Below are 60948 nucleotides of genomic sequence, written 5' to 3'. Positions count from 1 at the left end.
AGAAACTGATAAATCATAAATATGTAGTCATTTTTACTTGAAATTCTTATCTCGAATATGGAGAGTAAACCCGTTATCCATCGTCTAAGATCTAAAAGAAATCTCTATGCAAAATTTTAAGTTCCCGGCGATATAGCTTGAACGTAAGTCATTCAGGATTTTCACGTTATTCTCACTGTTTTCTCTTGGCGAAATTGCTTTTTTAAGTATGTATTATTTTCTACTTTCAAATTCACTTTGTCCCTTATTTTTCACTTATAGTGAAATATAAAACTGTAAAACTGCTCATCGTGTAGTGTTTAACTGTTGTAACAGTTTTAGACATTATTCAGTAAAGTTAACAATTTAATCAATAAATGTATATTAAATTTGAATAACGAAAGATTCATAATTTAAAGGTTAAAATTTTACTAACCGTCTGAAGGTTAAGTAATATAAGAAACAATACACCCAGCCGCGCGAAATAGTTTGCAATTTAAAAAGTAATCTCGATAAAGAAAAATGTATAAATCCAGATTCCCCTTACAAGCAGGTAATAAGCTATGTACATCAAAGAAAATACGAATATTTATTGTCAAACAAGGTCTCAATAGCACTATTCAAGGTTTTATTAGGTGCTTCGTAAAACGTCTTCTTTCTTGCAAATTTATATCAGCCCTGTAGTCGATTGGGAAGTATAAATTCGCAATACTCGGGACTTGGGATTCTTTTCTTCCGCTATTCTTTAATGAAAAATATTAGCCGTAGTTTCCGTTTCCTCGTATTTTTTCATCTTGATAAATACTCGAGTAATATTAAATGTACTTTTCGTTGAATTTGAAACACCCAGGAATCTGTTCTGTGTTTTTTTATTAAAATTATTCAATATTGTATTTAAAGTGTGAAATGTATAGTCTTAGTAGGACTGTAGTCTAACTCAGACTGAGATTGTGTACAAAGTTACTTTTGCATAATTTAATAAAAAAAGTAAGTATGCTGGAAAAAATCAATTAGGAAGAAGAGATTCTTGTGTGATAATGTCCCAGTGCTCGTGAATAATATTCAGTCTTAGTGCCGGTTGTACTATTGTAATTTTCAATCTTGTATATGCACAATAATAATACTTTCTATACTTCACCATATCTTGAGAAAACATCAGAAAGACACCTGACGGACTAAGACCTAATCTACTTGCTTATAAAGAAAATCTATTAACAGAACAAATACTTAACTTAAAGACTCTATGCATGGGGTTTCTCATATCCATTTTAATTTTAATCACCTAAAATCTATTTTCCACGAACGCAACAATTTCGTCGTGCATGCACTGATTACGCTTGGATATATACGATTTTGTAGGCTTGCACTATAGCTTTGATTCTAAAGGAAAACATAAACTAGTTTTCGATCCAAGATAGGTATCCCACAAGCATTGATTACATAGACGTTCTCAATCAATTCCGTATGAAGCTTTGCTTTGCTACAGGTTCAAACGGCTATCGGATTTGGAGATTATAGGGAATAATTTGAATCTAGAGTGATCAATCACACGAAACATATGCCATGAAAATAATATGTTAATCTGCAATATTAGTAGTAATATGTTTATTACTAGAATTTAGAATTTTATAAGTTAATAAAATTATAATTTAGAATTTAATAAGGGGTGTAATAATAAATAAGGTAATAAAAAAAACATTTGTTATAAGGCTAAAGAAGTGACGTGTCGTTATTCGTTGCGTTCCAAAATTCATTTATGGAAAAAAATAAGAACAAATGCGAAATTTGTAATACATCCGTATTTTTATTACCATCAACCTTTTTATTACTATCAAACTTTTTATCACCATCAACAGTTTAACGGAAAAAAAATTAAACACCCGTTGTTAAAAACCTCAACCGTTTATCGATAAAAGATTTATTTTTCCAAGATTATAGGACTCAGTATTACTGTATATAACATTAAGATATCTTACGATTGAATTTAACGTATAAAATGAAATAACATATTTGTGTAATGTACAAGGGTTTAAGACAGTACAAGTGATACATTGTGATGTGAGTGTGGTCAAGCAATTATGTGAAAAGGTATAGCAGTAATGTGGCTCCCAGCAGCGCTCTGTTTACTCAGCCAATTGGGTGCGTACCCTTTATTATGGATATTGCTTTCCTATGTTTTACTTGATAAAGTGTCTCATGAAATCTGCCTGGACCCGAGGCCGTGATCCGGAACAAGAAAGGGTATTAAGTGGCTGTAATTGTATGTCGTATATATATATATTCGTGTATGTGTGAGGACTCATTTATTTTTGTCTTACTGTATATAGGATACTAAAGTTATATGTATTCGTCAATTCCATCGTAGCATGATGATAGTAGCTTACAGTCATTCTAGATAAATGATCTGTCCAAATATTTTAAGAAGTTATACTTCTTTTTGCGGCTTAGGAAAAAAAATATGAGAGTAAATTTTTACGATACGCGCGAACACCGTCACAAAAAACCGACACCCTTTAGCTATACAACTAGTCAACATTTTTAGTTTTTTCTACAAACGTAGAATAAGTCTAAAGATATAATTTTGAAAACATTTTTATGTTTTTACGATAAAGAAGTATAACTTCTAACACAATATGTACATAAGTACACACACGTTTTTTTTAATGTAATAATTTCTGGGAATAAAGCTTTTAACAACAGTTATGAAATATACTTATATATATATATATATAAGTATATTTCATAACTGTTATATATATATATATATATATATATATATATATATATATAAGTAACCTTAGCTAATTTTGTGCAAGACATCGTTTACTGAATCCTCTTATATTACTGTTAGTTTATTTAATTTACTAAGCGTTAACGCGGCCTCGGAGGAAACCAGACCCAGATTTTTCATGATTGCAAATGCTTTGAATCGTAATTATGTCTAAGTGCTGTGATATTGTAGTACACAATGTACATACTTTTAAATAATTATGTATTTTTACTTACTTTTACGGTTTAATATAGATTTCAGGCTTTTATTAAACGTAACGCTGAAATTTTACTTGACAAAAAACAACGTAAACGTTTTTTTTAACGTTTACCTAGTCCAATTTAACCCCAAGAAGACACAAGTTTGCGCGTTTTACGCCAAAAAGACACCCTTTGTCGCTACTCCTCTTTTCGAATTCTTCTTAAAGCCACAGCCAGCATTGGAATACTTTGTGTTGACATATCGAAGGACATTCAATTTCGCGGCCACATAGCGGGACAGGCTAAATTAGCCTCCAAAAAGCTAGATGTGCTCAGCAAGGCGAGACGATACTTCACTGCGGGCCACCACTTGCAACTATATAAAGCGCAAATTCGGCCCCACATGGAGTACTATTCTCAACTCTGGGCGGGGCTTCCCAGTACCAGCTCCGTATTCAACGAAGAGCGGTTCGAATCGTCCACGACCAATGTCTCTCCAAGCGGCTTGATCCTTTGGCGTTGCGTAGAGATGTGGGTCACTCTGCATCTTCTACCGCATTTACCATGGAGAGTGTTCAGAGGAGTTGTTCGGATTAATACCTGCAGCTGAGTTTCATCATTTGACGTTGAGGCAAAATACGTAATTCCACCCGTATCACCTCGATGTCCGCGGTTCCACAACTGCGCGTTTTTCAAGGTAGTTTTTGCCGCGCACCACTTTGTGGAACCACTGAAACTGAAGTATTTCCGAACCAATTCCACTTACGGTCCTTCAATAAAAAAAGCGGACCAATTCTGAAAAGACCGGCAACGCACTTGCGTACCCTCTGGCATTGAGAGTGTCCATGGGCGGCGGTATCACTTAACATCATAAAAAGCTATTTTGGGAATTCTATATTTCATATAAATCAATGTTCGTTGATTACACATACTCATTGTTATTCCCTTGAACGGTTGCCAACGTAAACAATGTATGTGCAGTGGTAGCTGGGTAGGCGTACGTCTCTTGACTCAGAATTCATTCTTTAAATCCCGTTTGTGAACTAATAGATTTTTATTTAAATAAAAATATGCCCAATAAATATATGCTCGGAACACAACAAAAAAAGTTGTCTATCTAAAGTTAAAGTGGTCTAAAGTTGTTATCAAAGTTTTATATGACCATTTTGCTGAAATATGTTAGCAAGACTAAAGAAATAACAATTGGAATTACACTTTTCTCATGGGACAAGAGTCAATTGAGCTTAAAGTTCTGTGCTAACTGTACTGTACTATGCAATACCAAATGCTAGCAAATGCGTTACAGGCCTTAAAGTTAGTGATAGACTTTTTCCATGATGGCCCCTATTTCTCACTTATCTGGAATGGCAGATGGTTCTATTAAGTGGTGGTACGCGGAAAAAAAACTTCACTACAACTACAATATATATAGCGCATATACTAGAATCGTTATGGACAACAGTCAGATGTGTGTCGATCGAACCCACTAGGCCAATACTCTTGTAGATAAACTTCATATTAGGCGTATACGACAGAACATTAGAAAACTGATTCATCTCGCTTCATTATAACGTGACACCAACTGACAGCTTGTAAATAAGTACTACTCTGATAGTGATAACGGCGCTATAAGAATACATTAGACTTTATAAACACAACTCATAATGATACCTCACACAGATGAATTATCAAAGTTTTGCGAATCTTCTATAAAACCAACGTTATTTATTGTTCGTAACTTCGTAAGCCACATTTATCTTCTTTTAGGAAATTAAAGGAAATTTGTTCAAAGTATCGAAATATTTAATTCGGGTTTATCCAATCTCAAAAGAGCAAAAGAATTTCTCGTTTGATTTGACGAAAATGTTCCTTTGTAAAAAGCAAATTGATTTGCCGTTTTAGCTTATGTATGTAAAGGTTTATTCTCATAGACATATTTTTACGGTACGGCGTACGTTTGCAAATACCGTGGAAAAAAAAGTTATTAAATAGAAATACGTTATTTTCTTCGCCACATAAATTTACGTAACAGGTATATTGATTGATATAATTTTTCAACAAAAGTGTAATAAATATTGTGTTCAATGTAATTCCACATTTTTATAAACATAATTACTTTTTAATTAGTGCCTTCCATATCACGTTCGCCGGAATCATGAAAGGAATTATTATTTATGAGGGGAGTACGTGATATTAATATTTTGTCAGCGATTTCCTAAAATATTGCGTTTTATTAAGCGTATCACATAAAATGGGTTCGGGGGTTGATTAGTCATCGAAGCGTTTCAATACTATTATACAAAGGTGATTGATTTTTTTTTAAATTTTAAATCTTTGGCTACAGCTTCTGATAATACGTGTTTTATTGTTGCCGGCGTCTTTTATTTATTACATTTACATTAGCGTTTTTACAAAAAAGGAAATAGTGTTTAACTGAATATATTTTTTTGTAAAATATGTTATCTTTCGCCTTTTTGATGAAACTGAGAATAGCACTTTCGTTTTAATATTACAATGACCTATAATATCTCTAACTAGTTTAGTTTATGACAAATATATTTTTACTAAGATCCCTGCTGCACGATACAATTTTTATCTTGTGTTTTGTTTTTATTTACCTTTATTCTGGATTTGTATTAAGTGCGATAATACTCCGCTTAAATATATTCCAAATTCGAGACAGTTAACCACTGTCATCCATCATGATAATATTAAAATAAGTCAATAGTATAAGTTGTCTATGACATTTTATCATGTTGACATTCTAGTAAATAAATGACGTATTCCCAATTACCTTATATCCCACATTTTGGCACGATCATTTATCTACCACCAGGAGTGTAACAACAAGACCTGCAATTGCTTTTAAATGTCTCAAGGATTGACTGTCGTTCGACTAGAGTTTTCAGTATGGTACTCGCTTGATAAATCAACGTATCAAAAACGATTTACAGAAATCAAAAGCACATTCGGAACGGTTGTTTGCATCAGTGTATACAAACTTGCCCCAAAGTTGCTGCTATAAATCGTTAACATTTTATACATCTCTTGCGAAAGGTACTATTTATTCGAGGTTTATATTTCGTTCGCTTCATTTCCAGACCCTAGTCGACCCATCTATGAAATATAACTCATGTATTTTTACATGTTGTTATACCGGTATAAACGGTGTTATTCTTATGGATTAATTTATATGCGTCATTTAGCTAAAATATGTATTTTTAAAATGCCTATGAGAGACAAGGACAGAACATTCAAAAGCATCTAAATGACGTCCATGAATATGCAGAAAGAGCCGATTATGTCATACATGACAATATTAAATTACTTACTTACTTGACTTGAAATCATTTGGGCCTCAAGTGGGGCAGAGGATATTCAGCGTAGAAAATCAGCCTGGTCATTTCTGGACAACTCTCATAATTTCACACCACGTCATTCTGAGGGAAGCTTCCCTCGTCACTAAAAAAATGCCAGGTCTTCTTTTTAATTAAAAATTCCCACATATTTTCAGCTCTAAGAATACCAAATTGAGAAATAGGTAGTCAAAAATACGGAGAAATGAATAATTTAAATGATGAGCGATCCTGATGTAATTATCCGGATTCAATTCATACAATTACAGTATTAACAATTTAAAAGCAATACCCGAAAATGATATATTTGTAACGACAGGCAGCGATAATGGATCATTTTAACGGTAAATGAATTTTTTAAACAGGTTAGTATCGTTAGAAATCGTTACCAATTTAACTAGTTATTATATATTACCTTTATTAGTATAGATGTCCATTAGTATTGATAAAGACACAATAATATCGCTGATTTGTTACAGAGTACTTAAGCGCTAATAAACATTTTTTTATGTAATATATGTTTAATGTTCTCACATTGCGAGAAGGCTCGCTACTGTATTGACGGCCTTTCAAGAATTGCTTCGCTCTTTTCTTAAAGTACCCTAAGTCAAATTGGTTCGGAAATACTTCAGTGGGCAAATGGTTCCACATTCGCTCAGTTGTGGAACGACGGACATCGAGGTGATACGGGTATTCTGCTTGACATTCGATACTGAAACTCAGCTGCAGACCAATCAACTCCTCTGAACAGTCTCCATGGTAAATGCGGTAGAAGATTCTGATAGACCCTACAAGATGTAGGGTCTACGCAACGCATGTTTTTGACTCAACAAAATGACATCATGTCTGGCGCAGAATGCTTGTCTATTAAAAACCCACTTACCGTCCACAATATAAAAAAAAACTGTTAAATGACTAGCTTCTGAGCATAGCTTAGAGTTAGATATGCTACTAAGATCTGATAGTCTCACATTACATTCACTCATTGTTTGTTTGTTTAATGTACATGTTAATAAAAAAAATTGTAAGAAAGTTTAAACAAATTATATTTAAAAACATATATATTAAATATATTAAATGGAAAAGATATGGAAACCTATTGGCATAGGTAATTTTTACATAAAGGGATTTCCAAGTATTACATTGTAATGCTTATGTACTTATAAATAATGAACACAAAAAACATTTATCCAAAATATAATAAAGGATCTGATTCTATTTCTCAGAATGAGTAAACAATATAATACTTTATTTAATATGTTTATTATAAGCCTCTTAATCAAGGTTTCGATAATGTTCCGCCCACGATGCCAGCTAAAACATTTTTATAACTGTATTTGCTGACGTGAAACTTATTTAACGGTCGATATATGTTATTAATATTAAATAGACGAGCCTACTTGTGGACCTATATGGATACCTATATGTACAACAACGATAACATAGGATATATGATTAGGAACAATATGCTTTGGTTACTATTCAATTTGTTACGGTAATTAAAAAAAATCTTATTTAATTTTATAATTTACAGCATGAATAAATAAATACATAAATACCTATAAGTCAATACTAACCATTAAGAGTGTCCATAGGCGGCGGAATCACTTAACATCAGGTGAGCCTCCTGCCCGTTTGCCCCCTGTTCTATAAAAAAAAACCCGAATTCCTTATTGTAAACAGATTTACGCTCAAAATGGCGAACTTAGCCCCTCGTGAAATTCGTCGCTAAGGAGTAGAACCATAAAGGTAAGGTCAATTGAAGGTGGCATATTGATTCTAGAGCGGTAGGTTTCACGAATCACTTGACATACAACCTTCATTTGATCGAGCCGAAGGCTTTTACAATTCAATCTCCTAATAATGCTGACCGATGAAACTTAGATCCCTTTGATAACGCGGTGTTTGCAGAATAACTAGATAGTTATCGAAATCAGCTTATTTATTAAAAGTTTATTTTATTTTTGTCTTATTCATACCAACTATATACGTGAAATATTTTTTATAATGAAAATAACCTTGCATTTATTGTTATGTAATTTTAACATATTAATTATTTGATAAATTTTGCATCAATTGAAAAAACTCGAGTGAAATAAGGAGCAACTGATTATTTGTAAATAGATGTTTATATTTGTTTTTTACTACACAATAAAGAATGCGAAGAAATTAAAATAAGACGACAGACCTTCCTTGCGACAGACGGAACTATTACTTTAATCCGTTTTACCCTATGTTTGTAGCGTATATAAATTAATAATATTGAAAATCGTCTTATAAGAAATGTATGCAATTATATGAACGTAATATTACTTAGATTGCTATTCAACAAAAATTTTGTGTTTCAAGAAAATAAATATAATATTATATAATAATTCATTAATGTTCGTACATATATCCTTCACAGGGATGTCAAAGGGACGAAATGGGATACGGGATGTGGTGACAGTAATAGTAATAAGAGCAAATGGTAAAAGGGTCTTCTGGTGTACTGTACCTTTAGTAAAAAATAACAAAACATAAACATTAAGCGATAAACGTCTTTCGGGAACTTCACATACAGTTGTTTTTCCCGTATACTAAAATGCGATACGGCATTTCTGTCTGTGAGAGATCGTGTTCAAGATAGTTGGTCACGATAGGAAAGGACCCGGTTTTTATCCTTTTTGGGAGGCTCTATTTAGATGTTTTCTGTGGCCTATACACACAAAATATGGACTTGCGTTGATAAGATTTACAGGCTTATTTAATCAAGGGACATATTTTTATCTCATAATGCTTGGAAGATACAGCGTTTGGTAAATCCGAAGTTGTGTTATATGTACATACATAACTCTAAACTAAAGAACGTCTTCCGTAATAGTTCCGCATCTTACACATTGTAATGCATATGAAATTATTATGAATAAACACATTTATTTAAATAGTAATAGTTCCAAAACCTAGGAGTTTAGGCACCTCTCATTTGAATTCTTTGTAAAAATAACAGAATAAACACTACTGAAACATTCAGAGCTTGACATCGATACCCCTACCAAATATATCCAAGAATAATCACCTAGGCTGATTAATAAAAAAACATTGTTAAGTGTCTATCTGATACTTAATCCGCTTACAAGTAATTATTTGCTTATTGGTAAATAAAATCTAAAAGTGTAAGTCACAGTAATATTTTAGTATTTTTCAACATTTGTTGTTATTAATTTTAGAAAATATTGCTTGATTTATGATGTGGTTAATAAATATATAAATAGAAAAGATTACAACCATTCTTTATATGTATTTGGTAAAGTTTAGTACAAACAAATTTTTTTTCAGCCCATTATTTTCCATTAGCAAGTTTTAATTCCGACATAAAAGGATCTTTAGAAGCACTTAGGTTGTTGTAAACAAACAACAACAAACGCCAAATGCTGAGACTGAAGTCCTAACGTTGCTAACTCTTAAAGAAAACAAATGCAAAGTGCCAAAGCTTATGCAAAGCTTATTAGACAACTATATAGAATTCTGGGTCACACATATTAGTAGGTATAGTTTAATATGTATGTTTTAGAGTTTAAAAGTACTTGTGAGCCTTCTGACAATGCCAGTTTCTATGGGCCATGGTATCGCTTACCATCACATGAACGTCCTGCCCTTAGTGGCAAGACGAGCTTTATAAATGAAATATTTAAAATCTATTACAATCTTACATCTCACTCACTATCATTCCTTACGAGATTTCAAATTCTTATTGTTTTGCTTTGAAACAAATCTTATTCTGACAAACAAAACAAAAATAATTTGGTGTAATTGGAAGATACGCGAAAAATATTGTAGGATTTTATTTAAATAGATAGACTGTATATCAACTCAACTTATATAACAACTTGAATATCAAGTTCGCCGTTCAAATGACTGTTATAATATTTACAATTGATTTTTAATTCCACGCGAAATATACATTTCAGAATTAGGTCTCTTTATTGAGAAATATATTATAATCCTTGAGCTATTAAAATGTTGTCACACGTCATCTCTAAAATTGATAAAAGAGACAAAACCAATTGCTTAGACTTTAATTTTATACAAAAGCGCGCCATTGTCTTTTTCAGCAGTAAAAAGCTATGAATTTCCGTGTTTTGTTCGCGGCACAAGTGAGTAGTATCTGACATATTGTGTCAACCGAGGAGAAATGAGTTAATCCGCGTCACTCAAACTATATTTCTTGTCAATTCCCTTGTGTTGACGGTTTTTGCGAAAACAAATTATTCTAGAAATGTTTGTTCTCGTTCAATATTAACATATTTTGCAGTAGTGTTTAGCACTTATTTATTCACGCTAAAAATTACAATCTTGAAGTGGATATGAAATATTCATAGTGTAGGAAAAGTAGGTTATTAAATAAAATAGAAAAAGCGGGAGCACTATAACCCTTTTTATCTTTATTGTATGATCCGAGGTTTGATCAAAGTCGCGTGCTTAATTTACTCGGCATAGATATATAGATGTGTATACATAGATAACCTGAAATGCATTATTTTTTTGAAATATAAAATTAATTTAAACTTAAAAACATATTCCTCAACTTTATGACAGTATAATTTTTCTAATAAAATTCAATGCTCCAAGAAAATAGGAAACTTATAAATTTGTATTAAGAACCTTACGAAATATAATTCCTTATTTCTCTGAAGAGGTGTTGAAATGTCAACGTTGGTCATTAGGTCGTAGCCTAGTTTTAGTACAAAGAAACCCGAATACTGAATGTTCAGTCATAATTTAACAACCCCAAGTTTTCAAAAGCACTAAAGTTCAATTAAGTTATATTCAAAGAGACTTTCACATACGCTTGTTTTATTTACTTATAAAACGTTCCGACCGCGATGTATAATTTAATTTTTAATTATAAAATAATTAAATAAAGAGGCCTTACTTAAAACTGACACCCTCATTTATTTCGTATATTATTCCATACTAACCATAATTAGACATCAGATGTTAGTTTACATATTTTAGTATATGAGCATATACAATTTGAAAAATGTAATATAATTTTGTATTTAAGCGCGTTCTGTTATAAAAGCTTCCTGGCATCGGAGTATAATATCACAAAATTAAATATATATATCTAAATATACATACGCTTTTCTTGAATATCAATAAAGGCTTCATTCTAACTTCGAGTCAGAGGTAAAATGTTTTAGAATGCTTTAGGGAAATGCCTTGACTGTAAATTGACACCTTCTTTCTCGTCTGGCATACTAATTACACCTCAGAGATGGATCCTGTTTTAGTTAAACTAAGAAACTATATATATTTAAAAGTTCCATGTGTCGTTTTCTATTTAATTATTTTGCAAACCTTTCACTTCAATTCTTTTATATATTAATCGTTGCTGACAGATTTGTCAATTGAAACTAAAATCTGAGACATAAAAACATTAGATCTAAAACGGATTTACAGATATTGCAGCTAGATTAGAAGTTTTATTATCAATAAGAGGTATGCCGTACGTATACGTACATACGTATTCTATACTATAAACGTAATATTTATATATTATGTTTTTTTTAGCATCAGATTATTATTTAAAAAATAGTACTTAACCAAATTCTATAAAGCTATATAAGTGAAAACAATTCGCCTCTGTAACACTGCGCAGAGCCAGGCTTAAGGCTGAATGAGCTCGTTGGAACGGTGAAACGCCGACTTTCCCAACACATTTACATTTTCCTCCAATAAGGCTGATTACTGCGTTCTGCTTCATTTATTTGCTATTCAAAGTATTGACAGATACCTCTTTCAATGCTCTCTGTAAAGCGTATAAAACGTATTAGATGGTATGTGCAGTTTAAATAGAGATAAATACGTTATTTTTAATATAAACGATAAAAAGATTCATTTGTTAATGAGTGAAACCGCACACAGTTCTAGTAAACGTGATTACGATGCTATCTGAATGTGAGTTATTATTTAGAAGGCTTGTACGATGGTTAGGGAATGGATATTTTATTAGAACTCTTTGTAAGGTAGGCATTATCTATAATGCCAAAAATTTAGATTGGTATTGATGATGTTGTTGTACAGTTGTACTGGTAATTGTTGATGTTGTTTTTAAGTGAATTTCATATAGCCAATTGTTTATTAACATTTTGTGTGTATACGATTTTAAAGAAAAATAATAAATGTGTTCCAATATAAATATCAACCATAGACTAGAAAAAGCCTCTTATAAAATCAGTGAAAGATATAAAACACTCAGCTTTTGCAGTTCTGCTCTTTTAAACGCTGACCACTCCAATTCTATCTCTCACAAAGAATAGTAAATGAAGCTATTAAAAGTCATATTCCAATTTCAAACTTGTGCTAATTCTGATGTAGTCTCAGTAAAAATATCCAATTTAGCAGTTGGTAAAGAATAGTATAAATATTTTTAAATATGATTAATATCAAATTTTCGCCTCTATTGACTATTGGATTTTATGTATGTATCCATTTAACTATACGGTGCTTACATTTTTGTATCAGTTTAAATATATACGAATTTTCTTTATGAGCCTTCTATTCCTGACAATCATCATTATTATATGGGTCTAAATGATGATTTTCTAAAGATTTGCTTCCAACTTATCTGGGCGTTTTCTGTACATTTGTTTGTGGACAAAAAACGCAACCAAGGTGTCAAAACGTCAAGAGTCAATACAACAATTTACTAATAACATTTCAATAGTGAAAAAGTAGATAATCGATTAGACATCCAATTGATATTCAGGGCAAATACACTGATATATACCCTCAATAGGCAGGTAATATGTATGCTTGAATCAACTCTAACATAAGGTACGATATGCAGTATAATTTCCGGAGGGGATGATCGGTGAACTAGAGAGGGAATAATTTCAATCCTTCCTTTGCCCTCGTTTATCGTTATTCTGTATTTACGTCGTACTCGACTTTTGATATAGTCGTTTTTTATCTTTGGAAAAACCTTATCATTTATTTTCCAATATTACAGCTTCGAAAGATCTGCCTATATTTTTTCCTCTTCTGAAATTGAACCGTTTTTGCTGCCCACTATGAGGAACCAGCTGGCCACCGATGAAATGAAAAAAAAATCATTTAGGGTCCTTCAAGCAAAAGAGCGTAGGTACCAATTCTCAAATTGCCGGCAACGCACTTGTGAGACCTCTCGCAATGTGAGTGTCTATGGGCAGTTACAAAAAAAAAACAATACGAAGCGAACGGAAAGCTGGCTCACCTGATGTTTAGTGACTCAGATTCATATTCTAAAGTTGCGCAAGATTCATAATCTCGTATTGCCCGGTAACATATGTTAAACCTTATACAGAAAAAATGGATTGAAAACTAGATTTAAGTTGACGTTCTTGAATACGATCCTCACACTGACTAGGCTCTCGAGTGTGTTGTCGGCACTTAAATTGGTTTGGAAAACTTAAAAACGCCCAAACGTTAAGACAGAATATATTAGTAGTATAGTACATAGTTGTGTTAAAATTTAAGAGAAGTATTTTTGTCAATAGGGACCACAAATATCTAATGTCAATGGCTATTATTAATAATAATTATTATTAGAGTTTTAAATTACAGTAGACAGATTACTTTAAGAAATCCGAAGTTTTTGGTGCGCATTACCCATAGTTAGCACTAAATTACAAGCAACCAAACAAAAAATACACTTGAAAGGCTTTTAAGATCAAAATTTTGAGAGTGATTTCACTTCTAATTCTGCCGAATAGTTCATTAATACATACGACTAATGGTCCTCTAAAAGCTAAAATGTAGCTATTGTATTTCTACATTGGCACCACAGTACAGCAAGTGCATGGGTAATTACATTATACGTTCCCTGTACGTTACTTCACAATATGAATGCAAATTATATGTATTTCTGTGCCCAAAACGTTAACAGATGCAGAAACAGTGCGACTAACAAGAGATTGCAAATTTGAATGTAATTTACATAATTTGTAATGCACGCGACGATGTTATGTGTTTATAAAAATCTTTGGTACGAAGCCAAAAGGTTACAGCTAGTATATTCTTTCATTAAGTAATAATAAATTTAATTATTACTGATTTTAATTTAATAGTTACAATGTAAATATCTATGGTAGATATATGACACAGCTAAAAACGGAATTGGAACGGATTTAATCGGAACAGACAAATCAACGGTCAATTGATTCTTGACAAAGTTGTAATATTTTTCAAGAAATTAGTTATTAATTTCGAACTCCCTCTAAAACATGTTAAAATATATGCGTACTAATTTTACTAACATAGAAGTTATACGATTTATTTTCGAGTAAGGACTGTGAAATCGAAACCCGTTACTCTTAAACAAAGAAACATCGCTTCAAGGTTCTTACTCTTACTACTTAAGTACTCGCCCTTTTTCTATGTATATGTATCAATGTAATCAAAGACGATGAAGACGTTTACAGCTGTATTTTATTTTAATAGTTATTGATGTTTCTTGTTAATTTCTTAACACACTTTTGTTGGCGAACTTCAAAATATTATTTACTCTGCTAGGCATTTTAAGTTTGATTTTTCTTTGTTTTTTTTGGTACTTTATTGGTCAGATACAAAAATATATCGTACAATCAATAACGCTATCTCAAAAATTCTTAAATATTTAAATGATTTAGTTTGAAGTTTAAAATCAAACATAATTTCCAATATAAATAGGATCTGAAAACATAAATCATAAATTTCACCAGCGTGAAGCCGCGGCTAGCCGCGCGTGCACTACATTTTTTTCTGTCTTCAGTTAAAACTAGTTCATAGGGTAAACATCTGGTTGATGACGACTGATCACCCAATAAGTTGATCAATGTAGGATCCCCGTTTGTGTATCACAAGGTCTTCAGCTTATTCTAATTCTACGCAAACGCACGCTCTCGAGTATTAACATACATTATCCAAATAGCGTTATATTCGAGAATTGGATGTGATCAGTTTTGGCTAGCCCAGATAAAACTTGTTATTAGGGGTACTATAAAACTCGGTTCGGTCTTGCGTAACTCGTCAGACCCAATCGATAAAGAGGAATAAAAAGGAATTTGATTGTTCTTCAATTCCATGATAGTGAAAACTTAAGCTATAAAGAGTTAGATATAAACGATTTGGGTTACAGAGGTTTATCACAACAAAGGGAGGATTATTAAAGTGATTCGGTTTCCTTCGGGTTCGTTATAGAGCTCGCTTTATAGAATACACATTATTATACAACTGTAGAAGTTAATATAGTATTTTTAATTTAAGTTTCCAATCAAGTAAATAATGTTTACTATTTTAATCATAACAGAAGGGTTAGTCTAGTCACGCGTGCTCTTCAACTAAAGATGTGTGTTATGTTTCAACGGGTTATGATTCCATTCCTCTTAACACATGCACGGTAATGCAATATTTATATGTTAGAAGACTATTGAGTCCCTCGCTTTTCTGTCCTCTTTTTTTCAGACTAAGCATTTTATATGCATACATAAACAAAATTAGTTAAAGAAATTCCCATACACATTTTAAATTTTCATTTTTAATCAAAAGTAATATTATCTTTAAAACATATAAATACTCTGATATTAACTCATTGAATAAAATTAGTTTACTCTTGTTCAATTATTATAGAACTTAAATATATTATTAATCAAACGTTTTCCAAAATCTTATAAACACGTATATAACTCTGCCATGGCGACGTTCTGTAAAATAATAAGAGCAATGTTAATTAACACCGAAAACTCAGTAAGCAAACGTGAACCTTAAATTTGGTTCAATTATAAAATTGCATGACAGTTTATATTGATATTGTCGATAGCGCCAAGTACATTTTCATGCTTCCGTTTTCACGCCAATTAGGAAGCGTATGTGTATGTCTTATTATACTAACGGGAAACACGACTACGCCATTATCACAATTCCTAAGTGCTTAAAGGATATTTGAATTGATACCTGACAGTAGTGATAATGACTGGATTTATCAGCTAGCTATAGCTGACTTTATTACTAAAAATAAATATTTCTGAACGTCTATTATTTGATAACATATTTATCACCTATGTTAGATATCCATATTCTACAGAACATGCCACCTAAAGATACATTTCTGACCCCATTTATAAATATTATATAACGTAATATATCGGTATATTGAAGTGTACATAATATGGTAAAACCACTTGAATATCTTATGACTTTGTGGATGACTATAGACTATAGATTCACTCCGCTTTAAAAATATTACCATCTGAAGTTCTTTCGATATTAAAAGCAGCGTAATGATTTTGTAGTGTAATTAAAATTTTGAAATAAGAATGTTAAATTTAATCAATTTGAATACGGATATCAATTATAAGAGAAATATCCCCGTTTTCCGCTACCATCGATAAATCATTTATAAGACACCAAAGCCTTATTCATAAAAACACTATAAAGTAATTTTACGAGCGATGTCGATTGTGGAAATAAATTATAGCTTTTTTTATTTCATTGTAAATATCTATGGGAGCGAAGAATAGAATGGAAACTGGAGCAGGCCTTGGCACACTCCTGACGCCTCATCTGAATAACGTAATAAATATTGATTGTGTTTTGTTTTCATTTAGAAATACCTGGAGATTTATTGGAAAATTTCAAAGTTACTATAGTGCTGTATATGATCACTTACAATATGATTTTGATACATGAAAGTCGCTGACTACTCGTGAATCCCATAGGCACAAGATGTCTATGCCTATCTGCTGTATTAAATTTAATTTCATACATATATCTCAAAAAGCAATTTTGTACTTGGACCGACCTAATACTGATGACTACGTATACATAATTTTATTTAATATCTGTATTTAACATTAATTTATAAAGCAGAGGCGAGTCAGATGCTGCTAGTAAAAAATAAAGTACTAAATTTTAATATTGTTAACATTGTGTTAAGTATTTACTTAGTCGCATTCTAGTAGATTTTTATTACTTACCCTTAAATAGATATTTCAAGTCTCATGGCACAGTTTTATTCAATAATTTCACATGCTCTGACTACCTGGTTCAATAATTGATGATAACACTTCCTGGCTAATATACAATTATACTACTGAAATTCTTGTTCTCAGTTATCAATATTATTAAAATTAATAGTATTCATGTCATCCAGAATGACGATAAATCACCAATCACTAGTCCAATTCCAAAACATTGATCAACAAGCGCTTTCAAAAGTAAATTGGAATCACGTTATCATTTCCCGATTCCTTACGTGAGAAAAGTAAGTGTTATTGGCACCTGTCAAGATGATGGATGACGTGTAGACTGGAGCTCCCAGGAGCGATCGAATAACGCGGACCCATTCGAAACCGGTCAAAGTCAGAAATTTCATAAAACAGCCTCTAGGGACAAATTGCTTTCACGTCTGAAAAGATTTATTATCTCCGAGAATATTACACTATTATTAGAAGTATATCGATATTGTTAGTATGACTTCTGATTTCTGTTTAAAATATTTCGAAAAATATGTTGACAGTGCTTGAATGAATCTTCTTATGTAATGGTTGAAAACATGATATCGATAAAAAGAGAAAGTTTAGTTTTCGGACGAGAAAAAAACATACTGCGGCCGCAGAGCAATCGGAAAATAAAAAACGAACCAAATATAGATCTTTCCTTCAACTGGAATTTTATTCTCTTTGGAATAAAGACTTGAGACTGTGGGGTTCAAGGGCAAAGACTCTAATTAAAGATATAAGTTGACCCCTGGTAGATATTACCGGTGACCCCAGAGCCTAGTGCTTTCCTCGTTCAACGAATAAGCATCGATCAATACAAAAATACAAAAAACAAAAATTTAATTTTCCATTAAAAAAAACTGATTTTCCCTAGAAAATATTTAATCTCTTTAGTCTGTTTTATAAGTTTTTCTTAAATTTATCATCGAATGTACAAAAAATACGGTTTACCAAAAATTAATTAAAACTAAAAAATCTGTTTGAAAGAAAAATCTACACCTTCCGCAGTATGCAAACGAAGCTAAAAATTTTCATAACATTAATATTCACGATGATTAAAAATTATACATGAAAAAATTGCATTAAACGAAATCCAATCAACATTATCGAGAAATCGTAAACGTGTACAATTAGCGATGGTAATGCGTCGAAATATAATTTTATGTTAATTTATTAAAATATTGAACTTATGACTACATACGTTCTGCTTCATTAAAAAAAATAAAGTTATGTATTGTAGTTAAGTATTACATTTTAATGATATGATATACTCTTCTATTGATTTAAAATTTTTAGATGTTAAAGTAGGTCGTCGAGAAGAAAGTAATATTTCTTAAACAACACATTCGTTCACAAAAACATAACGATTCCTCAATGGTTAAGATAACTTTACCATAGATAAAAAGAAAAGTAAATTTAATTTTAAATAGTATAGAACATTTCCGGTTTGTCCAAGCTATTGATATAACTGTGTAGCGTATTGGTTTTTACTAACCTAGTTCATACATAAATTGCCTACTTTTCTATGTTCTTCACACAAAATTATATGTATATGCGTTCTGTATGTGTTATTCTTATTTATTTATTTTCAGAAATACACACATTATACTTACAGCCTATGCCAATACGATAATGTCGAGAAATATTTAATGAAATATAATAAAGTGAATAAAAATTAAACACATAATATCGCTACTGTGAATTCACCTTGTGAACATACAAATATGTCGATAGTGTCAGAGATAGCATTGTAGGCGCAACGTCCTGGATAAACGGGGATCTGTGCTATGGGACTGGTTCTTGCCTTTGGTATCGCAAATAACCTAGGCCTTCGCCGTCACATATCCCTTTGGTACTGAGAGTTCTCCATCTGATTATATCTACGTCTATAACAGAAAATTATTAAAACAGTAAAGGAAACTTAATTAAAATCCCCAAACTAGGTGATTAGTCTAAAACAATTGAGTTGCCGATATACGGAGCAAACGCAGTGAAGAAAGGATAATAAAACTTAATATTGAACAAATACCTTCTCCAAACTGATTCTGAAACAATATTGGTGAAAGGGAATAAAATATTTGGCATTTTCGCAATGGAATTCTTATTCGAGCAAGGTTCCAGGCTTGTATGACTTATATTAAATTTTTATACAAAATAAAATTAAAAACATACAATATAATCTTGTCTTTAATCATTTTTCTACTAATTATAATAAACCATACATTACAGAATACAATCATTTAGTATTATTTTATATGTACCGACCAAAAATAAAATTTTAAGATCCTAACATCGCAATGGCTTAGTGCTTAAAGCACATTTTATAAGACTTCTGTATTCGATGTCCCGCGAATCTTCGCGGACTACGTGGGTGACTGATTGCACTGCGCTAAAACAGCTTTTGGACAAGGGACTGTCTGTATGTAACACAAAAAGATGTTATAGAGGGCAATCATTTTCTCTACCATGTTTGGTACCATTGGTTGGATTGGTTATGTTGCTTAGAAGTCACTTTGTCACTAGCGGGTGTACTTCACAGAGCCATTGTGGACTGTCTGCAGCCCACATTGCACGACAATCGGTGATGTTGAAGGTCTATGAATTTTTGGCGAATCCAGGTTCGCACTTGTGAGTAGGAGCGGATGGGATCCGGTGCCTCTCCTCGCAAGCTCGTCGGCAGCATCATTGCCAAGAGTTCCACTGGATCCTGGTCACTGGGCTTATCCACTTATTGGCTCTAATGCATTGTGACACTTTAGTATCAGTTTTTTGTTTGTATTTTTGGTTTTTAACGCCAACATCACAGACGCACTGCGGATACAAATGTAATACAGAAGTTATTAATTGTTACCCGCTTCGCTTAGCATTCGCATTGATTTGTGTGGTAAGGATAGGTGTATGTTGATGTCGAACAAACAACCAAAAAATTATTTATTCATATAGGTAACATAATGTACACTTATGAAAGTAAAAAAAAAGAAATATTGATTAAATGATTCTAATTTTACATTTACTGCCAGTTCTCAAATCAAGGGCGTAGAAAGGAAGAGAAGAACTGGCAATAAACTCTCCGCCACTCTTTTTAATCGCCAAGTTTTTTTACATAATATTTGTAAGGAGCTCCAACCATTACACCATGTTCCATATGAAATCTTGAGTAAGTCATCTTGAGTCGAGGTCAAGAGATAATAAGCCAGCTCCGGAGGCATAACCTGTTTTTGTTTTAAGCCATCAGCAAAAGACTGATCACATACTCCCCTTAAAAAAATCATTATTTACACTACACTTCCAAATATTGCATCTTAAGCAAAAAACTCGCGAAAAATAAAATTAAACTTTTAGTTTAATAATATTTTCACTACATTTTATCTGAACAAATATTCTATATTATATAAAGTGACTTTAAGAACACTGATAGCTTAGCAGAAGCCGATAATATATAGTGAGCATAGATTCAGCTCAAACCGGCTTATGCGAAAGCAGTAGAGGAAATTCTTCAACCGTATTTATATCCGTCTTTATTAAGAAATGGGCTGATTCTATCCCACAGCCAGTCTAGACTAGGCCTTGAATATATTAAGCCTTTTAAGATAAATGTTATATGGCCTATAACTACTTTATAGTCTCATGTATAAAACCTAACTTAGAATGGCTGATCTGATGTGTATATGATACGCCGCAATGACACTCTAAATGAAAGAAGACTCGCGATAGCCGGCCATTTAGGAATTGGTACGCACTTGTTTTGAATGGATACATTCCATATAATAATGTTTCTATTTGATTGGATTGTATTCACAATACTTGCCGGCTTTGCTATATTACAGTATGTAGGTAATTTTTTTTTTTTAATTTGTCCTAGTGTAGTTATTACTATATAATTTTATAACATTAGTCACAATTGTAAAAATAATTGTGTAGACAAATAAATCATCTTGAAATTCTTATAATGTTTAATAAGAGACAAATCAGTACTTAATATAGCGCACACCGGAAACCAAGTAGGCTTTTAAAGTTTACTTTCGCCCGTGAACACATCCAACACGGGGATATTTGAAGATCGTAGCTGGCCTTTAAGGCCTCTTCTCTTGAGCGCTTCTAAGTCGTAACGGTTGGGAAATACCTGATGGCAGCTGGTTTTTTTAGAAAACAGGGGGCAAATGTGCAGGAGACTCACCCGTTGCTATGTAATACGTGTGTGAGTGATGACGGGTACTCACATTGCAAGAAGGCTCGCAAGTGCGGTAGCGAGTTCTCAGCATTCTCTCTTCAATTCCAATCCTCTTCAAAATTAAAGCGGTGGTGCGAGGAAACTTAAACAAACGTCTAAGCACTAGCTTAAACAAACGTCTGAACTTTCAGACACCTAAAAATAAAAATAAATTATATTTGTATTAAATGCATATATAGAGCTTTCATTTAAAATACTTGGCCAGCGGAATCAGGCCTACGTATTCAGTCGACCTAGAAAAGTATAATTCTATTCTCACAGCGTTTGTTCTATAAATCTTCAACATAAAATAATGCCATGCATCGTGAGTAATGTGATTTCACAATGAGACTGCAAGCTCGCAAATGAATACGAAGAAATAAGACGAAATACGAAGAAAAGCTTGGATTTAATAGAATTCCATTGTTGATACCCCCTGGAGAACAAACGTGCTTTCAAAACGGTACATATTAGATTTTATAGAAAAATAATATAATAAGTAATGAAAACGTATAATAAACCCTGATTCGCACATAAGAAGTCGCTCTTTTGAAGTAATAACAGAAATAATAAATTAATTGCAATTATTGATTGTATGTTTCTGCACCTCATTTAGTCGTAGACAAGTCCATCGTTGTATTTCCATTATAATATTACGATTTAGTAAAATGCAGTTCAGTGTACTCGTATTTTACTGCGGGCTTATGTATTCATACCTAGGTAACTCTAAAAATGTTTAGAAAATAAAAAATGGCTTAATAACATTAACAAATGAATGCAATATACTACATTAGGTTACCAAAGAGTTCTAAAATTGAAATTAAAATAAGTTTTCATTAGCAATGTTTCTACTTGGCCAGTTCTAAACATTTTCAGTGGTACCCAAGTATAAGAGTTATCCAACTAAAAATGTATAAACGTAATGCAATTAAATGATTGTTCGTTTTTGGGAATAGATTTTTTAGAATTAGAATAGTATAAATGGCTTCTGATAAATCGTAGAAAGTCAATTTGTAATACGGTGACTTATGTATAGTAGGTATGAATGTATAATGTAGGTATAATGTATACGTCAAAACGATTGGTTTGGTCACTTAGAGTTCAAACAAAGATTTTTCATACAATTTGTATGGGGAACATGATCCTAAGGACCAGTTCTGTTTCTCTCAAAAATGTTTTATATACTATTTATTAAGTTAAAATTAATTTCATCCTTTGTAGATTATATGGTCATGTGAAGTCTTTGTGGTAACAAAATCAAAACAAAAACATAAGTGGTACAACTATTTAAAAAGTCCTGTCCAGATTTTTGTATCTGTTTCATTATCATTTGTTCTTTCTCATTGACATACGCCGTTCACTTATTGAGTCTAGGAAATATCAGTATCCTAACGATGTCTATCGCCATACAAGCGAGTTTTAAATCTGCACATAAAAAGAAAAGTCCATTGGACCATGGGCTTGTAGCTCAAGAATGACAGTTTTAGGCTCAAGCCACGAAGCTTACACTGTTCTAGAGAAAAGTGTTCTTATTTAGAGCTTGGTATATTGGGTAATATATTTTTTTTAAAGCAGGCATCCGCATCCGATTAGGCTTAATTCTTTTTTATTTGTATGTTCACCTTAATTCATGTATTTTAGAATAGATAGATTGTTATATAATATACTATAGAACGTTTTCTTCTAGAACGTTTTTTTTTCTTTAGAATGAAATAAAAAAGTTACGAATAAAAAGTTTGTATAAGATTTCCTTTTCCGAGCTTTATAGGAAACATTGTTATTAGAACTCTGCCGGGCATTGTTTAATATTTTATGTGACAAAAACACTTACAAATTTATGTATAGCTGATATTGAGTAAAAACCACCCCCTTTTCCTTTATCTTAATGACGTCACAGGCTTTTATTTGTAAGACAAACAAGCCCAACATTGGAAGGACCTAATAAATCTGTTTTCATTGTGTTTAGTTATCCGAGAGCCATTGTGCGGGTTTCGTGACTAATATGATTACAGAGTTGTGACGCCTCGCCGTATCTTCTATTTTTGGGGATGGTTAGGTAATAGGTAAGTGATAAGTCTAAATACCAGATACATATAGAAAAAAAATATGGATATCTACTTTCGGAATACATAAACAAAATACCATGGAAATTTTACGATCCTGTATACAATATTTTGTTTAAGCGTATGCTAGTATTTCGAATATTGAGTTATTTCACAAATTATAATTATAGGCATTTCGTTTCCTACATGAACATTTCTTAAGCAAATCCTATCCTGCTCAAACGTGATTCAATTTATGAATCCGTGAGATTAACTTTTACTACTATTTTTTTTGTATAATTTTAGATTAAGATTGGTGTTTCTATATATTTTTTATAAGATTTAGTGACTTCTTTACCCATCATTTTCATTTTTTTTTTTAGTTTTGGGCATGCTTGCTTTATTACCTATAAGGCCGCCCATGCCTCTCTTATAATTTGTATGTATTATGTTATTAGTTTTTCTAAAAATGTGCAAAAATAAAAAGTATAAATAAATAAATATAACGTGAGCCGGTCAATGTTCCCTAAACGCCGCTAGTCATAGGTCACATTTCATTCCCAATAATGTGATAATAGATTCATCTCCCTTAATATGTTTCATTTAGATAGGGATTGTTTTGTCGAACTCGAGGGACCAAGAGTAAGAGTAAAACTTAATAAGATTACCAAAAATTGCAATAATTCGTGTAAAATAAACGACAACTACAAAAACTAGGTTTGCTAAGCGACTGAATGTCAAATTTTATGTTTGCGTAAAAAAAACAACATAAAGATTTGATATAGCAACACTGGTATATTTAAAACAAGAATCACATATTGTAAGTCTGTTGATTTAACCTAAACATAACACTAATTTGCATATAATATATAATTTTGAATCAACAGTGCCAAATTCAAAGTTTAAAAGTGATCGCATGAATGCTCTCTGGTTTATCACCGGCTGAAAAGAAATTATTCACGCGTCAATTGTCAGTCGAAAGCGGTAAATAATTGCGCAGGAAATGTGCGAATGATTTACATAAAATATTATTGTTAGATATTTATAATGATCGATATAATATCAGAAATAATGATAAAATGTAATTAATGTAACAACACTAAACACAAACTTACTTAAATTTGATATTTTCGTTGTAATTTTCCTATATGTATATAATAAATTAAGCTGTGAAATTAAAATAACATTTGATATTGATTTAATTAGTTTAGCCTAAACTTGTTTTTTTTATTTGAAGGCTCAGATTTCTGTATGTTCTAATCTGTGTTTTTAACGGTAGTGAAATTGCGTAAAAAAATTGCGTCTTGCAAAGCACTTCTATTAATGAACATTTGTGACTCGCTGAACTAAAAAATCAGAATGTTCAAGTTTTCAAAAAAACTCGATACAAACTGTTGCTTAGGCGTTCCGCGTAAGGCACTATGTTCAGTTAAATAATACTTACTGCACACACTAAGGTTAACAATAAATATCAAATTTGGCCGTATTATCAAAACTATTTTAAGTATTAATAAAGGAAACTTTGTTTATTACCTAGTATTATATTCAGTCAAACAGAAAAGGTTCATATTTATGACTATTTTATAGTTCTCATATAAAATTCACGTTGACATTTCGTGGCCTTTAATATTCTCATCTAATAAAGCTATTTGAGATGTAAATTTCAACTGACCCTTTCCACTAAACATGACCCAGTTTTCTTGGAAAAAACGTTATAGTATTTCACTTAAGGGAAAAATCATATATCGCTATGTAAATAATCGTTTATCCTCATATAATAGATATCCGAATTATTTCCTAAAAATATTTCTTGTCCATTTCTTATCAATGACATACAGGAAGACGCTTCATTCGTCTTGGGGTAAGATTCGGAAAGGAGACTTAGCGCTAAGTCTCACTTCCATACGTCAAAGATTTATTGTGTTTTGACAAACAACCTTTGACATATTAAAAAAATGGGTCATGACTCGTTTTTATATAATTTAAATGGTACTACCATAAAAGGCTTAAAATGTTTACTAAACTTTTTGAATTATTTATTGCAGTGTAATAATTAATATTAAGAGCAAAACACATTTCAATACGAAATTTACAATCCAATGTTTTATTGTTCTATTTGCTATTCGTTTGTACTTGTTATGGCTTCTGATTCTAATATTATATTTGTCACAAATATAGTATATATCTAAACTTATGTTATACAAATGGTTTTGCAGGTCTGTCAGCTGGCGGGGTTGACAGCACAGACCCTGACAGCATTTTCGCCGTGAGTAACGGCACTGTGGAGACGGAGCCAGCCGTACAGCCACACTTTGACAATGCTACAAAAAGAGAAAACACGGCTGCGGTGGGGCAACCAGCGTATCTTCACTGTAGGGTGAAAAATCTCGGAGATAGATCTGTAAGTGTTCTGAACTTTACGTATATTCCACTATGGGATGTTCTATCGTGCTATAAATCACAACGCCTTTTTATCTTTGTTAATTGGTTTATTCTTCACAAACAACAGTCATTAATTTATATTCTTAGAGAAACGCTCTAGGGAAAAATATATATGTTCACTTAAAAGTCTGTTCTGAGTGACGTGTGTTTTCTTAGAGTCCTGTATTTATATTGCCACATACATCAAAATCTTATAGAAAACACGTATACGTAATAAATCAATATATATGTATATTTTAGTGCGTATCGTAGATACGCTACACCACAAATAATTTGCCCGTGCAAAAATTTCGTCGCATTTTGTCTTGTCGTAGTAAAAATGTAATAATCACTTATTTTCTAAGACAAAGATATAAAGAAAACTATGACATTGGTGACTACGGTTCACACACCGTCATTACTTACAGTCTTTAAATCCATTTTAAATGTTTAATAGTAACGGTTGCCACGGCACGGATTCACACAAAGATTAATAAATTGGATAAAACATTTATAGGTATATCCTAATATATTCAATACAAAGATAAAAAAAACTCCTCAGCTATATTTAAATATAGCTAAGTGTTGCCAAGTAGACATATTTAAATATGTCTACTTGACAACACTTGCTTTGTAAAATTGATAAAATTAATTGAAAATAAGAACTTCTCAAATAATAAGTAATAAGACACAGAATCCATTACTTAAAAGCCCTACCGGAATCAAGCCAAGTTGGCCAGTGGGTTTTAATAATCTTGTTTGATATTAAAAAATCCGCATTGTCTTCAACTTTAAATCTTAGCGTTGCTTTCACGATAACAAGTAGAAGGCTTGGAAGAGCCAGTTTGCCTGAAGGCTTCGCTCCCAGTTTCTTTGTAAGTTACGAATAACAGAAATTTATGTTAGACCTAGTTAACTGTTTAATCTAGTATGTGTTTTTTTATTTTTGTTTGATTATTGGTACATTGAGCTATTAGTGATTTTAAATTGTTGTTTCATCAGACGTTTAATAAAAACAAACCTAGGATAATAAATTCATTAGAGAAAGAAAAAAGTAGATACATATAGAAGATAAGATAAGAAGATGGATTTTGTTATATTTTTACAGTTGGTATGACTTCTGTTAATTTATAAATCGATGTTACTTCAGATAATAAAAAAGGTATGTTGGCATTAAATAGTCCTCGATTTTTAATTAAACATTGTTGCATTTGATAGCAAACAATCCTATTAAACGACAAATCTAAAGCCTGACGATTTTTGTCGAAATCCGCTCAAAAATTGTATCAAAAAAATTCTCTAACGCAAAAGCGTTGCCATTTTAATTATTGATAAATGCCTACTGGAAACAATAGTAGCCGAATTCCAGTGGAAATGAAACGAATTCAATAGATAAAAGATCATTTACACACCACATAGAATTTGTGTAATTGTCTAAAAGTTCACACCCCGTATTTTGTGAATGAAAAACTTTTATTGCGTATAATTTGTTAAAGGCTTTTTGAATTTGTGAAGTACGTTTAAAAAAGCAAATTTTATGCTGGTTTCGCTAAATTACTTTTTACTTTATCTATATTAACTCGTTGACCTGATAATATGCAAATAAAAACATTCTTTTTCGGAATAAAGTACTTCAAATATTAAATTTCCGAATAATTAACACATCTTTTTATTTCAAACTTTACGTAGATTTAATGCCGTAATGAGGTATGATTCTGTGTCTATTTTATATATTGTATTTAAGGCATCAGTTATTAGTTTCCTTGGCCTAACTGAAAAATATGTAAGCATTGTTTCTAGCTATATTCACAAACTACCTTGTCTAATCTTCTAGATATATGATTATGCAATTCAATTTAAACATAGTTGTTTGTGAACGTGTAATTATAACGCTACGTACCCTAAAGCCTAAATTGTGTACCTTTTTGTGTTGTGTCGCGGTTGGGTTTCAAGTGTTTTGCTCATTTTCGCCCAACACTTGATCATTTTCAGTTCATTTGCACTAAATTTATACTGTAAAAGTTATAATGTATCTATAAGAGTGAAATATGTAGAATATCTACATATATATATATTATTGTGACCACTAGTTTCATTGTTAAAATGTGTGATACAGATTAGACCAATAAAAACGTGAGCATCTCCACGGTATAAAACATAATTCTACATGTTTTTTTAATCAAGTAAAGTTTCTTCAGGAATCAAATCGCATAATAAAGTGCCGAAAGCTCAAAACCGCTTCCTAATCTTTCCTAAATGTAGGTGTTTTAATATCTAAATGTTTAGTGTATATTCTTTATTAATTTGGCACAAGTAGTTCAATATAAGAAAGGTAAACAGAAGGGTAAACAGAAATCACGTACCATGTATTTTGTCGATGCGTGATGGAGTACCTATAGATGTTTGTTTTTTGTTTCTCTCCGCGGATTAAATTAATAACATTCGTGGTCTTGTGGCTCAAGCGTGCGATGCGCATCCTTGAGCAATTTTAAAGCGCGGTGAAACTGTGATGTGCGCATTCAAAACTTGCTCGTTCTATGCAATAGCATAGAGAGAATACTCTCACTCGGTTCGGTGGTACTTAATATAGCGCTTTTTTTAAATGTCTGCAATGGGTTAAGAATGAAACGAAATGGTAGCTCATTATGGCTGCACACGAATGTTAGGGGATAAAAAACATCATTGTTGTCACGTCTTATTTATCTATGGGATTATGTATGAATACCCCACATATCTCTATTCCATAATAATAAATAAACAAAGAGATTTCGTTTCTGATTTTAAAGTAAGCTCTGGTACATATTTTTGTGAAAATAAAAATTATACACTTTATAATTCATAAAGTAATTTGTTGTAGATTTCTGCCGGAGTTATACAGACGCTCCCCTTTCACACATAAAAAAAAACAATGCACATCTTCGTCGAAAAGTTTTTTTTAGTGAACTCTATACCTAATACATACTCTAAATAACTCATTGACATCTGTTGATGCGAGTCAGTGACCGCAGCAGGCAGGATTATATTTTAAGGCCCTAGCTGCTATAATTTCGCTTATATAGCGCAGACTATATCAACCTGCACCTTTTCACTAAAGTGCAGTCTGTTTAATTATGTAAGGTGTAACGTCTGACCTTTGTTTTATATAAATGTATAATAGAGAAAAGGCTACTTAGACAATCAATTAAATAAGCAAGCTCAAATGAGTTTCGTCATGTTTAATTAATTAAAAATTCGTTTCACGTACACGTAATACGGTTGAAAAACTTCCCCTTTGCGTATATAATATAGGAGACAGGAAGTTCGTAAATAGAGCTTATATCTAAATTAAGTCGTCATTTGCATACTAATACCGAACACTTGCTCCAGATATGCAAAACCATTACAAAATATAAAATAATGGCGTACACAACGGTGTTACGCAATATGTTCGTAACGCAAGTTTGACAGTGCCTTTTACGTCATAGTCATTCTCTTTTTTATATTGACTAATCTCTCTTTTATGTTATGTACAAAAATGAAGGATATATCGATGACCAAATTAACAAATACTTGGGATATTTATCAGTTTACGGTTATTTTTTCTAATCGATAAAATCCTGTCGTCTATTGCCTATAAAGATTTATATTTATTTATTTATTATATTTATTTTGATCTTTAATAAGGAAGATATCTTTATTTTTGTTTTATTTATTAACACTTCATTGCATGTATATAGAAATATAGATGAATTAACATAATAAAATAAAAAGGATATTGGTTTCGATCGAATTTTCCACGCCATCACTGTGACGAAAAAAATTAAGTATATGAGATAAGCACAAGAAGTCCAAAAATAAGTAAGGCTATAATATATATAATAATAGAACAAAACAAAGGAAATAAAAGTAAACAGTAAAGATTTTAAGATAGCGTAGGAGCTAAATGCATAGGAAAGGGAAGTGAATTCCATAACCTCACTGCGATATGATTAGTCAAGATAGTTTTTGGCGTATAGGCTGTAGCTATGAGCTCCCGAAAATTAGACAACGTTTTTTAGACAAAAAGAAGTTTTAAGATTGATCAAGATGGCAAACGTGAGCATCACGTTGCTGACGAATATGTAACACAACTGGAAAGTTGGTCGCACTTTCTTAGACCTAACATAAAACAGGATTCAGAAATTTTGACGACGATGCAGTTCATTACGCAATTCCTCGTTGAGATCAGAATACTAGGAATCAGCTAGTTTAGTATTAGCAGAAATATAGTTTTATTCTATTAAACTAGAGAAATTAAGAAGCTATTCTAGCTATTGTCATGTTATCAATATCGACGTGTGTGTCGGGTCATTTTTATCTAAATATAAAATTATTATACTTACACACGCAATACGATATACTCAGCCTTTTAATTTAAACTAAATTTAAAACTAAATCAAATGCAACTTGTACAAATCTATTATTTTCTTCAGTTGTTGCGAAATAGTAATAAATCACTTTGGTCAGACACACACAGGTTTAGATTCTGTTGCATTGTAAAATGTATGACGATCACCGTTCATTGCCTGTCATAATATGTCATCGACTTATGAAGTCTAAGGTACCAATTTATTTGTACACCTTACGAGTTAACTTTACAACTTACTAGACTCAAACTCTGATACTACACTATACGCAATACGTTTTTTAAAAATCGTGCTTATTTGATATATTCATTTTATATGTGCCTCAGTCACAGCATCACGATTTAAAATATATAAAGTTTTAAATTCGTAGTTGAACTCAAAGAAGCGAAAATTTTATTATTTAACGCATGAAAATTTACAATACAAAAGTTTTTAGTAATATTTAAAATGTATAAAGTTTTATAAAATTCCGGAAATTTTTATATTTTCAATCTCGCACCGTAAAAAAATATTTTAAATGGACATGGAACAGTCCTAAACCTAACTAAGTTAGTTTTCTATAAAAACCTTGTTATCCATGCAGAAAATTTTTGCTAGGACTAGCGCCCAATTTCACCTCAAGTCACCAAATATTAAACTTAAATTTAAATAAATAATGCGTCTGTTATTGACATTGTTTAGGAGCAATTAGATGATCCGCCTCTGAGCGAACCGAAACGATTAATATTTCGCCAGATAAACCACGCCAGGAATTTAGAATTTGGAACCCCAGATTTCTTAGACGTCAACTGGTTAGGCCTACATTTTAATTTCATTAAGAAAAACGCTTGATACAATATTAAACAAAAAACAAGTGAAATCTACACAGTCATAACCTTCAATGTTAAAGGAATTCTCATCGCAAACAATAGAAGTCATGTCACCAATAGAAATATCGGATCTGAAAGGAAAACGATTCGAAGTGTTGAATCTGTTCGTTTCATGATTGCCCAGTCAATTCGTACTTGGCTATACAATGGAACAAAGGATTAAATGTTAGGCTTTAGATCTTAAGAGTTAGGTAAAGAATGGCAAAGTTTTATAGGTAACCGCTGGCCATTAGGTACCGATTCTTTTGCTGCGTCTAGTAATGTTACATTAAGTAATCTCAATAGCCTAAAACAGTGGCTTTTGTCGATATATTTTGCAGAGGAATGTTTGAAAGTTTTTTCTTTGAAAATATTAGAGCGTTTTGGCAACTACAACTCCTTTTATTATGTGCTTTCCAATTTCAAAGGGAAAGACTGGTTTAGTTTTTTAATACCACGATAAATGTAATAATAAGTTTAAAAATAAGTTTTAGTGAAAAAACAGTAAAAAGAGCACTACAAGTGGCTAGTGGTTTTAGCGTGTGACTCTCATACCTGAGGTCGTAGGTTCGATCCCAGGCAATAAACTGTTGCTTGAACGGTAAAGAAAAACAACGTAAGGAAAGCGGCTTGCCTTACCCTTGCCTCATGAAAAATCTAAAGCCCAGATTTAAGAAGGTTATTACGTTTATAAAGGTGCCACTGATTTATTATATTTTAGTGAAAAAATACTATGAAGCAGACTATTAATTTGGCTTGGACACTTGCGCAAACACTACGAATCTATTGAATTCACAATAACATTTTAAAGTCCTTGGTATAAATAATATCCAATTTAAATTATTTTTATTTAAAATATAAGAATTTTTAAATTAAAACTATAAAACTAAGAAGAATCGTAAAATATCAGCGGAAGGAAGTCTCTATTTGGTGATATCACGCACCATTAAACACAATGCAATCGCATAAACTTGTGTGATGTACGTACTATCGTTTCAAATGCCACAAAAATTTTAACATTTATTTGATTCTTATTCTACTTCATTTCGGGACTTTTATTATTATTGATCTTATAATGATTATTGATATGCATTGAAAGAGCGCTAAAGTGCCCAATATTTTCTGTAGATGTATCTATCGAATTATATGGAAGTGGTTTCCTGGAAGAGATCGCTCGAAAGCGATAAGACCGCCAGTTGCTCTCCTTTTCATTTAACTATGTTCAATTTTTATATTGTAATGTAACGAAGTTTTAATAAATATATAAATTATTTGTGCCATCTCGTTGTTCAATCAATACGGATACGAATCTAGTCTCATTTCTGAGATCCCTGGTGGTTTGCTCATAAAGTTTTTACATATGTGCGCACTGGCATCACACTCTCGGTTCTACGGTCAAGTAAAACGTCGTGAGGAAACCGCTATTTCTTAGTGTAAAGTAGACGGCATGTATTAGGCAAGGGCTGATCATAATATACTTCAAAAACAAAGAATGACGAAACATATTTTTTTAACCACATTCATACACACTACGCAAGTTGAATATTGTATTATTATTTACAATGTAATATTACTGGCTGAAATTGCATATCGGAAGAGAGTAATATTCATTTTTTATTGTATTAGTTGGTTTTTTCGTAGTGTCACTTTATCTATCTAATTTTATAATTAAACAATTTTAAAATTCAATACTTTCGCGATAACATTGACAAATATCCTTTATTACAATAGATCTTTTGTTCGCAAAATGTACTTGAGACAATATTTAAATAGAGCCAACGCAAAATGAGTGCTTATTTTCCTTAATAAATGGTTCTTAGTAATGACTGCTTATTTACGCCCCGACAAGCCCAATAACATCGTCTTTCCGAAACTTGATACTCTTTGTAATATATTGTGCGACATTAATTATTATCTAAGCCCTAAATCTTAAGTAATAAATAGGAACACGACGATACTAAGAAACAATTAAAGCTTAATTTGTATCCCCAATAAAGTTAACAAACAATTTAATCAACGGTAAAGAATGATTATACCGCCAACAACTTTTTGCATATTTTTCCCATTTTTCACCTTTCATCCCGAGGTAACTTAGCCCCAAGCAAATATCAGGGAAGAACAGTTTTATAAAGTTAACCAAAGTATGAAAAGATTTTTTCTAGCATATCCCGACAAGTTAGACGAAATTGTTCTTGTCGGAGTAGTAACTCAGTTTAGCGAAAGTTTGCTCCTCCCGTCTTCTTTCTCGTTTCCATTATGTACCGAAGTTTTATTCACTATTATATGAGAGATCGAATCAACATTTGCTAAATAACGAAGGCAATGAAACTTTCCAATTGTATTACAAGTCGTTATGTGGAACGTGTCGTGCCGACCGCTGACGACCCTGTTGATGCGAATTTGATTCGCTGATCGCTCTAAGCACAGGAAATGTCGTATGTACCGCGCGCGAATAAAGTACTTAGAAATAGGTCGAAGCTCGCGAAGTACATTTGGAATGGAGCCAACAAGCCTTGGCGATTTTTGTTTATTTTCATTTTGTAAAAATATTGTATGACAATTTTTCCTACTTAATAACGGGATTGTCCCATTTGTGACAAGTATAGAGCGACAGTTATTGGGGACGAGGCTTTGCTGTACTTTGTAGGGATTTGTATTGTCGGAGTGAAGCGATGTTGCGCTCGAACGCGTTAAAAGTGATATTTATTTGTCAGCGCTAATAAAAATACTTTGTCAATATTTGTATTTTGTTCGACAGCTATTTTCAATCTACATACATTCGTATACTATGTATTAAGGGAGATGAAAATGAAATTCGATTGCTTAGTTGTTTGGTGTCGTAATAGGTGTAAAATAGTAGCTTAAGTAATTTTAATTCCAATTCTTAAAAGGCCGGCAACGCACTCGCGAGCCCTCTGGTATTGTGAGTGTCCATGGGCGGCGGTATCACTTAACATCAGGTGAGCCTCCTGCCCGTTTGCCCCTGTTCTATTAAAAAAATATGTACATATATAGTTATGATTATTCATATTTATTTACACAATATAAAACTTCGTGTACTATGTAAGAGCTATTATTTTTGGCGTTCAAAATTAATAAGAGATGTTGAGAGCAAAATTCGACTAAGCTGGTTCAAAACGAGAAAAGGGCAGCGAAGATTTCCCTAAGGGGAAATTTATTTATTTAAGCTACATATTAGACAGAGACTATTCAAATAAAATCGCGCATACAAACACTGAATTTTTAACATATCATTGTTTGTGGTTAAAGCTTTTTTAAAGTTATTTTAGAGGCTACAACTATTTTACGGTTTCATCAGCAGTATAAATGTGTGTTTTACTCCAGGCTACAAACTTGATTTTTGGCACACGTTACCCCAACTAACTAATAAATAAATAAATAACTAACTAAAATTTATTCATCAAAATTAAGGTTTATTATTCTTAGAAATTTATGTGTCTACAAAAAGTGTGTATTCATTTGTACATAGCATAGTTTATATATGCCGTAAATGTTAATGTATAGTTTAATAAGGAATAAAAGCTGTTTTATTTATTTTATACAATGGCTTAAATAAAATAGTAATTCAGATGGCGAATACTCGGGGTTCGAATGTACACTTCGAGGTTCGAGTATATAAGTAAAACTCAAAGTCCTATCTTTGTAAAATAAATTGTAAATAGAATGTATAAATACAAAAATATGATATCTTAGTACATAAACCAATCACTCGCGGTAACTCGTTCTTTTTTGTAAACTCACTCGCGTCAATTTCAGATACGTTTTATGAACATGCTGTAGCCGTAAAAATTTATGAACACGTCGCTTACAAGCTAACATATTTCCATCAAAAACAGAGTAATCGGCTTGAAAAAATCCTTAAATGTTTTGTTAAAAATACGTAGATGAAATAATTTACCGAAATACATGGTATTGATCAAGTTCCAGTATATTTTAGAATTGCCTCTTTGTATGGACTTTTTGATTGTTTCACTATGTTTATAGATAGTCTTACAATGTTAACAGTCAGGCTAGTCAGTGAATAGCAGTGTTGGCGTACTGGTGTCAGAATTCATCCCTGCGGTATAGGTTCGATCACCGGCTGTGCGTTAACGCGCTCTGTATAGACTAGACTTTAACACTCGAATATACGGTGAAGGAAAACATCGTGAGGAAACCGAGCATGCGTTAGACCTAAAAAGTCGACGGCAAATGTCATGCACAAAAGTTTGATCAAGTAGGATCACCTTGTGTTCACACAAATTTTACTCTTCGAATATTAATCTAGTGTTATTAAAGATATAATATAAAAAAAACAATTATAAGTTGTATTTTTTAGCCTTTAGAATTTAGTTGGAGTAGATTATCGTAATATAATCTGCCTTATTACACGACTAACCGCACTTTATTATTCTGTACATTTTTATCTAGTTCACCAACTATATATTAAATGTACAATTACTAATGCGAATTGAATAACATATTTAGCACGTAATGAAAAGATAAGTACCAAGTTACAATATTATAAAGCTGAAATGTATGCGCTAATCTTCAATAAAAAATATTTCCATTAAAATAATTAATAGTTTTGTGTTCTAGTTGACCAAAGGTATAGTCAGTTTAAAATTAAGCTCCATTATCTAAAATTCTTCTAACTAAAATCTAAATTCTAAATTCTAACAAAAATCGTGACTGTCTTTTTCGCTTGTATCAGTATTTTTGTCCATGTAAGCCCTATTTTACTTTATTAAAATGATATCTAATGTGAAAATAATAACGATGATGCTATAAAATACGGTGGTCGTTTGAAAATAATGGCGAATTAATAGCTCTCCATTGTAAACCAATAAAGAATAATCGAAACATTTGAGTTTCTGAGAATTCGTTTTATAACCTATGTTATGTGTAGTGAAAAGCTTAATTTTTTTGTTTATGTGCTATAAAATTAAATTGGCGCGGTAAATATAGAAATATTTGATAAATTTAATGGATTGTTGTAGTACGAATGTAAGTGTTAAAATATTATTATCGTTTTACGCTGCAAATTTAATATATTAGCATTTTTACGGGATATCATTTACCATTTTTAAAACATATAAAACAACGGTGAATCGAATACACCAATACGTATATAATAGACTGATTTATGTTTTTCCTTTTTATTTTATTTTAAATGCGTTGACATTAGTTTTGAAAGGAAATATATAAGTATAAATAAATTTTTAGTAATATGCTTCTTATAATATATTATATAAACCACCAACGTGTCTACTTGAAGTCATTATTAAAAAATAAAATTAATCAATGGCGCTTCATCCTTTTTTGCCCTGGGCCTCAGATTTTTGTACCGATCTATTTCATGATCATTTGTTAATCAAATAGGTGTTCAACCTTCTGTGTCTGACGCACGCCGTCAATGTTTTCCTTCACCATTCGAGCAAATGTTAAATGCGCACATGAAAGAAAGTCCATTGGTGCAGCCAGGTATCTAACCTAAGACGTCATGTTTGAGAGTCACACGCTGAAGCCAGTAGGCCAACACTGCTGCTGATTTCATTATAGCTACAAATAAATCGACGTTTAATATATAGTTCTTTATATATCTAAAATCACAATATCTGAAAAAATAAATATGAAAAGAATTACATTTTCAAGTTAGTAATATTAGAATTATTCTTACATATTACAATGATAGATAAAATGAAATATTAGTAATATATCGAACAAATAAATTACTTTTTACAGTGTTAAAGATATTAAGGACGAAAGTTAATTTTCGTTTAGCTTCGTGTATTACCCTTATTATCGGGCGAGTCAATACGTGTCTGACTTCGATAGAAATCGACCGATACATGAAAGGAGAGATTATCGGATTTCTGTATAAGAATGCTTGCCAAACTTGTGACCGAATTTCGTTGGTTTTAGTATTGGACCGTATCTCTTAAATGATTTTTTATATAATATCACTATGACTTGAAATATGCCTGGAAAAGACTTAATGTTTAGGAGTGTTTTTTCTCTTTCTGAGCATCGTCACTAGGTCGATCTGAATGATGCAATAAATCAATATGTGCTTAAAAAATTCAATTGTGAACCAGTTAACATAATAAAGGTGGCTTTATTTACATATTGTAATATTATCTAATCATAACAAAATTAACTTAATCATATTGGTATAGATGTACACTTATGACTGTCTATACTAAGAAAAACTTCAAAAGGATCTTAGTTGAACTATTTAATTCTGTAATGTTCCGAGGATCATCTTTAGCTTCATTCATCATATTTTAAAATCACTTTCAATAACGGTGATAGCTTTCGGTTATGTGCTTACTTTGAACAGTAAATCTCTTACGCACACTAAATACTGAGTAGAGAGAGAGGACAGTGTCTGTCCGAAATACGGCTAGCGCTGCGGGTAAAAGAGAGAGGAGAAGCCAGCCTACCGCTTTGGTATGCGTGAGAGTGAGGGAAGCTGGACAGACTAGCGCCGTAACGCGTTACGTCACGAAGCGGTTTACCCTCCCAGAAGAAGTTATCACTTCAAAAATATAATCTAAATTTACATTTACTACCAGTTCCCTAATCAATATGGCAATAAAATCCCCACCCTTATTGTTGAACGCCAAATTTTGGTCTAGGAAATTGTAAGGAACTACAACCATTATAGCACGCTATACCATTATACGCACATATCGAAACAAAATTTCATAATAATAACAATCGCTTGTCATTATAGTGAGAACAAAACATAACGTAGTCGACTAAGGTTAAAACATGTAAAGTGACTGGTTGAAATTATAAATAATATCACCACTTACACGAGTCACCACAAATAGCAGCCATTCATGAACACGACGTATGGGCAGCCATCTCCCTTCATATAAATTGCATGGAGAGAGACAACGCAAACACATGGACGAATTGAAGTTTTAGTCTTTAGTCAACTTTCTTTGTTTAATAAGTGCTTATTTAGTTATAATAATATATTCTCGTATACCTTTTTGAAATCAAAACAAACAGTACATTTCATCAGCTGGCAAATATTGCAGTATTGGTTGGGAGTGCTTGTAATTAGATTACAATGTAATTTAGAACAGTGGATGCCTGCAACAATTTGCGCGCATACATTTCAAATGGATATTTGTTATAGCCAATGTGTGACAAACTCTGTGTTAATCACAATTTTACGAAAAGTCATTCCCAAATATATAAGTATCTCTGCTTTCTCCGTTATACCTTAATTAAAGTTATACATAATAGATTTTAAATGATTAGTTCTGTAGTAATATTAGTTTTTTTGTTGTTGAACTAAGTAAAATTAATTATTTGGAACAGTTTAAACATGCACCAATATCGGCATAATCTCTTTAAAATATACATAAATTTTTATTTCACTCATAAAATAGGCTTATAGTCTCAACTAACATATAACTCATTATATGTTTGCAATTTATAAGTTTTCAAGTCCAATGAAATTTATATAACAATATAGTTTCCGAGTTCGAAGCGAAGCGACGCGGCAGTAAAATTAGCAGGTTTAATGAAAGCATTAATAGATTTAATAACGGCCCCTGCTACGTAGAAGCCTACATTATGCTGCCCCTGGCGTATAAATTAACAATATTCATTTTATGCCGAATAAAGTTCACTGTACATTTTTTAATTTTTGGAAAGAACACTCGCAGCTTCAATTTATTATAATCGTGTGATTTTATTCGATTAATTAAAATCGTTTAATAAAATGTTTTTAATTTCGTTACTATTGCTCTCGGAATAACATTTTGCACCGTGGATTTGGAAACATATTTTTCTTGTAAAAACAGCGGATTACGTGCGATTAATTATTTGAATAATAACTTGGTTTTAGAATTATTTGTTTGTAAGTGTATCAAAATCGTTTTGCGTTATGATCCAGTGGAAATTTTATATGTTATAAGACCTGCTTGGTTCCAGGTATCATGGATCCGGAAACGAGACCTTCACATCCTCACAGTTGGTGTGCATACATACAGTAGCGACGCACGCTTTGCAGCACTTCACACAGATGGCTCTGACGAGTGGACCCTTCGAGTTGCGCACGCGCAGCCCCGAGATTCCGGGGCGTATGAGTGCCAAGTATCCACAGAGCCTAAGATAAGTCTATCTTTCTGGCTTACTGTTGTAGGTAAGATATTAATAGCAATAGAAACAAAACGAACTAAATTAAATTTGTTGTCGTTGTTGAATACATCTTTGCATGTTTTCGTTGATATAATTTAAATTTTTTGTTGATATATATATTTTTTTTTTAAGATGAATAAATAATATCAATTGAGAACTATTATGTATTAGTTGTTGATCTATTTATGGAATAACTCTTGATTTATTATTTATGTAATTTAATATGCCTCACAAGAACTCAGATGACGACGGTCTATGCTAAAAACTATTTCTCAGCATCTGTTATTTGATATTGATGGAATTTTGAATCTAATTGTTGAGGTACAATAAATCCTTTCCCTTATATAAAATACTTTCACCTCTAAACTTAACCTCTTATCGTCTTGTAAATATTTATAAAGTATCTTAGTAATAAACCACCTATATATAATATATATATCACTATATAATTCTCGTGTCACAATGTTAGTTCCCAAACTCCTCCGAAGCTCGACTGATTCCTATAAAATTTATTAAGGACCTTTAGTACATCTGAGAATCGGCTACTATCTTTTGAACCCCTAAGCGATAAGGGGTGTCGAGCCCAATAATTTTATTTTTTAAACAATTTTTTTGTTTTTATTTTTTTATGATACATCATTTTTTGATTCATTATCTGACAGAGTTTATTAATTACCTTTAAGCTACGCAAACGCTTGGTTAAGTTTATATGTTATTCTCAAGGAAATAAAAGCTTTACTGTTGAAGAGGAAATTAATGTTTTCGAGTTATATTACTCAAATATCCGTATTAGAATGTATAATTATATAAGTTTTAATAGTGAAATAAACAAATTTTGTTCTTGTTTGGTGCTCAATAATCGTCGGTCTCAATAAACAACTGATACTCGCATGTCGAGCGAAATTAATTTTGACTCAAATAGTTTGCTCCGGACAGTTGAATACGACTAAGGTGTGAACTAAGACCACGAATAGGAACAAGTTTCCTTTCTTGCTCACACAAGCTTCAGAGAACACCTTAATGGAAATGTTTCACGCGAACTCTAATTAATGTTTTAGTTTAGTACCGAAAGTGCATCTGAACTTAAGCTGTTTAGTTAAAACACATTTATTCTAGAGTTCCTGAATCTTGACAGATTCAATAAGATTTAATTACACTGAAACTACAAGTAATTGTAGCAATTTATTGAGATTTTTAATCAGAAGTTATATAGTAATATTTACGCATCTTTCATATATCATATACAATTTAATGTTTAAATTCTACATAGCTTAATATAGCGCGGAATTATCGTGGTTTAATTTTCGCATTTGTTTCATAAATCAGAATTAAGTAATGTGCGATACATACAGTCGTTCGTCGACATATGCCGATTATTTTGTAATGTTTTCCTTCACCGTAAGAACTGTTAATTACACGCTTTAATAAATCCATTCATATCGGAATCTGAACAAACCGTTAATAAATTACAGTCTTAGAGTAATTTAGTTAGAATTAGTGACTTATTTGAATAGAAACGTAAGAAATTGCTTCAGTGTAAAAGGTTAATACTAAAAAGCATAGAATTCATTCAATTCTACTCCTCTTAGAATTCACCTATCATTCGTAAGCTAAGTCTAAGTTTGCGTGTTAGCCTAAGTTGCCAGCGTAATGCTTAAGCCGCTGGCTAGTATAGATTGGCAAAATATAGCTATATATTGTTGCAGTATCCAAAGCGGAGATCCTGTCTGGTCCAGAGTTGTTTGTGAGAGCTGGCTCCGACATTAACTTGACGTGTATTGCGCGCCACGCACCAGATCCACCAAGGTAAATACTAAAATATCTGAAATTATATTTACAGTTTTATTTTAATAAATATCAGGTACCTTATTTTTTTACACAGGTTTTGTCACCTGTTGTATGTAAATAATTATTTCTAAGTTTTTAGTAGGCAAGCGCGTTTCTGTCAGATTAAAGGCCGTAAATAAAGGACGTAGGTAATTTGTAATTAAGATACCTTCGGGCCTATGAAAGGTTTAAGAAATTCAAGCTTACGAATTTATAATGCCGCAAAAAGTTTTAAAACCACTTTTATTAAAAAAAATACTTTTCTCTTAAAATCACCTAACAATGAAATGGCTTTTAACATATGAAAAACTCAAAGTGAAAACGGAATTAATTAGTAAGTGGATTTGTTTTATTGTTAACGTTCGCTGTTTTACGATATTAGTTGGAAATTTAATTCTTCGCTTATAAAAGTATTCAAGCCCTATTGTAGGTTATTATGTTTTAAAGAAAATATTAAACATCGCACATTCATTCTTATCGTCGGTCAAATTGTATTTACCTTGTAATAAAAAAGAGACATCAATGCCTCATATATTTTTTTAAATTACTTCTAATTATTAAATTAAACCATTATACTTTTAAAATGGTTGTACTTTTTCTAGCTTCATATACTGGTATCGGGGGACAAATGTGGTAAACTACGCACAGCGTGGTGGCATCAGTGTTGAGACTGAACAACGGACTCGAACCAGTCGCCTCCTCATAGCTCGGGCTTCGCCCCGTGACTCCGGAAACTATACATGCGCTCCAAGCAGTTCTGGTTAGTAATTGGCTTAGTAGTTAACGCACATGGTCATGAATTCCAGTCACAGCAAAACAGTAATGTATTTGTAGGATAAATCACGTAGCTGGAATAAGAAATGTAATTAGCATTGGATAGCTGTAGCCTTAAAATACTATCTACTTGTTAAAATTTTTAGAAATGAATCCATAGTAAACGAATAATTCTTACTTGCCTCTCTTAATACGTCACGAACTCGACTTATGAATGGGAGATATTAATTACTACGGTTTTATAGTATTGTCTTTTATTTACATAACTTTTACACATTTAAAGAAAAACACTTTTTTAACGGATTATAGATATGTATTTATATTTAAACTTATAATTATTTGTACATAATTTTAAATTTAAACCGACGTTTCGCGTGCTTTACAGCGTGCGTGGTCACGGTGACTGAAGACAAAGGTGTTAAATGTCAAAAAGTATTACAGCTGCAGAAAAATGTTGTGTTATCTGTATTTATTTCCCCGGAGTTGGTATCGACTAAAAGATGTAGGGTTTTTGCAGAAATTGCTCACGGTGTCCTCCATTTTCGCGGGTTGTTTATTTTGAGATTTTAATTTGGATATTATTGGATCCCAGGTGTTTGATAATTTTAGGCCGTCCTCTCTATTGAAATTGGCGTGTTTTTTGATTTCAATGGCTTCGCGTACCAATCTTGGGAAGAATCTTTTTTCTTTCGCAAGTACTTTCGGTTGGTCAAAGCGTATGTAGTGATTAGGCCTATCTAGTGTGTGTTCACAGACTGCTGATTTTGTGTGTCGTCTATGTCTTATGTCCGCGATGTGTTCCTTGAGTCTGCTGGACATATTGCGTTTAGTTTGCCCTATGTAAGACAGGCCACAGTCGCAATCCAGTTTGTATATACCTGCATCTTGCAATGGGGTGTTACTTTTGATTGGTCTTAGGAATTGCTGAATCTTCTTGTGCGGCTTGAAAATTGTATTAATGGAAGCTCGTTTTAGGACCCGGCTAATTCTATCTGTAACTCCCTTCACATATGGCAGGTAAGCTGGCTGGCGAGGAACTGTTTGTGTCTTGTTTTTGTTTCTGTGATGCAGCCGGGGGATGCGCAACTTGTTTCGGTGTAGCACCTGTTTGACATGCTGTAGTTCCTCCTTGAGGTGGGCCGCATCACAAAGACGTTGGGCTCTCTGAAACAAACATTTACCGACAGAGAGCAGTTGTGACGGGTGGTGGTGGGATTCACCATTGAGGTACCTATCTGTGTGGGTTGCCTTTCTGTGTATTGTGTGACCTAGTGTGCCATCTGCTTTGCGTATAATTAAAATGTCTAAAAAGGGCAGACAGTTGTTGTTTTCTTTTTCAACAGTAAATTTAATGTTCTTGTGTATTGAATTTAAATGCGCTAGAAATGTAGATATTTTGTCATTGGGGAGTACTACAAATGTGTCATCGACATATCTCTTGTACTACGGTTTTAAAGCTCAGTAAGTAATTCTTAAACTAAAAACAATAGAACAACGATATCGGATATATTCTATAATATATCCTTCCATCTTGCTTTTTCAGGGGCTAGACCTGAATTTACTTTGTATTTATAAATTTTTCATTTGATCAGTAGTTCTACTGATACAAGCTAAATACTAAAGTTACAACGTTTTAGCAATATGATCTGATTCATGATAATTTGTTTTTTCAAATAGGTTAGTTGATGATCAGTTCGTTAGTAAACTTTTGTGCCTCATAATCGCCTTCAATATTTTATGTGATATTAAAAAAATACCAAATTCAACAATTACTTAATATTGACAATTAAATAATTATATAAACCAAATGTGATATTAAGATCCAAGAAGAGGTTTTTAAATTACGTAAAAGAATTAACTTTATTTTAAATTCTTAATACAGTTTCATATAAATCTAAATGAAACATTCCATATACATGGAACAAAATAACACTATGCAATTACAATATGCTAAAACGCTTGTTACATTTTATCCTTTAAGGATAATCTCGTTAAGTACGCTTACGTAAGCTTTTCATATATGACGATTATGAAATTACACTTGTTTTAAAAATGCATGCGATATAAGCGGAAGTTTTAACAAAATTTTGCCGTGTCAGTTTTTCACAGTATTACGGCAATAGCGCTCTGAACAAACTCAAAATTGAGTAATAAAAATTATGAATGGGATGATATTGTAACACTCGCCTAGAACGTTTAATTAAATAAAAGCTTAGAGAATTTTGCTTATTCTTTGATTTCAGGACAGTGCTTTTAACTTCTTGCATGTTAAATTAAAGATTCAGAAATAAGTGTAACTCCCATACATCAGAAATGTATAAATCTATTACTCATTTTAACAAATAACGTTACAATACAGTATTTGCCACTTCTTAACGTTTTTTAACACTTCTTAACGGGTTTTAATAAATATAAAAAAAAAGAATAAGAAAAAAAAACAAGTTTTATAAATTGGTCTATGTTGCAGTGTACCTTTAACACTGGCAGTATTTACTCGCTGTAATGCGATATTTATTCGTTGAGCGAGGAAAGCACCATCTCTGGGATCGCCGATACTATCTACCATATACTATCTACCAGACTACACAGAAGTAGCACCCCATACCAAAGCCCGTCCCATCCTTCAATGAATCAATGACATGCCCTTGCCATCGTCTCTTCCAATGCCTGTTGAGATCAAAAAGGCTGGTACATTGACGAGGGCAAGAGAGCGGCGTATAATGTCGTTGAGCGCGTCGTGGCAAAGCAAGCGTTAATTAAAGATTTAAATTAGTAGTTTAAGTTAGTAGCGATAGTACCGGTGACCACATAACTGGTCCTTTCCTCGCTTAATGAATAAGTATCGCAGTACATCGAGGAAATGCTATCAGCGGTAAAGGTACACTGCCAGAGCGTCCAAACTTTCTTGATTTGTTATAATTTTCTTTTTATTAATTCTTGGTAATTTAATTAGCATATATATACCAAAAGCTCTAGCCAAAAGTTAATATATAACTTTGGGACGCTCTGTATATATCTAGCAAGTATTTATTGACACAGATAACACTTAATAGCAAGTTTTCACAAAACAGCAGCTATACTGGACTTTTCTCTTGCAAAGTGGTGTTACTGTTCAGCTATTTTATTAAATTAATTATGAATCTTTAATAACCTCTTATTAATATTTGCTTTGTTATTGTTCAGATTTAATCAATGTCATAATGAAAAACTTAATTTAAAACTTAACAAACAAAAGCAATAACGCCCATAATAATCAAAATGAGACTTTAAAACAAATATTACTTCAAGTTCACGACTTTGATCAATTACATGTATTGTGAGGTCAGTAACCAGACTTCAAACACAAATAATTAGTAATTAAATAATCATTGAAGCCGCTCGATAAACTCGAGAGTAATTACTTTTTTATTACTTTGATTTACAGTATGTTTCGTTCATACGTACATATATAACTTTTTATTATATAGTATTTTCTTACAAATTTTCTGCTTGAATAAAACTTTACACCTATATTTAGTTTTTTTTTTATTATTCTTATTTACTCTACTCCCCTGCCATCGTGTTCAGTGGCTTTTTCTATTTCACAAATATTTTCAGAAAAAGAAATACATTTCACTGCTTCCAATACATTATTTCACAAATGACGTGCTACGCGTCGGGAAGTACGCCCCGACTACATCGGCAATATTTTTATTTACAAAATTCATGGGCCAACAACCAACCAAAATTTAGTTACAACGATATGTTAATATCATCGTGTTATTTGTTTAATGACATTTATATGGAAGGGTTACCTGGGAGGTTCAAACGTAGGTCGTACTAATATAAAACTTTTTATTCAAATGTCATTTTCTGCACTAGATTCAGCGTCGGTGGTCGTCCACGTGGTTAGCGGTGAGCGTCCGGCTGCAATGCAAAGCGGGGCCACAATTTCTGCTCCAACTCTTCTCTGCACAATATTCACACTAATTACCTTCTACTCCCATAGACATTTTCTAGCGAAATTCCTGTATAACACGCGATTGCTAACCTTTATTTCATTTCAAAATAAGGCTTTAGCTCCTAGATGATACAATAAAGCATAAAATGCAAATTTAAGTAAGAAACGAATTACTATAATATATTTACGTTGATCTTTTAATCTGAGTGTAAATAAAATTTTATGTTCGAGCAATATAATATGTTTTATGGCGCATTATATTACGATGTAATGCCACGCAATAAATTTGTAAGGTTCGTTAATACAAAGTTTGTGTAAATAAGGTTGATGCCCGGAAGGTTTGAGAAGTTTTAATTAATTTGTACTCAAAGTTGTATATAACTTATTATTGGAGTCGCTTAGCAACCATATATTAAGACAGCGCCTAATAATTATGGTATTTTCGACTTTTCTTATGTCTTTGCGTAGGACCTTAGTTTTTCGTCTTGTTCTATGCAAGTTTATACGCACGCAATGTTCTGTACAAGATGTGAAATTAAATTTACCTTTATTATTAAGTGTGTGATTATAGTTTTTTTGTTTATTACCTTATGTTTATATTATTATTTTATAGAACACTAGCGGACTGGACCGACGTCCTGTACACACATCTTAAATAAAATAAAACAACTAATTATAAATCTAAACCATTCTCGTAACCACTTGAATACACGAAAAACAGATACAAACTCGCACAGAAGATATAATATGCATATTAAGATTGGTTTAAATTGACTGTAAAGTCTAGTAAATAAAACATCAATTAAGTCTTTTTTTCATACAACAGCAACGCTATTGACGAATACTCCTCCCCTGGCATCCTGTGGCATCCCTGTTAAATCAGATTAACTTGATTAGGATCAAACAATTATTCAATGTTTGAATTGGGAATTAATTCACACTATTTAAATTGGTACAGTTTTAAGCAAACATATCAATTCCTTGTTTATATTCAATTAAATTATACTCATCTATTATTGTTATCGGACATTTTGTTGTTGCTAAATCAGCTAACAAATTATGTACATAATCATTTAAATGAATTAATTCAATTTGGCCTGTTTGCTGTTTATGTTTGACTGATAAATGAATGTGGTTTGATGAATTTGATGTAAATGTTGTCCGGTAGTTAATTACAAGTGAACATTGTGTTTCGGGATTTATTGAAATATGATAAAATAATTTTAAATGTGTAATTGTATGACTCGTTTCAAGGCTGAATTATATCCAATGAAAGTAATTTTATTAGGTTTTCATGAAGCACAGGAAAAGAGAACCGGAAATAATGTAGAAGCTTCCTCAGATTATATTACTTTTGTTATCTGTATTGTCTTATTTGAAACGTACTCGAATTTGTCAAAGTTTCTATATATCCGCTTTGATCTGTCAAAAACATTTGATTTGATGTCTTTTGTATTACTTGTACAACGAAATTATACTACTACTAAACAGTTTTGATGACTAAAAACTCGCTGAATATAATTGTTAACGAAAACAATTCAACGTAATATAACACAGTGGCAAGCTTTGGAAGTTGATATTGTCGCTCCGTTATCGAATAGTTAAATGTAAGAATCGGTTATGAAATGAAACTGTTTCTTATTCCATACTATCTCTAGTTTACTTGTAAATAGTAGAGTCTGTATTGAAATGTAAAATGTATTTACGAATTATGCGTCTTAATTATTAGATAATAGTATTAAGTTTAAAACTGTGAATACTTTTGTAAATAAAATGTTTTAAGTGTTACAATTTGTGTTTTATTTCATACCCAATTTCATCAATAATTTTAATAAATCATAAATTAATTGATTTTCCTCTAAAATTCGAGTATTAACAATTAAGACGGCCTTGACGTGACTTCAAAATCCCTATGAATGCGCTCCTCGTTCGTACATACCATTTTGTATTGATTCCTCTGAAACATTAAACCCTTGAATGATATTAATTTCTACTATAATACCTAATAATGCATGAAAATCGTGTTTATTGTCCTTTATTGTTCCCGACCCTTATAAGCCCTTAATATCCCTAGAAAAGGGTATTTAATAATGCGAAATTTTGTGATAATCTATTATTGTGGTATAACTTTTGTTTTTCTGTGAATTTTGTGTCTTTAATTTAATCGATATAAACATACCTACGGTTTTTTATATGACGAAGCAATGGCACTGGTATCATGACGTCATCATCAACATCTTATCGGCAGGTTCTGTTTTTGGTAAGTTCAGATCGTGCTTTTGAGACATTGTTCAGGTTATCATTTATTATTTTGACAACTATCGGGCTCTGGCTCTGTCTCTCTTTTTGAACCAATTGAACCATGAGTCGTAATAATAATGATCATAATTTCGAAATGTCACGAAAAAATTAAGAAATAATATTTAACTAGCAGTATATTGTAAAGATCTTCCGTGACATTTTATAGAACACGAGAGAAACATTCAACAGCAATTTGAACAAATTTTTTGAAAATAAAATATTGTCCGGGTCAAAAAAATTATTTAACTGTACTAATATATTTATAAAAACTTTAATAATATCTTTCTAAGTATGTTAATTTATTGAATTAATAAAATCCAACAATAGAAATATAACGCGTAAATCCGTAATGGTACTTAGAAGGTGTATAGTGCGAATGATTGGCAATTAACCTAATTACCGAGTTGCAATCCTGTTGCAATTCCTATAGATGTGATAGACATTCAATTTCAAACGGAATTATTTATTAACCAAACTGTTTTGTACTATACTACAATTATAAGTGTTGAAGAAATTCTTTAAGGCAAAATAAGATTATTTTCACTCATGCAAAAACAAAATTATGGTAGGTATGTTTATCTTAGATATATGTATATCTATAGATAAATAGCATACTTTAAATAAAATCTTTACGTAAACGTAAAGATTTAACGTCATAAAATAATGAGATTGAGACATGCTGTTTCCGCAGTGTATTTAAAACTCGCATGCACATGGAATATACATCGGTGCACAGCCAAGGTTCGAACCTGCGAACTCAGGGATGCGACTCTCACGCCGCAGCTACTAGACCAATACAGATTAAGTTTTAAGTCTTAATAAGACTAAATATTTTAACAATCTACTGTATTAAAAACCAAAATAATAAGCTAGTCTTATAGCTTATTATTTCAAAGAAATTACTTCGGAAGAACTTAGGTAAGAAAACAATTATAATAATAGAATGGGGTAAGTACAAGAAGTGCGATTCTGTTTTAATGAAAATAAACTTACAGTTTTTAAAAATAAGTTTAAATTTATTTAAAGGGGCATGTGTACATCCTTTTAATACTTTCAACTACTATACTCAGTAAAACTATGAAGATATGGAGCTTAAAAGCGCAGCTCATCGTTACCATAGCAATCTATTCATAATAGATCCCTCATGGGCATGTAATGGCCAAATATTATCGTAATTTAGATCGATGCCACTTAACCTGATGAAAATAATAATCCTGTGACTATGAACATGTTTGGGCTTCAACATTATATTAATGATTAGTTTTATTTAACTTTTAATGCCTGCTGCATATATTTGGTAGTGGGCTGATCGGTTTTAGAGAAAGCATTGTTGGGTGCCTTTCTCGAACCTATTTTGCTGTATAGCTGATGATTCTTTTTCTACTTTCAGTACCATCAATTTCTGGTAATTTTATTGTACTCGTATGTTATCTTATATATGTTTTAAAAACAGATATAAATATTATTGTAGTTAACTCTAATATACCTAATAACTAACCTTAAAATTTTATAATTAAATTAAAGTATATTATTAAAAGAAGTCCCTTTAGGCAAGGTACTAGCTACTAGAAGAAGAAGATACTAGCAGCGTGCCCCCTTTGAATAGCTAAATTGTATTTTTTAATATTTTGATTTATTTAATTTGTAAAACTTTTGTTTACCATTCTTGTCATTCATTTTAGATGTAAGATTTTGTAAAATATTCAGTAGACTTGGAACTATGTATGATGTCGTAAACTTAATAAATAAAGTAAATTAATGCCGTTTGCGACAAGCAAGTACCGAGTAACCGTCGTGGTCTATAATTGTTTATGGCTCTAAGTACTATGTCTCGTCTGTGAATGCAAGACATGCCGATGTGATATAAGATACAATGTTTTTAGACAGATAAAGAAAAAAAAATTCGAACGCACAAATTTACTTGCTCTTGACTAGGCTGGCAATGTACTTGTGAGCCTACTGGCAATGTGAGTGTCCATAAGCGGTATCTCTTATCAGATGGGCTGGGCCTACTGCCCTTTTTGTCCTGCCCGTTATGTATAAAAAAGGCTATTTAACATGTTTTTTTTTTCGAGTAACAGCTGATAGAATATTAAATTAAATACAAATGTTAGCCAACTTTAATTTAAACTGACCTCAACCGGCTAAAGTCCACACTTTTAATATTAACGATTAATTTCAGTGAAACGAAATACAATTGTAAACAATGTTTGATAATTCAGGTTTAACCGTACATTTCTTAAATATTGGGGTACTTTTAATATCTTTTTTGTACTTTTAATGTAATAAAAAAATAGGTGCAGTTGTTACTAGTTTGTTGTATTGAAAGCACTACGCAAATTGAATTATTTATTTGAATTGGAATCACTATTACGTTTCGTTTCCCTTCCGAGAAAACTAGCGCATATTGAAACAACTCAATTATTGAAACGAATCAAAATTGGGTTTCACCGTTAGTTGACGTCAACTGTCAATTATATTGAAATCAGTAAGTTACTAGAGGGTGTCAATTTCAGCCAATTGTACGCGGTATTGGTATAAAATATAAATTATCTCTGTTGTCAATTATTATATAAATTCAATAAAATTTGCTAGTGATTATTATTTAGTAAATACCGGAACATCTTAATACTGATGCGTGAAGGATAAAAATAAATTGTCTAATAATAATTTTAATTCTCACTGAATTTAGAGGACAGAGTCAATCAGAAATAATATGTCAGTGCACGTACTCGAATATATTTTACATATATCTTAATGCCAATAATAAAGCCAGAATGTGTGTCTCTATTTGATTACCTCTATCAGTCTTTTAGAAGATATATTTAATCGTATGTTCTGACCGTTTTTGGTGCCCTTCCCTGCTACACTTTAGATATCTCTTTTGGTGCCCTTTTTTTTGAACTGGAACAGATGAGAAAAGCATATTCCAACAGCGGCTGTATATAAAATAATAATATAAGTAAATTACCTGCATATAAAATATTTAAGTACATGTGAGCGATGTAAGTGTCGGCAGATGTTGGGATTTAGGGGCATCTACGTTCATCGTCCTAAAAACCTAACGAGCAATAATGTACCCGTTGAAGAGCCTTCTAATGTTACGCCAAAGTGGGCTTTGTGGATACCTTTACTTTGATGTTAATTATTAACGTAATTTGAAAGTAGATTTTCTCTTTATAATGGGTCTGAAGAGAAGGCCATTGAAATAAGACAATTCTATGCTATTTAAAGTAATTTTCCCATGAAAGGAATACTTGAGAGATGTTATGTTCACATAATGGATCGCTAATGTACAAAGCATGGCATCTAATTAAATATATGAAAGTTAATTTTGTATATGTCATTAATTATGGTACAAAATTGTGGCAAAGGTTATAGTATGACATTAGACTAAATGCTCGTCCTTTTTCATTTAAAGGCAGATGTTAAAAGGTAGAAACTATGTAATTTGAAGGATAAAACTACGAACTATTTATTAACAACTATTTTTCTAGAACAGGGGGAAAAAGAGATGAACTTTAACTCATATTAAGTGATGTTGGTTAAGGCTTACAAACCAGAAGGCTCGCGAGTGTGTTCCCAAGTTCATGGTATTCTCTTTTCTTGAAGGACCTTAAGTCGTTTTGAAATACTTTAGTAGGCAGTTCCACATAGTAGTGGTGCGCGGCAAAAAAGGTAGATAGTTTCTCACATAGATGACAAATTCTACTCGACTATACGAGTTAACGTAGTTCATGTTAACCTTTAGTTTTATTTATTGCAATCTTAATAATTAGATTTTCTTCTTAATAGATTTAAATTTACTTTTAAAAACTAAACAATTATTGATGGGGATATCTTCGCGTAATTTACATAACAAATACATAAAACAAAAATATATTTAAAGGCTTACTTACGTTTTTCCTCTTTTAGAGCAAGAACTCCGCTCCTCTTAATCTACCTTCAAAAGGAGAAACGTGTCTTCAATTATTTTTACGTTAAATAAAGACATGAAACAGAGGAATAAAATGTTAAAAGCGTGTTTTTTTCTCATTTATTCATTCGTTCTTTCTATATACAACCTTTCTTCCCACCATTAGTAAACAGTTAAATCTGCCAGTAATAAAAAATACTTCCGAACAATAATAAAAAAGACTTGCTTAGGTCAGTTACAGTGAAAGGATAAAACATTTTTTAAAGGCTTAAAAATCAAAAGAGGCTTCATAAGTAAATTCTCTGTTGGTTGATTGATATTAATAACTTTACATAAAAAATTTACGTTTAAACGTTGATTCAAGCGTCCATGATAATTACGGGGCTATGTTAAATCAAATGAAGTCTGTATAATCTTTACCATATAATTAAATATTTGTATACGTGTTTATAATTGCAACTATTACATTACTTTTGAACAAGATTTTTACCATTAAGTTATTGTGGTTTAACCCTATTCATACAGTAGTTTTTGCGTAATCCAGTAGTTAGGGTTTATGCATTAAAAGCAAAAATCTAACATTGATTGATAGAAAAATATTAAACTAAATATGAAAATATATATAATAATATTGTTTGCAGTAGCATTTAATTTGTCACGTATCGTCCCAGTTTATTTAATAAATGCTATCTTTCAGACACATTTAGTCCAATAACCCGGGATGAAAAGAGGAAATTCCATTTAAAATGTCTGACACGAAGCTGTGAATGAAACAAATTACAAATTAAAGTAGCCACTTGATTCATTTAAGAGCTTTTAGTCTGCACGAAAAAGACATTTCGAATTGTGAACGAAAGCAGGTTATAGAATATTCCTTCTCATAAATGTTATTATAACTTAATGTTGAAATAACCTTAATTACATTTAGTGTTTCGTAAACTAGTTAACAAGCTTTTAAATTTAATGGTAAAGAAAAGCTGGTTCTTTATAAAGCTAATTATCATTTGTGCGTCTTTTGAAAGTATTTTTTAACATTTTATAGATAAGGTTTTATGCTTATAAAAATTACTACTACTTCTTCTAAGATATAATGTATGTATTTATTTATATTATATACATAATTGTACATTTACAAAAAAAGAGTGTGTGTACACTCGTTAGAAGTTATACTTCTTTGGCGTATGGAAAAAAAATGACTAAAATGCACTAGTGATTAACGATAAAAAATAAAATTAATCGAAAAGATTTTATAATATAAATAATGCACATAGTATTTGTATATATAGACTTTGAGTGGAATACAAAAATTCTATTTATTAAAATAAAATGTAAATTCAAACATCACATTGTCAAAGGCAATAAAAATAAAATCAAATGATTGTGACGATGTTAACTGTTATCTTCACAACTATTACTATAAAAGTATTAATAAATTGTGCACTGCTTTATTTTATAGAATGAGCATAAACTTGATATTAATACCTTTTTATACCGTAATATTCAGTATATAATTGATAGCCTTTTTAATCTGTTTATTTGAATTAAACCAGATAAATTCAAATTTGTGGATGCCACAAAAATACTATGGTTTTTCGGGATAAAATTTTTATTCTGATTAAATTTGTATTGAATGAATTATCACATTTTATCCGCGTAAGTATTTTGCGATAACTGAGACTATTTGGTTTATTTATAAAACTCCTTAAAATTTCGTTAAACACTATGTGTTTCGTCAATATTGCCGATTCTTTGTAAGAATTACTTGTAATTTGTTAAACCTTAGCACCCATTTTCAACCGTTTGGACGTCTTAGGTTTTAGTTATTGCATAGTACACATTTATTCCAAAAAGTAACGAGTATTGACTAGAATTTCTGATTGAAAAAATACTTTTACAACCCTGTTGAATAATACAAAGGAATCGATATAACTGAAATTCAACTATATCGGCTTGCTTGAAGCATTGGCGTATAAACGTTAATAAAATTTCCAACGAAATGCGACATTTTTATTGTAACATCACTTCCAGAACATTTGCAGTTTCCTTCCTAATGTACCTATCACGAGTTGAAAAATGGGGACGCCCTCGTTCGAGTGACGAAGATAATATTTTGTTGACATCATTGAGGATAAAGAGGGAATCAGAAAGTAATACGTGATTGATGTATATAGCAAATTAGATTTTGTTTTCGCTTAGCGTTCAATATAATTAAAAAAATAATTTTTTAGAAGGAAGCGTTTGAAAAGGTTCGTTTTTCAATCAGTCCTCTGATTTTAGTTTAAGACAGACAGAAATTAACGTAACTCCGTCACTATAGTTTTTTAAAAACAGCATAACACACAATGTGATACCGCCGCCCAAAGGCACTCTCTATGCCAATTGCTCGAGAGAGCTTTTTTTGCTTGAATCCAGAATACTTAAAGCTCATTTTTTTAAGTTATAATATAATAATAGTAGAGTACTTGTTAGCTACCAAGTAACTTACTGAACAATAAGTCCCAAATCGCTATAAACGAATTCGTATATAGAAGGTTCAATATTGCTACAAAGCTAGCGTAGTTGTTAAATCCTTTACAGAATCCAGCAATTCGTAATTAGCTTTTAATGTGCTTAAATTAGAGTCATACTGAACATACGCCGGCTATTCGGAAATGGCTGACGTTAAGCTTATTCTAAACAAGTATATTTGCCTTTGCAAATGTATTTAATTAAAACAATTTTAACTATAAGACAACATGAATTTACCATAACTGTTTTAAATGTGGTCAGACACAGTGTTTTTCATTTGTTTTATATTTCAAAGGAAGAATGTTCTTTTTCTAAATAATATAAAATGAGCTCCAAATGTATATTATATTTATAAGTATCACTCCTGTGATACTTATAAATATAATATAGTTGACGTAATTACGTCAACTGAATTTAATTTTATGTCTCTTTTTAATATTTTTTATTTATTTCCACTACATTTTTCTATATTAACAGTTACTACTAATTCGATAGAACTCCAAAATAATTTCCACACCAATTATCTTACATAAAAACATTAAAAAATTAAACTTATACGACTAAATCTTATAACTAACAATATATATATAGTGCTCATATATATATGTATGTCTGTATATATATATATGAGCAATGAATATTCTTTATGAAATATCTTTAATACACAATTAATCAAACATCTTAATCTTAATGTTAAATTAATTTACACTTTATTGCATTCGTGAAATTAAATATTGCATCTTCCATAACTTATGATACTCACATGTAGAACTACAGTAAACTCATAACTGAAGTTAAAGCATTATGAACTTTAGCTTCAGTTTAACAACTTAAACCCACTTCAAAGGTGAGATATCTTGTATTACAGAAATTCATGGAAACATGCACGCTAACAGTTCTGGAGCTAGTAAGCTAGTAAGTTTAATAAATATATTAAAGTTGGTACTTTTCAGTTTGTCACCTATAAATATGTGAGTGTAAAAAGATCTGTAAAAAACAATTCTTAAAAGGCCGACAACGCACTCGCGAGCCCTCTGGCAATGAGAGTGTCCATGGGCGGCGGTATCACTTAACATCAGGTGAGCCTCCTGCCCGTTTGCCCCCTGTTCTATAACAAAAAAAAAAGTTTAAGATTAAAACTCTACTGAAAAATGTATCACAATAAGTATTTTCTTTTTAAGTAAAAGTGTTACTTAAATTCCATATTTAAAAAAAAACTATATATATATATATATATATATATATGGGTCGCGTGATCTACTGGATGATCGCAGTTTCTCGATAGCGCTCCCGCAGATAGATCGCACAGCGAGATCTTTCAAGACTTTTCTTACGGCGAAGACATCGGTTGACGAAGACTTGGTCGGTCTGAGATGTATTTGGTGACCTTTCACATTTCACACCCATACAGCAGATTTGACGTTGGATATTTAACCTTGATACGACGCCTCAACATCCGTGACTGCGATCCAGGCCGAAATTGGGCAAAGGTTGCTCGGAACTTCACGCATTGCCAAGGCAAATAATAGTTTTCAAATATTTTTATCTGCGTTTAAGATATAGTATTTAATATTCATTTATATCACCATTCATACTTTAAAATATTTTTGTATGTCAATGAGCAAACAGGAAGATAATGGGTATAATCGTCAAGCAAAGTCTAGGCAAGGTCTAGGTACGTAGATTTTTAAATATAACTTTATCGTCTGTTATACATTTAGGGGTTAATTTACAACATTAATAATTCAAAAAGTTTGTATTCCATTCCCGTTCATATTATTATTAGTTTATTTCAATAAGAGGAATGTAAGGCAAAACCACTGTTATCTATTTTTATAGGATTAAAAATAGTCGTTTATTTAATACGGAGCAGCAGTTAAAAGTAGTAATAATCGTAAATCTGATATTCCCTAACTCAACGTAGAACGTGATTATGAACCACAAGCAAAGTTTCTATGATTTTATACTTTTGAATTTAGCGTGGAAACAAAATTTAAAGCACCTCGCCCGAGGTCAGAGAAAAACTCGTATTTCTGGGAATGCATCGCTTAAACGAAAATTCACCTTCAGATAGCAGTATAAACACCATCTAGTGGCGAAAATTTAACACTTGAACACTTATGCCAATATAAATTATATTGTGTTTTATATTAGAAAGCGTTATTAACTCCGCTGGCTGTGTGACCCAAAATAGGTCTTGGCCTCCGAAAAGACAAACTTCCAGCGCTTTCTGTTCCTTCCAGCTGCAGTAGACAGCCCCTCTGTCAAACCAGTACATTACCATCAAAAAGCTTACACAGAATTAACTTCACCTGAGGACCACTTTTATCGAGTTATGAAATGCTCATTATTTTACATTATAAATGAATGAAAATAGAACGGTCTCGAAATGGTACGTAGACTCATTTTGGTTCGAGTGCACAATCGCTAATTAAATATTGAAGTTTGGCGTCTGTAGATTAGTACTGGTGAATCCAGAGTTAGTGCTTTCCGTGCTCAATAAGTATCGCAATACAGCAAGTAAATTCTGCCAGCGTTGAACGTACACTGCCTTGACAATAGGTATCTTTTCGTGTTTTATTTATTAATTCTTATTAATACTATATAGGTTTAGTGGGGTAACTCGATGTTGCTCACTTATGGTATCTTAGAAGTCTAGATTATATATACATTCTAAGTGACTAATACCAAAGTGTCACACATAAGAAGAGTGCATAAACATATTAACTTTTAAAAGTTGTTACATATTAAATTTCTGCTACACCAAAATATTCACCACTATACGTTTCGTATACTATGTAACTAGAACATTATACAGTAAACATTTGTCGCCCGAACTAGCCGGGCAGCAATTGTATCTTGCTGCGAGTCGATGCTATTGTTTCTCGTATTTTTTTTTTGAGAAAATTCAACATTTTCTGAGAGAATTTTTGTAAGTTTTCAGGTGTTTATTTTTTAGCATCTGCCTTAGTTTTATTATTATTCAGGAGCGCTATAATTTACTTCTGGTTGCCTGTTTTGATTAATAAATCATTATCATATAATATAATGAAAATTATTATAATTGGCACTTGATTCGATCATTCATCATTCATTAATAACTATTTTTTTATTTGTAGATCTGTTCAATAAGAATGTTTGTTCATCACATAAATGCCACACATCTTTAAATTGGACCTAAACAAATTTCATCAAATTTTTCACGGTACGACCAAGTTTTAATTGGTTGACCGGGATTTGAACGGGGGACTTGACGCTTAAGATCCGCACTTTTAATGCTACACAACATGTACTAGTAAGAAGGGTAGATTAACGAAAAAAACTACAGAAAGATTCGTTGAAACTCTTGCGGGTTTTCTGAACTCAGCTGATGATAATAATCTTTAGGATTTTACATTTTAGATTGTATATATGATAATTCATATTCAAATTCAAGAATCATTTATTCATAACATAATGTACACTTATGAACGTCAAAAAAATAAATATACATTAAATGCTTCTAATTTTACATTTACTGCCAGTTCTCAAATCAAGGGCGTAGAACGGAAGAGAAGAACTGGCAATAAACTCTACGCCACTCCACTTTTACACAATGTTTGTAAGGAGCTGCAACCATTACACCATGTTCCATATGACATCTTGAGTAATAAAGAATAATAAAATAAATTAAAAACAACGATTTATCCTCTATCAGCAGGAGGCATGGTTAAATAATTCGTGTTAAGATAGGGCCTTAAGATCAGAATGGGAGCCGCGCCTTTTTTTACTTGGAAAATACCTTACGCATACAATCATTGCAGCTGCTTGTAAAGGGTTTTGTGGGACTCGGTGTCACACCCTACCCACTAAAAACCCTACGGCGCCATCATGTCACTTTTGACAGCTAACATTTATCACCGCAGCCCGACCAGAAATGATTCTCACCTTTTTTAAATAAAAATCTAACATCGTCTAGAGACTTGTTATAAGTCTTTATATAATCTTCTTTATATATAAAAACAAATTGCTGTTTATCTTGCTGAAACTCGAGAATGGATGGGCCGATTTGGAAATTCAGGGAAAGTTTAAATGTAAAACATGTATTTCATGTCGTTTTTAAGTTGATCAATCTTCTGTGTTGGTAATGAAACTCCTCCTAACCGGCTGGAACGAATTTGGTGATTGTTAAGTGTATTCAATGCTTCAGACTATTTACAATTAAAAATATTTTGTTTAATTTTTGTATCTAAGACCGATAGTAACAAATAAAAATGCAAATACAATACTGGAAAAGCTTAACTGATACTGCACATCTAGATTGCAAATAAAGTTATATAAATCCTCACCGACTAGAGACTGGATCGTGTTCTGAATGCGGATTTGAGAGATTTTTTTCTTAACTTCACGAAGCTTTGTAGCTTTGAAGATACGCAAGCAGACTGCTCCTACGTGTGTGACGAAATAGTGTTAGTACTTCCGTTTCAGCAATGGCAATATAAATTTACATTTATTTGACTATCTTTATAGTCTTATTAGTATGCTAGTCTTTCTTTGTTGTTGTAATGTAAAATCGGTAAAATTCTAAGTGATACTATAACATTTTCATTTATAGTTTGTTTCGTTTTTAATTATCATTATTATGTGTAAGAATACTATTAATACTTTTTATTTGTGTATAATTTTACATATATTCATTGTTATAATTTAAGAATTACAATTAATTTATTGCATTGATAAAATATCTGAAACGGATATAGACGTGAATTTATTACATATTTCGTAGTTGGCAAGAGACTTGTGGAAGACGTTTTTACTTTCATTCGAATTCATAGATATTTTAAATAATATGCAACAATTATGGTGAACTATTTTAAACAAGTTGTGATGACAAAATAAACTTTTTTTTATATATTTACTAGCAGACTCGGTTCAGCGTAGCCGTGACTAAGGTTTTTGTTATATTACATCGTAGTAAATTATTCAAGGGAAACGGTAGAAGAACTTAGGTATGTGAATTGTTGGTACTTATTACACAGCGCCATCTGCTAGAATTGTATCAAATAATAATACATAAATATTTTCAATAAAATAATATTGCGGGTATAAATTGAGATGTAAGCTATCTTATCTTTTAAGTTACATCAAACTGCACACATTTGATCGGTTCGGTAGCTTCGGAGTCGATACCGGACAAACAATGTGACTCGTAATTATATATAGTAAGATTATAGTACCTGGATGGCCGGTATTTTTATTTTTTTATAAATTGTGTTTTTGGAAATTATATAAGTACGAATTACATACAAATAAAATGATGAAATATGAACAATATAGATTATATATGCTGGAATAGCTTTAGTGTTGTTGTGTCGTTAAAGCAATTTAAAAAAAATTGTATTATTATTCGCCGATAGATGTCAGGAAGATTCATTTTTCAGTTTAAATTGGGACTACTCAAACACCACCTTTTTGTTATTTCCTATCATTTATTCCTAGCTAGATCGATTTATCGCCCCCGAAACCCCCCGTTTACTAAATTTCATGAAAATCGTTGGAGCCGATCCCGAGATTCCAATTATATATATATATATATATATACATTATTTATATACATATACAAGAATTGCTCGTTTAAAGATATAAGATATAATTGATGAAACTATAGATAAATAACAAGAAAAAATCATATTATCTAAATAATTCGTCAAAAATTTTGTTTGGAGGCAGATAGGACGGGCAGATGGCTCGCCTGATGTTAACTATTACCGCCGCCCATGGACAATCACATTGCCAAAAAGCTCACACGTTGTATTGTATTAAAACAAAATAAAATGGAGCGTGTGCTAATACTTGTGAAGTGGCTGTGATCTCGGTACTCTTTAAAAAAAGCAAATCATCAAACAACACTAATTTTAAAACAAATACATATAGCAAATTAGTTAGAAGTAGCTTGCCCAGCACTAGTCTCAGGCCCTTTTCAAGGCAACTAGATAATCGCTAACTTCATAGTCAGCCTTTTTACACAGCTTTTCTTACATTTATTAAAAGACAGAGATAATCTGGGATTTTATTAAAGAAAGGAATCCCTTTTATTTAATACAAACTTTGATTCTATTCCCTATATGAATATAATATAAATAGAAACCCGAATTATTAATTACATATAGCAATTATAATACTTTTTCTATCCAAGTGATGTATGGATTGTGTAAGGATCATGACAGATTTAGATTGATGATACTTCGTAGTGTTGAGGCGTATATTCAAATCACATGGGACACAACACTGCAACTATAGTATGGGAACGAAACATAAGTGAAATA

General features: G+C 31.7%; 1 protein-coding gene across 1 annotated transcript; it reads left to right on the top strand.

Moving 5' to 3' along the window:
• Positions 1-1918: 1918 nt before the first annotated feature.
• On the top strand, positions 1919-47640 carry LOC111003151 (limbic system-associated membrane protein-like). The gene is made up of 6 exons (XM_022273521.2): positions 1919-2118; positions 25777-25961; positions 39171-39381; positions 41084-41183; positions 41807-41964; positions 45840-47640. Exons 1-6 carry the CDS (start codon positions 2079-2081, stop codon positions 46046-46048), a joined length of 903 nt encoding a protein of 300 aa, XP_022129213.2. The 5' UTR covers positions 1919-2078; the 3' UTR covers positions 46049-47640.
• Positions 47641-60948: the final 13308 nt, after the last annotated feature.

This window comes from Pieris rapae, chromosome 5 (assembly GCF_905147795.1).
Source record: "Pieris rapae chromosome 5, ilPieRapa1.1, whole genome shotgun sequence".
Classification (NCBI taxonomy): domain Eukaryota; kingdom Metazoa; phylum Arthropoda; class Insecta; order Lepidoptera; family Pieridae; genus Pieris; species Pieris rapae.
This window is presented reverse-complemented; position numbering and strand designations above follow the sequence as displayed.

Excerpts from the sequence above, each read along its gene's own strand:
- LOC111003151 (XM_022273521.2), top strand. The coding sequence starts at position 2,079 with ATGTGGCTCCCAGCAGCGCTCTGTTTACTCAGCCAATTGG. Across the intron at positions 2,119-25,776 it reads CTGTTTACTCAGCCAATTGG|GTCTGTCAGCTGGCGGGGTT; the intron begins GTGCGTACCCTT and ends ATGGTTTTGCAG. Across the intron at positions 39,382-41,083 it reads TTTCTGGCTTACTGTTGTAG|TATCCAAAGCGGAGATCCTG; the intron begins GTAAGATATTAA and ends ATATTGTTGCAG.